Source organism: Phascolarctos cinereus, unplaced genomic scaffold (assembly GCF_003287225.1).
Source record: "Phascolarctos cinereus isolate Bilbo 61053 unplaced genomic scaffold, phaCin_HiC Scaffold_4;HRSCAF=312, whole genome shotgun sequence".
NCBI lineage: Eukaryota > Metazoa > Chordata > Mammalia > Diprotodontia > Phascolarctidae > Phascolarctos > Phascolarctos cinereus.
In genome coordinates, this window is record NW_027555847.1 from 396,040,320 (window position 1) to 396,109,284 (window position 68,965).

General features: G+C 37.1%; 1 protein-coding gene across 2 annotated transcripts; it reads right to left on the reverse strand.

Moving 5' to 3' along the window:
- Positions 1–11,390: 11,390 nt before the first annotated feature.
- CLPTM1L (CLPTM1 like) lies at positions 11,391–47,792 on the reverse strand. Of its 2 annotated transcripts, XM_020976706.2 has the most exons (17): positions 47,222–47,791; positions 46,124–46,224; positions 43,867–44,056; positions 40,799–40,944; positions 39,886–39,964; positions 37,011–37,128; positions 36,518–36,612; positions 33,918–34,002; positions 30,809–30,912; positions 28,900–28,965; positions 26,646–26,696; positions 25,592–25,674; positions 23,037–23,071; positions 20,276–20,331; positions 20,098–20,142; positions 17,262–17,377; positions 11,391–14,536 (listed from the first exon to the last, which is right to left on the reverse strand). In XM_020976706.2, exons 1-17 carry the CDS (start codon positions 47,381–47,383, stop codon positions 14,452–14,454), a joined length of 1,617 nt encoding a protein of 538 aa, XP_020832365.1. In that variant the 5' UTR covers positions 47,384–47,791; the 3' UTR covers positions 11,391–14,451. The 2 variants fall into 2 exon arrangements, with proteins under 2 accessions (XP_020832365.1, XP_078009430.1); XM_078153304.1 differs by lacking the exon at positions 17,262–17,377 and having other exon boundaries at positions 47,222–47,792.
- Positions 47,793–68,965: the final 21,173 nt, after the last annotated feature.

A 68,965-nucleotide genomic window follows, 5' to 3' on the forward strand; every position in this document is an offset into this window, starting at 1 on the left:
CAAATCAAAGAAGAAATAGTACAAGAAAGCAGATACAAGCAAGGAAATGACATCATACCATAGATAACAAAAAAATCACTACTTAATATGTATAACTATAAGCGTGATTTTGCCTCCACTTATGTACACTACTCACCCAACAGGATAGTTTGACCATTGTTGGTACATAGATATATATGCACATACACAAGCACATACCCCAGATGGCATGGAACACATGTATTTAAATGAAAAATTCATCAAGTTACAGGGCAAAGTCAGCAAAAACTATAATACAGACCTCAAGTACTTCTTTCAAACCTAAATAAGTCAAACAAAAGATAATAAAAATAGTTAGGGACCTGAACAGAATTTTAGAAGTTGTAGTCCATAAAAATGAGTAAATTCCCAAATGGGGAATTTTGTACATATAGAAATAGCCATATATGTATAAGTATTTATAGCAGTACTTTGTGTAATAGTAAAGAAATAAAATGGGTACATGAATGTAATAGAATATTACTATGCTGTAAGATGTAAGAAATGATAAGCACGATGAATAATGAGAAGCATGGAAAGATTTCCATGATCTGATGCAAAGTAAAGTAAATAGAGCAAGGAAAGACAATATGCAAAAAGACCATAACAATATAAGTCAAAAGAACAACCACAAAACAATAAAAACTGAATATTGTGAAAGTAGAAAGAAGTTTGTCTCCACGGAAGGGATATAAGAAGACACCTCCCCAGCTCCTTTGTAGAGGTCGGGATTCATGGGTGCAAACATTATGTACATTTTTTTTCAGTGCTAATTGGTATTGCTGAATTTTCTTTTTCTTTTTCTTCTTCTTCTTCTTCTTCTTCTTCTTCTTCTTCTTCTTCTTCTCTCTCTCCCTCCACCCCATTTTATATCTTAATCATTTAAGGATGGTTCTTTAGGAGAAGGGAATGGAAGAAATCTAGGTGATTTTTTAAAAAAATGGTATCAGTTAAATATTTTTTAAAAATAAAAAGGTAATAACTTCCATAAAATAATAGGATATAAAATAAACCCCCCAAATATCAGTCTTCCTGGATGTTCCCAATAAAACCTAGCAGGAAGAAATAAAGAAACTCTATTCAAAATAACTGTAGAATATATAAAATATCTGGAAGTTCAGCAACCAAGATGCACAAAGGAATTTTATGAATACAATTATAAAACACTCCTTACAGAGAGACCTAAAAATTGCCCAGAACTTCTAAACATAAAAAATGAAATTTCAATTGAAAGAATTCATAGATCACCTGTAACAACAACAACAGCAAATAGCCAAAGCTGTAAAGTCCAAGAAAAATAGTGGTTAAATCTAACCAATTCAGAAAAAGGTCTGCAAGCCATCAAGAGAAAGACTTTCAAATACAAAGGAAAGGCTACTCGAATAAAACAAGGCTATTCCACATCCACTAGAAAAAGGAGGAAGGAACGGAATAATGTATTCCAAAGAGCAATGGAAGTCAATGCAGCCCAGGGTGACCTATCCTGCAAATAAATGTAAGTGTAACCATACAGGACAAAAGATAGGTGTTCAATAAGAAACAAACATTTTTAGGGAAAAACAAACAAACAAACAAACAAACCAGAACTGAAGAGGTTGCTTGCTTCTCAAATACTCCAATCAACATAAATGCAGGAAGATTGAGTAAATGCAGCAGTTGAGGAGAGTAACAGCCGAGACTAGTAAAAGATTTCTTTCTAAATGTACATAAGGCAGAAATCTGGTAGAGGAAATAATGAAGAGGCAGGTGGGGAATTATGGAGAGGACGCTAGTAACTCCTTGCCTGTAGGTGAATGTTTCTTTTGTGGGACTGTGTCACAACATGAAAGGGGTACAGGAAAGGAGGGGAGGAGAACATAGAGATAGAGAGGACTGAGAGGCATGTCACGGTCAAATCCAGGGCTAGCAATGAGAGGAAGGTGATCTGTGTCTCAGAAAGAGAAGAGCCTGCAGGGGACCGGGTGATGAGGAAGGGAGGATTGTAAAGCGGAGGAAAGGAAGAATGCCTTACTTTGGAGGTGGGACAGCAGTGTTCCACTGATGAGTACTGCTGTGGGGGAAGGAAGATGAGAACTTTACACTGGTTTAGGCCTGAGGGATTTGGTGCTTGAAAAGTCTATTTGTCCTGTTAGGGAGGAGTTGGAACCCATAGAGGCAGCTGGCACCAGGAAGAGTGGGAGAGCATGGACACAGGAGAGGCGATTTCCAGGCAAATGGTAGGGGAAATGGTCAACAAGAGAGGGTATAGATCAGTGGAGGGCTGCATAATCAGGGATCGGTAAGGGGAGGTGCTCTACCATGGAGCAGTGTCCCCTCTGACACCTATAGTAATTGTCATTGTTCTGGAAATGAGGCACAATGGAAAAGGGGAATGCATGGGGCAAGCCCTACAAGGAGAAGGGAGGCCAGAATGGATACTTTGGAAGCTTTGATTGTATAAAAAAAGGATAGAAAAGAGAGAGACCAGGTAATTATAGGGGTCATGAATCAGAGAACGAGAGTGTAGAGTAAATGGAAAGAAAGGATGGATATTGAAGACAGTGAGAGAAATCCTTATGAGAAAGGGGTGCAAAAAATGAAATCTCAAAACTAAAGCCCAGGACCAGTTGAAGTTGAGGAGACAAGGAGGGAATCTGCTAAGAGAAAAAAATGAGGGGGTAAAATATATAATCAGATAAAAGCAAAAGCAAAAAAAACCAAAAACAAATAGAACCCTAATGGAAAGAGGCGTTCTATATAAACCACTGCATCACCAAGCTGCCCAATATCCATCAATTGGGGAATGTCATAACAAATTGTGGGACATTTACGTAATGGAATATTACTGTGCTATAGGAAGTGCTGTGTGTGATGAATATAAAGAAGCATGGAAGTAAGCAGAGCTAAGAAAATAACATGTGTAGTAACTGTCACGATGTAAATGGAGAGAATAATGACACATCAAAAAAATCAAAAGTAAATGCAGCAAAATTATAAAGATCAAGCGAGAATCACATGAAAAGCTATGAGAAGACACCCCTCAACCTCCTTCTTCATGGAGGTATGAGGTCCACGGCTGTTCCACGTCGTCCACTGATCTACTGCACTAAGTTTTGTTTTGCTCCTCTCCAAAAAAATACTATTTGTCACGTTGGGTGGCTTTCTGGAATGGGGACTAGAAGGTACACACATGGGATATACTATAGTGACATAAGAAACATAAAATATCAACACAACATTAAAATGTATTTAAAAAGGCAAAGGATCATATATAAGAAAATATAGCAAAGAAAAAAGTGGGCAATCAATTGAGAAATGGCTGAACAAATTGCAGTATGTAAATACAATATAATTTATTATTATTATTATTATTATATATTAGGTAAAGAAATAGTTTTTTTTTAAAAAAAACCTAGGAAAACTTGTACCAACTGATGCAGAAAGAAATGAGCTGGTCAGCACCAGCAACTTACTACAATGAGGAACATAGTCCTCTTTTCCCCTTAGTATTTCCCCTGCCCACCTTCCTATTGGTCACTGGAGACCTTTATTTCTCACCAGACTTGGGGTCTTGAATCACTATACCCTGAATCTCACAAGTACAATTAACTGCTTGTTTTCACTGTATTCCCAACAATCTCAGTGTTTTCTTTTCATTCCTATGGAAAGATCCCTCTGTGTTCAGGTGCTTAGCATCTATCTGATGTTCAACAAATGAGATGAAAAGACTCTTGGGCTACCATAGCCTTACCTTTTCACCCTGAAATCATATCTCACAGTTCTGACCAAAATGTGGCTGCAGAAAGGAGAATTTGCCCCATTGGTCCCTTACTAATCTTCTTAGTAAAGTGCTGACTTGAGTGCTCCTGAGAGACATCGAAGCTGTAATAATCACTCTGTGTATCCTGACTGTTGAATCTGTTTCACTCTGTCAGACAACTCAAGATTTGTTAAGCACCTACTATGTGCCAGGCAGTGTGCTAAGTGTGGGGGATATAGAGACAACAGTCCATGCTTTCAAGGAGTTTACGGTCTGCTAAGGGAGACAACATGCAAACAATTATGGATAGACAAGATAGAAGGAGGATAAATTGACAACAGTCTCAGAGGGAAAGTACTAAGACTGAGAACTGGGATAGGCTTCTTACAGAAGGGGAGGCTTTAGCTGAGACTTGAAGGAAGCCAGTGAAGCTGAAAGGAAGAGATGAGAGAGAGTATTAGAGGTATGGGGACAGGTGAATGAATACATGTCTAACACATCCATTGAGTACAGCCCAATCAAGCAAACAGGAGGTGACCACATCCCAGATGCAGGTTTACCTAGGAGGCTGTGTTTTCATGGCTTTTAGTCCATAGGGGTGACTGACTCTGGAGCTCAGAAAAGAGATATCTGAGAGGTGAGGATTGCCCCACTAGCATATCCATGGAACTGTAGCTCAATACCCAATTAAAAAGTGTATTTGTGTTGTATCAAGTAGGAAGCAGTCAGAGGATATCTGCACCTGCTCTGAAGCAGGAGGTGGGGAGGGAAGGACCGCTCTGTCATGTAACCCCAAGGAGGTGCTACACAAGTGAAAACTGGAGTAGTCCCATACCAGAGGTACTTAGGCTTTTCTGAATGCCTCATTTTTCTCTTCCTTTGAAAGGTGCAATTTTGACTTGTTTGACCACAGGAAGGAAGAAGGAAGGAAGGAAAGAAACAAGCATTTATTAAGTGCTTACCATGTACCAGGCTTCACTATCATCCCTCTCAGATAAATGAAATATATTGTAGGCAGGGATTTGCTAGAGACAGGAGACAGCTAATTAATAAATTTTCTGAGTGAGTCTTTACACCCCAGAAATCATCAATCACCACAAATCAAGGCTTGATTTATTTTGTTGATTGTCTAGATTTAAGAAAGTGTTAATAATGCAAATTAACATTCTGTGTGTGTGCTTACTCTTTCAGAGGGTTGTTAAGTATTTCCTAGCACACCTGTGAATTGCTCTATAAACATTGCTTGAGCTCAGCAAGTGGGCTGAGTAGGAGATTCAGGGAATGTAGTCATCACCAGACTAGAGGCCTAGGGATTGCAAGTTAACAACAATTAAAATAATGATGATGATGATGATAATAATAATAATAATAACTGACATGTATATAGCTCTTTAAGGTTTGCCAAGTACTTTACATCCCGGATCTCATTTGAGCTTCATAATACTTCCGATTGCAGGGAGGTGAGGTCAAGATGGCAGAACAGTAGAAAAAAATACCAAAGAGCCCAGCTCCCTCACTGTGCCTCTACCACAAAGACACAGAAAATGCACCAGACCAAATCCTGATCAGGAAATCCAAGAAAAAAAATCACAGTGTCATTTTTGAGCCCAGGTTGGCATAAGGAAATAGACAAAAGAGGCCTATGGACGCTGGGGATGAGTTCTGGCTGGGAGCATGTCACGCAGAGAATTCTAGCACCCAGGGACTGCAGGAGGACTGAGGCTGTAGAAATTGGGACAGAAAACACGAGGGTAGGAAGAGGACCGAGAGCAGGGTGCGGGAGCAGTGCCTTCTGCTGCTGTGTTGCTTGCTAGCCGTTTGCAGGTTACAGTCACAGGGTGGACTGAGGAAGGGACCCATGTCTAGGAGTGATGAAGAGGCGTGGTCACAGGTCCTAGCTGTGTACTGGATGAGGCACAAATTCAGAAGCAAACAGTTGCTGTGACTCATAATTTGCATTATTAACATTTTCTTAAATCCAGACAATCAACAAAATAAACCAAGCCCTGATTTGTAGTGATTGATAATTTCTGGGGTGTAAAGGCTCACTCAGAAAATGTATTAATTGGCTGTCTCCTGGCTCCAGCGTATCCCTGCCTACGATATACTTCATTTATATGAGAAGGATGATAATCAAGCCTGGCACAAACCTAGCACTAATCAGAATAGGTGTATAGACAGCAAGAGATAATTTGGGGGAAGACAGGAAAAGGTTCTATCAGAATGCTTTTAAACCACTATGGTATAACAACTTTAATATGAGAGGCCTCTCCTGCCTCTCCCCCCACCTATGGAAAGAGATCAGTTGCTTTGACCTCCGGAGCAGAACAGGGACTTAGTTTTAGCCTGTAACCCAGACTGAAACCTGCAGAAAGAGGACAGGGATGGCAGATCAAAGGCAGGTCTGCAGTTTGGTCCCTCTGAACCTGCAGAACTTCCCAGCAGGCTGAGAGCAGTTGAGTCCAGAAGTAATCTACTGATACTTCCAACCAGGAGCTAGCCAACAAGCATCTTACTCAGACCCACCCAAACCTGCGTCAGAAACTTACAGAGCTCAGACCAGAAGAAAAGTGAAAAGACTTCCTCCTGGATCACGTCCCTCTGGGATGACTGAAAGCCTGGAGGTCCCCAGCCTGAGCTCTCCCTGAGATCTTAGAATAACACAACATTTACTACCCGTAAGAAATCTGCAGAGGGACTCAAGAGGATAAAAGCTCAGCCCAGACATTTCCCTAAGAAGTGTGTAGAGTGTGTAGAAATGTGTAACCCTAACATAAAGCCCGAAATCAAGAAGTAGGGTGGAATAATGAGCCCCCTCCCCCAAAAAAGAATTCTACTACAAAGAGTTATGGGGACAGAGAAGCTCAAGACATAAAACCAAGAGAAGAGAATGACTCCTAAACGTCTACAAGCAAAACTTGAAAGAAAAACCAGAATTCCCAGAAGAGATAAAAGGGTTGGTTTTTTTAAATTATTTTTTAAAGAGAGAGAAAAATTATTTTAAAAACCACAAGAGTAGGGGCAGCTAGGTGGTGCAGTGGATAGAGCACTGCCCCTGAGGTCAGAAGACCTGAGTTCAAATCCGACCTCAGACCAAGCACTTGACACTTACTAAGCTGTGTGACCCTGGGCAAGTCACTTAACCCCAATTGCCTAACTCCCCCACCCAAAAAAAACCCCACAAGAGTAGGTGAGGGGGAAAAAACAGAAAAGAAATGACAGCATGGAAGGAAGGGGAATTAACAGCTTGGAATGAGATTAAAAAAAACAACAACAAACAAACCTTACCCAAGAAAATAACTCCCTGAAAACTGGAATTGACCAAATAAAAGCTAGTGACTCCACAAACCATCAAGAAATATTTTTTTAAAAGTCAGAGGATGAAAAGATAGAAGGTGGGGATAGGTAGAAATATACTGAAGAGTAAGGCTCAGGAAGAAGTAATGAGAGAGCCAAAGACTACCAGAATACGCAGAAGCCTCAAGTCTCTATGTTCTGAATCCTCTTCCAGAAAAGAACTGATAGGAGCTGGACATCATGTGCACCAAATAATATCAGAAATAATAAAATATATTACATTTTAACAGGAAAAGAGTTGTTCTTACTGTTGATAATTTAGTATAGTCTGACTATTAATTCATCAGAGTTAAGATCAAGCTTAGTTTAAAAAAAAAACCAACCCTGAACTTATCCTAACCTTAACTTTAACCATGAATGTAAACAAGTAGTAGATAGCAAAACAATGGGAAATGGACAACCAAATTACATAAACACTGACTCTAAGAACTTTATCCATAAGTTTAACCAATGTAAATTAATCATCAACCTATATACCTACTCTTCCATCACTACAACATCTCAATATGTTGAATGAGACATTCACAATGAGGATATTAGTCAGCAATAAGCAAGTATTCACGGGGCTATAACAATCATCAACAACCTTTTTATCATTTCATAATTAACTGAAAGATGTAGACAATATAAAATCCCACTGTGCTCATGGTTTGTTGATTATGAAAAAGTATTTAATTCAATAGAACACAACACTGCCTTTCAGGCCCTCTTACAGCGATGTGTCTCTTAATTACACAGCATCATCATTAAAGGTTTCTTGGAAGAAAGAATAAGAGAAATAATCCTGTTTGATAGCCTTATCATAAGTAGGCAAGCTGCAGAGCAGAAATTTATGCTAACCAAAAAATTTTGCCAAAGGGATAGAAAGGCAAATTAGATAGTGATTCCTTATGGATAGTGACATCCTCCAGATCCTGTTTGTGGATGACATTGTGATAATTGAGTCAAGTCCTAGAATACTACAGAGCCTCCTAGAAGAAATCTATAATCATTCAAAAGAAATTGGTCTGACCAGCCACACAAGGAAAAACTTTTTTGTTGTTGTTCAGTCATTTTAAGGTTTTCTTGGCAAAGATATTGAAGTGGCTTGCCACTTCCTTCTCCAGCTCATTTTACAGATGAGGAAACTGAGGCAAACACAGGTGGTGACTTGCCCAGGGTCACACAGCTAGTAAGTTTCTGAAGTCAAATTTGAATTCAGGATGCTCGACTCCAAGCCTGGCTATCCACTGTACCATACAGCTGCCCCTGTTGTACTGGAATACAATTGTACCTAAAAAATTAAAACTATGAGAGGTACATGGTGGGCCTGAGAAACCTGCAACTATACCAATGAAGAACCCAGAAGGAAATAATTAAGAGATGTCATTAAGAAAGTATGTGATAGGCAGAGAAGATGGGCTGGTCACATGGTGAGAGGGAGGGATGTCAGATGGACAGCCAGAGTGCTCTGCAGGTACCCATATAATGTAATGAGAAATTGAGGAAGGTTTCTACCATGTTGCGTGAATCCTGGGGTGTCTTATTGGAGGACACAGATAAGAATTGCTTGAGATGGGCTGTGATCTGTGACACCACAGGGCACATCTGAATTGATGACGCTGCAGGTCCATTTGAGTATTCTGCTCTGCAACATATGTGTAGTATTTATAAATATACATATGTACATGTACATAGATTTCTTCTTGCGGGAATGATTCTTGACATTCTGCTCGTCTCCCATGTATGTGTCTTCTAGCCTTAACTATGAGTTATGTTACATAATATCAGATATTAAAGTTAAACTTCAAATGCAAAAGTCATCTAATTAAGCTAATTCTGATTCTGATAAAAAAAACAATGTGTTTGGGCAAAATTTCCCTAATACTTTCAGCACACATTTAATTTTGTATGTTTTACTGAACATAGATAGCTAGGTGGCTAAGTGGATAGAGCATTGGGCCTAGAATCACAAAGATCTGAGCTCAAACCTAGCCTCAGACGCTGACTAGCTATGTAGCCCTGGGCAAGTCACTTGTCTGTAAAGTTGGGATAGTAATAGCACAGGGTTGCAATGAAGATTAAATGAGTTATTTATAGAATGCTTCTCAAAACTTGAAACACTACATAAATGCTATTATTGATATTCCTATGCTCAAAGGCAGAAGAATTGTGAGTGTGAGTTGTTGGCTACAGTCTGCAGTCACACTATTACCAGGTTAAAAGAGCCTAATTTCACCAGACCCTTAAAATGTCTAAAAGCATATCCAAGGAGTCCCATTAGCATTAAGTTCTTAACCACTGCTTCTTCCATACTCTCTTGATCTGACATTTATTTTAAATTGCCACCTACATATTTCTTCTCCAACTCACTTCCTCTGCAAAGCTTTTCAATGCATTTTGATTGTCAACTGTTTTCATTCCAATTTTTCCTAAGTGCCCGAAAAACTTACTCTGATTATAAGAATGATGTACCTTTCTCCTGATTCTAGTAGTTTATATGAAAAAGAAACACAAATGGTAAATTACATTATGCTAGTTTTTCCAATAAGGGCAAAGTGAAGGTCTAGAATAATTTGGATACTAGTTAAAATCATTTCACCAGATGCCAACCCCTCCATCACCATTCCTTTCATAAAACAATAGCTTCTTTTTCTTTTTTCGGTGAGGCATTTGGGGTCAAGTGACTTGCCCAGGGTCACACAGCTAGTAAGTATTGTGTGCCTGAGGCCGGATTTGAACTCAGGTCCTCCTGACTCGAGGGCCCGTGCTCTTTCCACTGCACCACCTAGCTGCCCCTTCTCTCCTTTTTTGCAGTTCCTTTTGTAAGCATAGACAAGTAAAACCAATATCGTCCCTTACTGTCACTGTAATTGAACTTAAAGGTGCGCCAAGGTAACAAATGCAGTAAGTTCACTTCAGTGACATTTCATTTCCAGTCTGTGGATTTGCCACAAGACACCCACCTCCTCGCACTCCCAGTATCACGAATGCATTCCCTCCTTTCTGCCACTCTAAAGCCTTAGCTTACTTCAAGGCTAAGTTCAGGTGCCATCTTCCCAGTTTTTATTATTCTTCCCTCCACATTGTATGAACTGTACCCCTTCCTCCCACCCAATAGAATGCAAGATCTTGGAGGTCGAGGACTGTTTTTTCAATCATGTCCCTTGCACCTTGCATGTAATATTAAACACATTTTTTGAATTAAATGATTGCCCATGTACTTTTATTTTTTAAAAATTCAGTTTCAAGAAAATCTTGGAATAATAAAAGCCCTCCAACATTTAATCTTTCATTTGTTGTTCAAAGAGTACAATTAAGTTGTCACATAATTTTTCCTAACAGAAATGAACACTTTAAAAAAAAATTTCAAGTTTTCCTCTTTGCAAACCTATTTCCTAGGTTTGGATGGTTTATCATCTTTTCAGTCTTTAAGTTTTCTAGCAACAGCTTCACATAGAATAATTATTCTCAGAACTCTACTTCATAACTAATTATCTTTAATATCTCAAAGTTCCAAAACTTTGCAAAATTCCTTCTACAGGTTACAACTTCTCTACATCTTATAACACTGCCTTTAAGAGCTGACAAGGCCAAAAAACTTTATCATCCTGGAGCCTCAGATTTAGGGAGATTGGCCCAAGGGTTGTTGTTGGGTCCACACTTTGTTTTTTCTTTGTGGTAAGATCTGCCAAAGCTTGACTGGTATGGTTTTCAAGGACCCAGAGTCACCTCTGTGTGATGAAGCATCAGAGAATTTAGTTAGCCAATTATAAAGTATTGGGAGATAGAAGCTTCTGACTTTAGCAAGAAATGTTAAAGCTGAAGAAGAAATTAAATTTATTTCCATTCTGCACATGCAAAATTCTTTGAAAATAAATAGATATGGGTAATTATTTAAGGTTTTAATTTCAGCACTTACAAAGTTTCTTCTGTGTGCAGAGTACTGTGCAAGATATTAAGTGAAATAGGAAGTTTAGAAAGAATATAGTCCCTGCTGTTATGGAACCTTCATAAGGATGCTGATTCCAAAATTATTAAATTGAACTGGAAGTGAATGTTCAACATCATATTGGTGAGGGCACAGACACGTGAGCCATCAAGAATGCTACTGTAATTTAATGTTAATAAAATAGGGTTAGTGTAAAAAAAATTCAAAAGGAGAGTGAAGAATCATTGTGTTGGTGAACATTCATGGAATACTAGTAGTCTTAGAGATGGCAGGGGTCTTAAATATTTAGCCCAAACCCCTTATTTGAGTTTAACTCCTTGCCAAAGAGAAGACAGATGCACAAGCTACCTTACATAAATAATTTATTAGCACATGGAACACAGAAAGCATAAATAACTAATTCATTCAAAGACTTACAATGGCTAATTGCTTTAACAAACAGCCTGTAACTTACTGATTACACACTTCTTTAAAATATAATGTAATCTTAGTAGCCACAGAAAAAAGTTCCACATGCTGAATCATCACATTTCATTTACAACCTGATTAAAAAAAAAAATTGGGTACCGGCGAATCACTGACTGATCACTGAGTATCTATGCTGTAAACCCTCTAAATTCAGAAATAAAACAACTGGAAGAGAATCTGTCCCCAAACAGTCAATTCTAATTCACTGGGGGATTAATTTTTGTCACTTTGAAGGAATTCACATGAGGATTTAAAAAAACAGGCTCATTCCCTACTCTGTTGCAAAGTTAGGTCATGGTCTAACTATAGTAATACCTTTATGATTATTTTTCTAGATCATATATCAGTTTTGAAAAAAAAAACAACAGCAGTAATTCGATGGCAGAAACAACACAGCACCTTTTAGTAGCAATTACATCGATCCCTCAGATAAAAAAAAAACCCAATACTAAAAATTCTGAACTGAAATATATATATATATTTATATGTAAAAACAGGAATATCAGCAACATGAATCTGGATTTCTTATGTACTTTCTAAAAATACCACTCTGCTGGTTTCTAACCCTAAATGACAATGCCACAAAGTAATGTGATTTTCTTTCCTTTTTACACGTCAGGACAAGTGCACAAAGTCAATTTTCTTAAGGATATCTTCTACCAGACAATAACAAAACACCCATCTCTTTAAGGATGTAAAGATAAATTAAAAGAATAAGAGTGCAAACTTCCAGTGTTGGCACGATTTAAAAAAAAAATTCTCAATAAGCCAAATATGTCCAGATAATGCATCCACTTAAAAGGCTTTTTGTAAACATTATAATGATATTTCTCCTGACTGAAAATATCTTAATTACTGGCATATTAAAGGGTAGTGGAAGATTAATTCTGTCTATAGGACAGAACTCATTACAGTGAAACAAATAAAAATCCAAGCAAAAAGCAAACTGCAGAAATTGTGGACTGTGGGGAAGGTAAATATACCCATTGGGTAATCTGAAGCTTATCAAGCGCCTTGAGCGCTTCAAGTAGAAAGGCACTATATAAATGTAAGTTATCTGAAATAATCATTTACAAACCAACAATCTGTTTTAGCATTTATTTTTAAATATAGAATTTGAAAATATCAACTTATAACCAAAGTGATCTTCCTTTTTAAATAATCCAGATGAAATTCACATTTTGTTACTGGAAATCTACTGATACCTTGGACTATTAATTGAATTTGCTTTCAAGTTTTAAATTAAATATCCATGTAGCATTTCCAGTCTATAAAGTGTTGGTGTGGGGAAATTAAGCATGTTACAAGTGGATTTTGCATAGTGACAAGATTGTGTGATTTGCTTCAAAAGAATGACTTATAAATGGTACTCTTCTTTCATCAAAATTAATGGAATTAGGAGAACAGAAGGTGATTTCATAATGCATTCCTGTACAAGTCAGATTTTAAAAACTGTCCACTTTAACCCAGCATTAAGAGACCAGATTGAATAATGAAAAGGGAATTTAAGGCTGACACTCCCCCCCGTCCCATGCTCTTTGCATTGAGATTACTGAAAGCATGTGCCAGGAACCTCAAATATTCATACACACACAGCTATTGATAAAGGCACATTTTGAAGAGAGCTCCTCAAGGACATCATTTCACTGATCAAAGTGAACTTCTTTCACTGATTCCTGCCCCCCTTTTAAAAGCATTGTGTTGAAGAAGGGTATTTTTTTTTCTACATTGAGGGTTTTTCCACAATGTTTTAGGAAAATGATGAAAATAACTAATATTATAGCTGGGAGGGACCTTAGAGATCCATCTTGTTCAACACCTCCACTTTATAGATGTTGAAATTGAGGCTCAGAAAGGTTAATTGACTTACCTTAAGTCACACAGCTAATTTGTGGCAAAGGCAGGGCTAGAATCCAGGATCTCTTGACAAATCTTAGGCAAGTGAAAAGCACCGCATGCATATGACACTTTACGACTTTAAACAAACATATACTTTGGGGCAGAGAACTTTATATAAATAGCCAGATGATTAGAAAACTGAATGGGAACTTTGTGCTACATATATATATGGAGAACTAGTTTCAATTTTTTGAAATATCTATCTCTTAAAAAACATCATGAAAGAGTAGTAAGTCCATATTATTTGTTAATTTCTTGGGAAAAGTGAAACTTTTATCAACTTTTTATCTTTTAAGTATCTGAATGATACTCTTTTTATAACAGGTCAAGAAAAGTAAAATAGCCAGTAAAATTTATTTTAAAATGCATACACACATTCAGCTTTTATACAACTAAAATATAATCCAAATGGGGAAAAAAGCTATTTGATCCCAAATTGTCAATATGGAATGATTTCATATACATATCTGGAATTTATGTAAGGTGAAGATTTAAATCCCAAAATAAAAATAATTTTAAAAGCCCTGATTATAATCGAAGTTCTGATGTAATTTAACCTACAGAAATGCTACTTATCCCTGCTAAAGTTTCACAGTATCTGGCCTATTTGATGTTAATATCTGTTAAGTCACTGGCACAGGGTGCTGTTTCAGTAGTTGGTATTCCATAGCCAAAATCTGTCATGTACCATCAAGTGTGACAAGAGAAACACCAAAAAGCTTTGGGATTGAAACTGATGTTTAAATTTTTATGGAAAATGAAGTTGTAAATGCTTAGCAGTGACTGATAGCTGGTATAAATATTGGCAGCCTCCTTTCCAAAGACAAATAAGTAAATCAAGAGATCTATGAGAAACATTCAAATATTTTGGCAATGCAGAAGATGTAAATGTCCATGAAAATCCATGAGACGCTTCCAAAAATACTCAGTTACTTGACAATCCAAACTTTACTCTTTGCTTAGAGAAGAAAAATAAAAATTCAATAAACATAGCCAGTGGCAGTCCCAAGAGTGGCCTCTTCTAGAGTTATTTCAATGATTAATCTCTGTGGGGTTTTCTTTTGGGTTTTTCTTCATAAGATTCTCCATACTCATTAACTCTGCTCTTATCCACAGGATAAAGCCTGAAATAAGACAGTTTTAACAGGATTACTCTTTCCCATATGGCATTTTAAGTTGTATTATCATGGGGGGGGGAGAAGAACAGAGGTTACACTTCATTCATTTCCCAATATCTTACAGTACAAGCTAAACAGTGTGAACACATTAAAAATGTGAAATTTCAGAGACTTGGCTGCCAATGAATCCAGGAACCTGAAGTGATAATAGAATTCTTTTCATTTAAGTCTACTTTTTTTTACAATCAAAGTTTAAGTTTGTTGCTCTTCTACAAAAAAAAATACAAACAAAAAAACCACTCTGAAAGATGTAACTATTCAAAGGAAGGAAAGGAGTGAAGAAAGGAAAAGGAAGAAAGAAGGTGGAATAAATCCACCTCGGTCAGGACAGAGGAAACCTTGCAGTCAACTTTTCAGCAGTTAGGAAAAAAACAGAAATTCCATAACTTTTATTTATGAAGACTTATCAGTTATTAGAAATTAACAATATAAACTGATGTTTATGTTTCAGAATGCAAAAAAAAGATTCAAATGTGAGTCAGTAAGAGAATCAAACTAAAGATTATGCCCCTTTTTTGTCTCCCATTAATATTGCAGAGCAAAGAAAGCTCAGCCTCCTAACAGAACCTCTCTCCTCAAGCCTGCTACATCCCTGCCAAGTTGCCCCCCCTGCCACCCCATCCCTGGGCCCTCCTTAAGTCATACTTTATTTAGAGACTATTCCTAGGAGCTCCCCTTTTCTCTACATCTCAAAACTCTTAGACACAACCCCCCCCCTTCCCCGTTTCTCCTTTAATCCAATGTCTAAGGAAGAGGTGATGTTTCTCCTTGCTAAGTTCAACTCCTTTATAAAATACCTGTGGATCCCCCTCTGTCTTTTTTTTTTTATTATTATTATTATTATTTTAGGCAATTGGGGTTAAGTGACTTGCCCAGGGTCACACAGCTAGTAAGTGTCAAGTGTTTGGTCGGAAGCTAGATTCAAACTCAGGTCCTCCTGACTTCAGGGCCAGTGTTCTATCCACCGCACCATCTAGGTGCCCCCCACTCTGTCTTTTCCTGAAGATTGCTCCCATAATCATTTTTCGCCCCCATCTCCCATCTTCAATCTCTCCTTCCTTGTTGCTTACCAGTATGTCCTAGTCTCTCCTCATCGTAAAACACCTTCACTAGACCCTACCATTCCCTCTTCCCTATCAAATTACTGTCCTTTCTCTTTCCTCCTTTTCTTATTCAAACTCCTGGAAAAGCTGTTTACATTTGTTGCCTTCACTTCAAGTCCTCTCACTCTCTTCTCAACCCTTTGCTCTCTTCCTAGAGACACTCACTCTCCTCTGGATTTTGGGATGGCTCTCTTGATTCTCCTACCTAGAGAAACTTTCTCGGGCTCCTTTTAAAAGAGTTCATCATCCCTATCCCACCCCCAAGGTCCTGTCCTGAATCCACTTCTCTCTCTGCACTCTTCTACTTACTTGATGACCTCATCACCTGCCTTCCATAGGTTCAAGGTTCATTTCTAGGTATATGATTCGGAGACCTACATATCCACTCTTTGTTCCCTCCTGAGTTCCAAGTGAAGATCTCCAACTGCCTCGTGGACACGTGAGAGTCTGTGGTTCTTCTCTCTGACCCCTAGGCCTGCATCGCCCTCTCTCCTCATCTCTTAGATGTCCGTAGCTCAAGAATCATCTTTGCCAAGAAGTCTTTTCTGATCCCTCCAGTGCACTAGTGCCCCACCTTAAATTACCTTGTATTTTTTATGGAAATGTTTATATGGGTACATTTTCCCTCCTGAGAGCAGAGCCGTTCATTTTTTGTCTCTGTATTCTCAGTGACTGGCACACAACAAGTGCTCAGTAAGTGCTTGCTAACTGATTAGAGTCTTCAGAATATCGTCTGCAGCTAGTTGGAGAAGATTCTCTTGGATTGGGCTATTGGAATTATGCTGAAGAAGGCAAGGAGTAGTAGCTGGTCTAGGTCTTGTCTTGTAGAACATATGAAGATTATCTCACTTGTAGTACATCAGAGTGCTTTGAGTTTTATAATCAGTACTATTACCTAGACAGAAAACCCTACAATGAAGGGCAGTCATGCTATAAAAATGAGGGTCATTTTTATTACCACGGCTTCATTTAAGAATATCCAACTACCTTTTCTCTAATTCTGTGCTTCTGAAACAATCTTTTAATCCGTGGTTTGGTCTCTAGTGCCCTGTTCAACTGACAAGTAGTAGTTACCCTGGTAACTCCCATTAAAAGTTGATAATTTGGGATTCTAATAGTTCATTTTTTTTTATTAAACTTGCTTAGTATATAGATGGTTTCCTTAGAGTTGGGACAACCTCAAGTTAACTAATAACCTCAAATTTCTAAACTTGTAAAACTGAAGACCAGCACACCTGGGGCATGTGGTACCTTTCACAAAGGTACAAAAATTTCATGAGTCCTAACGTGCACAGAGTCATGTTTCCACAATTTTAATGGAAACGTTCTACTAAACAAACAAAATAGGAAGGAGTAACATTTCTAAATCTGGCATAATTATTTTGAGTCAAATTGCTAGTGAATTAGCAAAAATAAACTAATGAAACTACATCAGGATTAGTGCTTGCAAATGCTCTTTTTTCAAGTGAACAGTGAGTGCACTTATGCCCAAGGTCCCATACACAAATATACAACAGCACGTTAAAAGCAAAGGATGGGAACACAAAAGTAAATGGGGAAAAACTCACCATCTTTGGTAAAGGTAAACAAGAAATACCACATCATCCCTAAAACATGCCAGCCTATGTGATGTTGGCATAGTGATGATAAAAGCAAAGATATCATCAATGAATGTATTAAAAGCCTGCAGAAGGAAATACAGGTTAATAAATATTTGATATCATATGCATTTCTGTAACCTGAGTGAAAAAGACTGAGTAATAATTAAGGTGAACATTCAGTGAGCAAAAATAGAAATAAATACATAATACAGGAGAAAATGAGCACTGACAACTGTATCTTCTACCCTTTAACACTTCCTTGTATACTTTTGTTATTCTTCTAGTATATAATATTCTCACTTGTTTTGAGAGTAAAAATTATTTCATCACACTATAAAACTAACTGAATGCAAGAATACAAAAATCCTCTTGTCACTGATTAAAAGTTAAATAAAAAGTAAAAATGTGCTCTACAGTCTAAAATATTAGTAAGGTGTAGCTCAAGTTTTATCCAACTAAATTCTAAGATACTTTTATCTTTAGCCTATCAGCAGCAATTTCCTAGTTAATTTTAGTTCTCATACTGTACAAAAAGACTAAACCTAACAATAATGGATGTTCCCCTAAGTCTCTCAGATTACATCCCAAAATGACCATCTAGCAAATGGATATGATACACTCTTGTTTTCTATAACCAATCCTATTTAACCCAATAGAAGACTGGAGCAATCTGAATCACTCAGCAGCTTGAAGAGGGTGTTCAAAAGGTAGTTTAATGAAAACAACAGGTCACAGGTGATCATTCGGAAGGTTTTCACCAGAAACATCAGAAAAGTTGTAATCTATTTAATAAGCTCACAGAAAAAGTCATTGGGCTGGCACTGAAAAAACTCATCTGGAAATCCAAAAGCAACAGGTACTAAGCTGCCTCACTGTTCTTCTCAGATAATTAATTTACTTTATGTTATATAATATGTAATATATAAAATATGAGCTATAATAACTGTAATATGTAATTCAACTTTATGTTGACAAATTACTAAATACCGAAAAAACTGCCCCACTTCAATGAAATAAGTTAACCTATTACCAGGATACACTGTAGAGTTCTTTCACTATCTCTCCTAAGAAGAGAAGAAATCACTCTCTAGGACCCAAGGAACTACTGTGCTCACCACTGAACAGAATGAATAGAAACAGAACTAGGTAATACTGTGCATTCCTGTAAAAGTAGGTCATTATAGACTTTTAAAAACCCAAAGAATGATGTCATGGTACAGTCAAATAAACCACCATTTTCCTCCATAACAAAAAACTTAAAGTACTTCTTGTTCTAAAATTACTAGACAGAGATGTACTTTAAATAATAACTCAAAGTCTTACTAATATCCTTTCCTTCATGGGATTTCCCATGACTAATCACGGTAGTCAACTTTCAGAATTATGCTTGACATTTAGAAATTTAAATTGTCTAAGGCATATGACTTATTTGGATTTCTGATTTGCGTGTTTTAAAGGAAAAAAAAAGATTTCAAAAGTACTTTCTAAAAGAGATTGGGCATGTATTTAAAATTCAGAAGAATTTTTAAGATAGTAATATTGCATAATTATTTTCTGTTTGCAAGCTTTTCAAGTATATTTGGTATCATGTAGTTATAAATCAAGGTTATGCTCTATAACCACTAGAACTGGAGGATGATTTATAAGTTATTGTAGGGAATTTCTTTAAAAAACAACAGTTGTCTTAAAAAATTTACAACCACAGGACAAACTGGCAACATAAAATTTAAAGTTATATATCCAGATGATCCAATGGCCTTGGAACAACCTTGAGAATGACATCTTTCAGTCATATTTAATCTTGCTTAACACCAAAAGATAAGTCACAGCTGATATACCAGCATGTAGTCTTTTAGAAATAAACAGCTTTCCCCTTTGACCCAGCAATAGCATTTCTAGGGCTGTATCTCAAAGAGATCATACAAATGGGAACAGGACCCACATGTACAAAAATATCTGTAGTAGCTCTTTTTGTGGTGGCCAAGAATTGGAAATTGAGAGGATGCCCATAAATTGGGGAATGGCTGAGCAAGTTGTGGTATATGAATGTAATGGAATACTATTATGCTATAAGAAATAATGAGCAGGCAGACTTCAGAAAAACCTGGAAAGCCTTGTATGGACTAACGTTGAGTGAAGTGAGCAGAACCAGGAGAACATCATACACAGTTAACAGCCACGTTGTGTGATAACTAACTTTGATAAACTTAGCTCTTCTCAGCAATGCAATCTAAGACATCTCCAAAAGTCTCATGATGGAAAATGCTATCCACATCCAGAGAAATAACTACAAAGTCTGAATGCAGATGGAAGCATACTATTTGCTATTTTTTTTCTTCTGTTTTGTTTTGTTTCTTCTTTCTTGTGGTTCCTCCTATTGGTTCTAATTCTTCTTTACAACATGACTAATGTGAAAATATGTTTAATAGGAATGTATATGTAAAGCTTATATCAGATTGCATGCCATCTTGGGGAGGGAGAAGTGAAGGGAGGGGGAGCAATTTAAAACTCAAAAGCTTATGGAAATGATTGTTGAAAACTAAAAATAAATTAATTAGTTAAAAAAATAAAACAGCTTTCACTTTCTTTCTCCCTTCTTTGCAAATGTGGGTGACTGTGGATATGGAGCTCTGCCATAAACTCTATTATGTTTTGATGAGCTGTTTGCCTTTTTTTAAAAAAAATATTCTTTGTTACAAGGCTCTCTAAGGAGGGAAAAGGAGAGGGATACATTTGGAAATGAAAGGGATGTAAAAACAAACCCTATTAATACATTAAAAAAAGAAATAACACCTTTACTTACTTTGTATGTAAATGCCTTCCAAGGTAAATGTGCAACAGATTTCATCTAGAATAAAGGCCACAAAAATATTATGGATCAACATATGGAGAAAGGAGAGTTATAAAATGGGGGGAAAAAACAAACAAAAAACATAAAACAACCTGGAGACTACCTGAATAAAAACATGCTGGTATCTTACCTTATAATTCACAAACAGCTGGGGCAACATAAAGAGAAAGCCAAAGGCATATACTCCTAAAGGAGAAAATGGACATTTGATGAAGTCTGTGAAGTAGTCAACACTCCATGAGGTGCACAGTGGCACAGGACATAGAAAACTGAGCTTGGTATCAGGCAGACATGGATTTCACTCCTGCCTATGCCCTTCTGATGCGACAGGGCAAGACCCTTCGACTTTTGGTGTTCTGGTCAACTTTCTAAGGCTGAGCTGCAAAGCAGTTTCTGATTTTAACTGGGAAGAGAAAGTTTCTTACACCAATGAAACCAAAGATCCCATGAAAACAAATTACACAAAACAGTTATTTCTTTAAATAAAAGGTAATTGTTGTTGTTGTGTTTGTCCTTCATCCTTTTTTTTTTTTGCCTTAAAGAGGACTGTGACATCAGGGAGATGATGACAAGACTTGCAATTGACTTTAATTTGAGTGAGGGAGAGCTGTGCAAGGTCACCAGCCTCACTTTCTCCTCCACAGCCATCTGGGCCCAGTGGCCAGATATTCATCAGGATATCATACATCCCTCACTTGAATCCAATTCACTTGCATGTCATGGCATCACCTTCCTGATGTCATGGTCCCCTTCAAGAACGAAGGACAAACAGCAACATAATTCCCTAATGGACTTAAAGATTTATTGCATCTCTTCAAGTGTCTTATTTATGCAGAAAGTAATTTGTATAATGAAACCAGCTCCAGCAAAAGGAATCAGATGATGAAGAGCTATTATTCTACTTCTATTTTAGAGAATGCACTAGCTTCGAAACTTTCTACAACTTCCTACAACTTTAGTCATTAGGAATATATCTTAGAGCAAACAGCTGTAGATAAATATAAGTAAGTAACATCCTGAAAATTCTTCCTTTAGAAAGCTCAAAAAGGAGAGCCTAAATATAAAAATATAAAAAGATTTTTTGGCTAAGAAGAAAGGTTTTTTTTTCTTTTCTTTTCTTTTCTCTTTTTATTTAAATTTTTTTTTCCATATGCTTTTGAGTTGAAAATTTTTCTCCCTTTTCCTCCCCCACACCCTCCCCAAGCAGCACACAATCTGATATAGGCTTTACATTTACATACCCATTAAACATATTTTCACATTAGTGAAGTTGTAAGTAAAAATTAAAACCAATACGAGGAACCATCAGAAAGAGGAAACAAAACTCAACAGAAGGTAAAAATAAGTGATAGCAATTTGACTTCCATAGTTCTTTCTTTGAATGTGAACAGCATTATCCATCCCGAGGCCTCTGGAAATGTCTTAGATCCTCATAATGCTGAGAAAGGTTCAGTTTAACAATCTTAGTCATTGCATAACGTGGCTGTTATTGCGTACAAAGTCCTCTTGGTTCTGCTCACTTCACTCAGCATACGACCATATAAGTCTTTCCAGGTTTTTCTGAAGTCAGCCTGTTCATCATTTCTTACAGCACAATAGTATTACATTCATATACCACAACTTGCTCAGCCATTCCCCAATTGATGGGCATCCTCTCAATTTCCAATTCTTTGCCACCACAAAGAGCTGCTATGTATATTTTTGTGCAAATGGGTCCTTTTCCCATTTGTTTGATCTCTTTGGGATATAGCCCTAGAAGTGCCATTGCTGGATCAAAGGGTATGCACATTTTTGTAGCCCTTTGGGCATAGTTCCAAATTGTTCTCCAAAATGGTTGGATCATTTCACAACTCCACCAACAGTGTGTTAGCGTTCCAATTTTCCCACATCCTCTCCAACATTTATCATTTTCCTGTTTTGTCATGTTGGCCAATCTGATAGGTGTGATGTGGTACCTCAGAGTTGTTTTGATTTGCATTTCTCTAATCAATAACGATTTAGAGCATTTTTTCATATGACTATAGATGGCTTTAATTTCTTCATCTGAGAACTGTCTGTTCATATCTTTTGACCATTTATCAATTGGGGAATGGCTTGTGTTCTTATAAATTTGTCTTAATTCTCTATATATTTTAGAAATGAGGCCTTTATCAGAAAGACTGGCTGTAAAAATTCTTTCCCAATTTTCTACCTTCCTTCTAATCTTAGTTGCATTGGCTTTGTTTGTACAAAAACTTTTCAATTTAATGTAATCAAAATTATCCATTTTGCTTATCATAATGTTCTCTATCTCCCGTTTAGAAGAAAGATTCTTAGAGAAATTTTAATGAGTTAAGGATAAAATCCTGGGAGGACCTTGCAACACAAAGTCAGATAGGTGTGTTAGTCTATTTGAAGTTAATACATCAGATGAAAATGAGGGAAAGGATTAGGAATAAATGTTAAGTGACAATGAAGAAAGATACTTAATCTGAAGATTAAGTATCTTCAGAGATTTGTCTTCAACATTTTCTTTAAAAAGGATGTTCAAAGCTTTTATAAATTGTATATGCTTTTGATAGATGTATATGTGTATGTATATATATGGGAAATAGAAATTATGTTACAAATGTGTGGGGCTTTGAACTATGGTCCATTATGTCAGTTACAAGAAAAGCAACACCCTTGGAACTGGACTGCCTACTCATGAAACACTGGGACTGCAAATCCACATTTGGCTGTATACCAATCTAGTGGCTGGAGGGGTAGTTCTGAGAGTTGGGCCCTTTTGAGAACTGAATTTACAAAACTAAAATCAATAGATGACATATTTTATACACTTGATTACCAAAAATCTAGTCAAATAAGATCACTCAATAAAGAATATGCAATAAGAATGTTGAAAGACTCACCATTGACAAAGCTGTTGATTAACCAAGAATACCAGCTTAAAAAAATAAACAGAAAAATTAGTTTATTATCAACATTATTTCATTTTGTACTTATCATGATATAATATTCTTTTTATATTCAGAGAAAATGACCATAAGTAACGCAGGAGAAGTATCCTTGTTGGTAGCGGCTGTGGTGTATAGAGATAGTTGCTGGGATATATTCAATATGAAATAAAAACTCTAGGAAGTATGAGAAAGACTGGATACCACAATGAATTTAGTGGGGGAAAAAATCTATTCTGTAAAAACTTCAAGCAACAAGAGCTAATCTGGCTTTTCTTTTCAATGTTTATTCAAACTTCTGATTTCACTGAACTCATCTTTCCCCACTGATCACCCTTTCACACTAGTGAGGCTGTAAGGTGGCACAGTAGAAAGTGCTGGACATGGAGTCAGGAGGACCTGAGTTCAAATCCAGCTTTAAACACTTATTAGATACATGCCCTAGGTAGGACACATCATTTAATTTCTTTGTGCCTCAGTTTCCTACTCTGTAAAACAATAGACAAATGATTTTTTTTGAGACAAATGATTGCATCTACTTCCCAGCACCTAGTTTCCCTTGTTGTAAATAAGATATCTGTAAAGTTCTTTGCAAACCTCAGAGTGCTATATAAATGTTAGCTGTTATTACTTAGGTCTACCTACACTACACATGAGAGAACAGGAACCTGAAACTGGACTGAAAATGCTTCCTTTCTAGGTAATAGCATCTAAATTCCAATGTTTTTATTTTTTTTTTTTTGGTCACTGGAACAACTCTTTATCAACTCTTGGAACTGGTTTGAATCTAAGAGTGTTCTCCATCATGAAAGAAAACATAATGATGCTTTGTTTACTTGGGCATCACTTCACTGTCCTCCAAACTAATTAACTCTCTTAAAGACTTAGATAGGTCTTGTCAACCTTGGCTTAGGCATATTATAATTGTAGGTCCAGGCTTTTTAGAACACAAACCCTAGACCTTACTATTAGTTTTCGGGATTACTTACTAAATCTTTCTCGAGACAACTCTCTATTGGGCTGAGTGTTCAGATTGTTCACTTGGAATTAACTATCCTGGCTCCTTCTGTTCTTGCTCTTGTCACAAGCATCCCAATCAGAAAATGTGTTAAGTGCTTAATAAAACCAGTATGTCTAAAATCAGGCAATTTTACTACCTATTAAGTAGCACTGGTAAAAAGTTTGAAGGAGGAAAGATGTTAAATTGGTTAAAATGAAAGGTTTGAATTAGCTGTAGTTCTGTCAATTCTGTATTTCATGCTTGCTTGTGCCTCATTAATTTCACATATTTGATTTTATTTACCACAGTAATGTCACAACACATATGTGAGAATATGATTTTAACATAGTCACACTTTATCCCTAATCATTCATAATAACTATCTACAGTCTAGACTTGTAACCTCTGGCCTCTAGAGATTAAAGGACTACACTTTAATTTAGCCTGAAACTCTAAATTAATCTCGCTATAAATCATAAGGCAATTCTTTTGTGTTACATATGTAGCATCCTTCACTTGAGTTCTTTAGAAACAGGGACAGATAAGAAGACCTTTTAAAACTCCTTCCTTATTATGAAGAAAAACTAGTTTTGTTAAGATAAAAGATTTTCCTCATCTTAAATCCTCAACGTCATCATAAAATGAAGGGGCAAGACCAGATTGGGGCAGCTAAGTGATTCAGTGGATTTTGGGCTGGGCCTGGAGTCAGGAAGACCTGAGATCAAATTTGGCCTCAGATACTTACTAGCTGTGTGACTCTAGGCAAGTCACTTAACCCTCTTTGCCTTAATCCACTGGAGAAGGAAATAGTAATACAGTATCTTTGCCAAGAAAACCCCATAGACAGTATGGTCCATGGGGTCACAAAGAGTCAGATATGACTGAACAACTGAACAATAAAAAAGACCAGATCAACTCTCAGAGCTCCTCCAGTTCTGAAGTTCTGATTCAGCCCAATAGTTCAGAGTCCAGGGGTGGGGAACCTGTGGTCTCAAGGCCAAATGTGGCCTTTTAGGTCTTCAAGTGCAGCCCTTTGACTGAATCCAAACTTCACAGAACAAATCCCCTTAATAAAAGGATTTATTCTGTAAAACTTGGACTCAGTAAAAAGGCCACACCCAAGGACCTAGCTGTAGGTTCCTCACCCCTGGTTCAGACAAATAACCTAAATTTAATTATATGCATCACTGGCTTATTTGTAAGAGTAGTTAATACCAAGAACTCAATGGAGTATTCATCACCATGACCTACAGAGGGTGAAACCATTTGAATATTGGTATAAAAAACAATTCCTAGTTAACTATGTCCATTTAGTCTTTGGATATCTCTAGGTCAACTAATAAGGAAAAACACTGTTACTGATGAATGCACAGTGATGTTTTAAATTCACAACTACCTCTATATGCCAATTTACTGTTGCTCTTGCTAAAAAAAAAAAGTTAAGTCATCAAAATTAATTTTCTACTGAACTAATTACCAGTATTAAATGTGATACTTTAAGGAATCTTACCTTTTATATTTGACATTCAGGAGTGAATAAGCTGCACCTCCAATACATAGAGGGTACAGTAAGTAAGACAAATATTTCATTGCCTGGCAAGGAATGAAAAACACTGGATTAATTATCAGTGACGAGTTCAAAATGTGAAACTATTTGAAACACATTTCCTATAACTAGTGGAAAATGTGGTTAAGGAGGAAAGAACCCAATCTATGGCAAAACAGTAAAAAAAGTAAAAAGAATGAACAGACATGTGGAATTACATTCTCCCAAAGAAAAAGAGGGTATGTAATTTAGTTTTATCACAAGCTACCTTTATTTATATTCTAGATTGAATTTTTGGTTATAATTCCAGGTAAACCTGGAATAAGAACTGAGGTTTACTAAACACAAAGAAAAAACCAAAAATATTTCTATTTGGCTAAAAAAAATATGCCATTTATTACTCAAAATACAAACCGCAGCTACCCAAACAACAGCTACCAAAAGATGTAATAGTTCCACAAACAATGGGACCATTTTTCTACAGATTACTTTGCCAATATGTTATAGTAATTGTTTTTCAGCACTGGATTGGAAAATATATAAGCCTACATAATCTAAACTGTGACTGACTTGTGCTAATGTAATTTCAACGAAAAAGACTGGAATGGGTAAGAGATTATGGAATCTCCCTCAGAGATTTTTTTAAATTAGAGAACCTCTCATCTGCCAAGGATAACATACAGGTAGATGGCCTTGCCTTTAAAGCACTGGGAAAGTTCAAATGACCTGCCAATGTTCCATTCAACCCTAAAACTCAAGTCAATTGCTATAAGAATGACAGTGTGGTGTTACTTTTTTTAGGTTCCTTGTCTGTGATAATATATATAACCATTCAAGCAGAAAAATTTTCCAAAGTGTATTTATTAGTCAGCATTTTTAATGGGTATTAAAATTGTTTTTTAAATTGTTACCATTATTAAGTAAATTATTCCTCTCCTTAACCCTCCCCTAAAAAAGCTGATACAACGCCTTGACTGAATGTGCACTAATGGAGTCTCATTATAAGACATTATCTTACCTGAGTATCATATTCCTCAGTTTTCCTTTCAGATTCATTGTAAGCTCCAAACTGTTTTAAATTTTTAAAAATTTATAATTAGTTTATTTACGGAATGATTATGAAGTCTACTTAGTTACATATCTTAAAACCCACAGATGTTTAATGGTAGAGAAAACCCCACAATTTTCACAAAACTGTTATATATTAAATTTCATACTGTATATGTTCAGATAACTTGCTGCAAGATTGTCAAAAGACAACTACAGAATAGTTGTGAATATCATATCTTCACAGTTTATAGGATATTATACTCTATTCACTGTTCTAAAATTCAAGCACAATCTATTAGAACATATGCATGTATATATTAAACTAGATGTGGCTTTTCTAAGTTGAAAATTAAAGACAACATACATAATTACATTTTACCATGTGTTAGACAATCCTTAGGTTTAATAGTTTCTTTTAATTCTGAGAAATAACTATTTTTTTTTAATTATACATACCTTAGCCAATGAAAATAGCAAAATGTATGGTGAATTATTACAAAATGAAAAGGTAATACTATTACATTCTAGTTCTAAATGAAACCAGTATTATAAAATTAATGCTGAAATATATTCTCAAAGTTCCAAATTCTGTTGTCCAAAAGTTGTCCAAATCCTAGACAACTCAATGTGAATTTAGGATAAAGCTAATATTCCATTTCCTAGAAAACCCCCCCATTACCTTAGAGCTGATCCTTTTTGGAAGCCAAAGATGGAACTATCAAGCTACATTTATCATTTCCCACTTTTCTATAATCCTCCCAAGAGCAAATAAGAATTGTGTGGAGAAACGCTTGTCTCCCTTCCTTCTGTTTTCTGCTTTTCTTCTGGTATGTGGTTGGCCTTCTAATGTGCAGACTCTCCAAGCAACACACACGTGCTAAGTAAAGTTAAAATCTGCAGGTACGAGGTATGGCATTGAAATAGGAACCCATTAAAACTTGTGTTTATTTGGTTCCTTGGTTTTTAATGTTAGTATTTCAAATCACGCTAATATGGTCGGTAAAAAACCAGTTTGTTCATATCACTTTCTTGCTAAAAAAAAAAATCTTCAATAGATTCTTACTGCCTATACATAGATGAAATTCAAATTCTTTCACCTGGTTTTTGCCTAATCTGGCCTCAATCTAACTTTCCAGTTTTATTCCACACTAGCCCCCTATGTAAATCCTCCATAACAAACAAGATGGTCTTTAATTGCTGCTTGCATTTTCATTTCTATGTCTGTGTGCACACACACTCTCTTCTTTGCTATTTGTCTAGAATTTAGTAACACATGGAATGAACACTGAATGGGTACTGTCCTAGGTGGTGAGAGAGGTACAAAGATAAATGGGACATGGTCCTGGCCCTTAGGGAGCTTATAGTCTAACAGAAAAAAAAAAGAGATATACACAAATAAATATAATTTAAAATAGACAAGTATGCACAAATCATAGTATAAACCGCTATGAGGTTGGGGAGGGTCTTTACCTTCTCTTACCACCTATTCAAATCTACTTATCCTTTAAGTTCCATTATATATAGTATAGGTCCTACTTAGTGCAAATAATAAATCCCATGAAGTAGTCTCATTATTCAAATATGCACTAGGTATTTCCATTGGGATGGAACCAATTACCATATTTAACATAATTATAACTTCAAATAGTGTGAATTCAAATACATGAGACCACTTCACAGAATTCATCATTTGCACTAATTGGGACCAAGTCATATCTCTCCACGAAGCCTTCCCCTCTCTTCCATTATAGACATTATCTCTCTCTTCTCTAAACTATTGGTGACTTATTTGAACCACTCTTATAGCACTCATCCATGTTTTAGATTTAAGTTATTTGTGAATATGGTTTTCTCCCCCACTTCTGCAAAGTAAGCTTCTTGAGGATGGATATTAATACTTTTCTAAATATATCTCCCATAGTAGTACTATGATGCCCCTCACCCCCCACCAAGAATATTTTCAATATCTTTTTTGATGATAAACTGACTGATTTAAGAAATAAATAAATAAAACCTATTGCTCCTCCTTTATCAAAAGTCATGAAAAAAGTAAATTAAATCTATATTCTTTACCCAGTATAAACTGAATAAATTGTCACTTACTCTAGACCAGTAAATGGTTAATTTCAAGACTGTAAATATATGTATGTATATATATAATTGTATATACATATCATACAAAAATGTCTGTCACATGCATTTCATCAAAATCTTCAACTTACCTGGAATGTGGGTCTTAGGCCTTTCCACTGAACGGACATTTTCAATGCCTTTTTCACTTTCCACAGCTGAGGGGAAAGTGCCAACATTAATTTTTTATACCAAGAACAGAAATAATACTAAAACTAAGCAACATTTAAACAAAGACATCAACATATAGTCTTTGTGGTATTCCACACTGCCGAATCCCCTTCCCTAAAAACTGTTGTCCCTTGGTCTCCATGGCATTACACTTTTCTATTTCATCCCCTCTGGATTTCTAGGTCTCTCTCCTTGGCTGATTCTTCTTTCTCTTCTCACCTCCTAACTATGGCTATCTGTTCTCAGCCCTCTTTCTTTTTTCTTTCTACAGTCACTCTGATAGCTCATTCAAAATTTCACATCACTTCAACAGTCCTTTCTATGTCGATGATTCCCAAACATCTATCTCCAGATATGACCTCTCTTCCTTATGCTCCTATACCCTATTTCCAATCGGACTTTCCACTACCAATTCAAGCTCAATATCTCTATTTCTATTACCAGCTCAAACTCAATATGCCTCCAACTAAGTTTTGATCACATACTTCCTAAATCCATGTAGACCCAAAATTCTCCCTAACATTAATTTATCCCTGCACTTAATATTAACAATAACTTAGATTTATGTAGTACTTTAATGTTTACAAGTACTGATATACATCCTAACTTCTGATTATCAGTAGAAGCACCATTCTTCCTAGACTTTTATGTTAGTGACCTTAGAGTCATCTTTCACTCTCTCTTCTTCATCTTCCATACTTAATTAGGCAAGATGTTGTTATTTTTTCTATACAACTCTCACTTGGTTTCATCCCTTTATTCTTCATCCACTGCCACTACCCTAGGTAGACCCTCATCACCTCCTATTATTACAACTGTCTTCAAAATGGCCTAAATCCAGTCTGTCCCTTACAACCTCTCCTATACTACCCCTGGACTAATCTTTCTGAAACACTTCTTTTATAATACTATTTTCTTGCTAAAGAACTTAGAATGATTGCTTATGTGCCTATGGCATCAACATTCTAAACTCTTTAGCCAGACTCTCAAAGTCCTACACTATTTTCCCTTCCTTACCTCCTAATTCAACCATGTTTCCCAACTATATTTCAAAAGCATCTCCACACTGTAAGTCAGGCTGTCTAGTTCACTGTGCAGACATGACAACTTGAGTTCTGCTTCTGTTTCTTGTTTATGAATGATTATACTTAATGCTGGTATTATAATATATGATTATATACTGTTGAACACGATCTCTAATTGATTTGTATATAATAGTCCTATCTCCCCATTAAGATCATTAGCTCCTAGAAGTTAGGGAAAATGTCTCAAATAGATTTTGAATCTGAATATTTGCAATAGTATGTTTCCAAATCCAGAAAGGTATAAAATCCTTGATATGATCTCTAATTTCCCAGTGTAAAATACCTATGTTTTTCTTCTTTAAGGGGCTCTATATTCAGATCAATATTATACTTCTTTAGTACAATGTCTAAATACAATGCTTGGTTAATAAGTATCTGTTGACTGACTGGTAATTATATTTATATGCCCAGAAACTATAAAAAACAGAGGTCCTTCAGACGTAGATATTTCCTATTGTTGGTTAATTCAACAGTAAAAACTTCAAGACTATTTTCTCCCTTCTTCAAAGTACTGTGAAAATTGTTAGTACATATTTAATTTCTAAGATTTTTTTTAGTTGATAGCATCATTCATGATTAAAAACAATATTACCAAAAAGCGTGTGTTAAAGGTTTTATATTTGAGTTCACAAAAACATTTGTTGAATACCCTAAAGTATAAAGTAAAAATTACGTTAGTAAAATTTAATTTTATAATTAAAATTACATAGACATTGTCCTCTAGTAGCTGCTGAGAGAAACTCACTTCGATTACTGCTCCAATGCCTGCTGGAATCAGCACCAATAAACTTGTCTGCTCATCCAAAAGGAAAAGAAATATCACCACAGTACTGAAGCATCGCCACAGCACTGCAGAAACAACCACACATTAATTTCCTGTAAGAATGGTGAAGATTACAGAGTAATTTCGGAGTTTCATATTCAGCATTTCTATTTTCAGAGCCTTGGACTGCTTATACTATGCTTGAAGTCAAACCATAACTGATTTTTAGGGAAGACCAAACCTTTCTATTTACACACTGATGATTTTAGGAAGACAAAACTAAGAGATAACTCAAGAAAAATTTAATTTCTCACCTACTTTAAGAAAAGTAGCACAGAAATTTAGCACATGTATAAAGCAAAATATTCTTTTTTTTCAAGGCCAGTTGGGGTTAAGTGACTTGCCCAGGTCACACTGCTAGTAAGTGTCAAGTATTTGGTCTGAGATCAGATTTGAACTCAGGTACTCCTGACTCCAGCTTCAGGAGTTGATGTCTATAACTCTATCCACTGCGCCACCTAGCTGCCCCATAAAGCAAAATATTCTAAAGTAAAATGTACCATGCTCCCCCCCCCAAAAAAGAGAACAAAGTTGACTCATGATACAAATGGCATATGCATATATAGTATTTTCACAGAAGAACTTTCTCTTTATAATTTGGAAAATAACTTTTGATTATTTTACTTCCCATCCAGGAGTCCACAGCACTCTCCACAATATTGTTGCCGAAGTTAAAGGCAGCAGACAGAAGACCAGGAATCAGGATAACCTGGGTTTAATTCCAAACTCTGAGACACACACCATACACAGACAGATACACACACACACACACACACACACACACACACAATCTGTATGACCATGGGTAGGCAAGTTGCTTAACCTACCAGTGCTCCATGTAGGGAAAGAGTTTCCATAGAGTGATGAATCTGATTTCTGGACTTAAATAAGTACACGAGTACTTTTTATATTAAAGATTCTGATCCTAAATTTACAGCCTTCTCCCAAATATCCCTTAATTAAAACTTCAAAATGAGTTTCAGAAATAAGATATAAAAGTTAAGGCATAAACACAATTTTTTTTATGACAAAGCAAAATTATTTCTATCTTTAGGAGGGAAATGTAATTAAGACAGGGTTTTCCAATCTTTTACAGGTAATTATTTTGAGCACAAAGTAAGTTTTGAATGTAATAATCAAAATCTACAGTGCCCCAATTAGATCATATAATTATAGGTTTAGAGCTGAAGGAATCTTGAAGTTACAGAGTCCAAAACTTTCATTTTACAAAAAAGGAAACTGAGTCCACAGAAGTAAAGAGTCTTGCCTAGTATCATAGTTTTTCTGAGGTGAGATTTGAATCCAAGTCTTCCTGACTAAAAGTCTAGCATTCTTTCCACTACAGCACCTAGTAGAGGGCCGCAGTCAGTCCAAAGATACTGGAAAATATTTTAGAACTTAATAGTTTTAAGCTTTGTCAGAATATCTGTTAAGTGTTTCAAAAGGAAAAAAAATTTCATAAAAATATTCTCTTTTCCAAGTGTCTTCTGGAAAACACAGATTGGATTATTTAACTGTACATAGTTATTAACTCAATATTTATTAAGTGCCTACTACATGATAGGTATTGGGACTGTAAAGATCTAAAATGCTAACAATCTAGTAGAAAGTTATGCTTTCATACTGTACACAGACCAATACTACTGTAAGTAGTTTTCCTTGGGGAATCTCAAATAAAGCTAAATTAGCAAAAGGACAGAGCATGAAGCAAGTCCACAAATTTAAAACTAGGGTGGCCTCCTGCAGTAAGCAACTGCTGCAGAATTTCCTACTACCTGTAATGCACATCTAATCTCTCAGTTTCTGGGACCCCTAGCTTTGTTTAAAGGATATTACCTCATCCTCTGTTCTCTGTGCTTTGCATCCACAAAGTAGCAGTCACGAACAAAATAAACTGGAAAGGCTGAAGGCTAAATCCGACCCCATTTGGTATTTTTTTTTCCTCATCCTGAGACAGCGGAGGATAGATTTGACCTGAAAATCTGACACTTCCGTGTAGGTCCTTCTAGTAAACTTCCTGGGGGCCTGCTCCTGTCCCTAGGCTGGTAGCTACTTCTTCCTCCCTCACTCTAGTCACGTAACACTAACCCTACCCAGACTTTGTAGGCTTTCAGTAGCCCTTAGAATCCTCTTGCCATCCTATTAGTCCATCTCAGCTGCAGTATCTCCCAGCCCCAGGATGCAGGAAGTCCTTCCCACTGTCTAGTCCAACCTTCATGCAATTTGGAGAAACCCTGGGGCAGAAAGATCCAAGAACATCTTCCCATAGGATGAATTCTCACCTTCTACCTAGAACAACCCTCACAACCTAGGATTCTCCAATTCTAAAGAGCTATCTAGTACTCAGGATTCCCTTGGGCCCAGTTCTGCTGAATTTTATATTTGTTGTATGTGCTTGTTGAATTTGTTAAATTTTCTCTCTTCACACACTCTAAGCCCTATAATACACAGCCAACACAGTCTACAAAAATATGAACAGGTTTTTATGTATTAATATGGTTCACTGATTTTTATAGTTTACACAGTAAAGTTTAGAAGTAATCAATTGGTTGGTGATATCCATCCCAATTTTTTCAACTATAATCTATATTAATTGTAAACACAATCTTTAGGATATAAAAATGAAATTTTAAACATAAATATCAAAAGTTCTCATCTCTACCACCTTGCTATAATAGATATGCCAGAAACTCTCTTAAAGGGGAATTTATGTAGCTCTTATGCAAGAAAAATCTATTTGTTTTGGTTGGGCAGTGTTCTGAGAGATAGAAATGATTTATATTCCTAGTGATCATGACATTGGGAAGTAATTACATTGGCTGAAAAGGCTGTCATCTAAGGTTTTTCATAAGACACTTTATAATTAACATTATGCTCGCTGACATAAGCATGCCAGAAATGGTACCATTCTGTTCTATCATTCAAAGCTGACAGATAAATCATCATTGTTCTAAATGACATGGTAGGGAAAAGATGTTAAAAAAAACACATCTTATCTACCATCTACCTTCCATATAATATATAAAATTACCTGCTTTAGTAGACATTCCAATCATATTCTTCTTTTTCTTCCAGAAGCTGATATCATTTTTAAAGGCCAGAAAATCAAAAAGAAGCTGAAAAGAGCAAAACATGACAAATTTAAAAATACACATAAAAGTTGAATTCCCTATTTTAAATTCGTACCATATTTAAAGATGAAAAATAAAATCTTGTATTACCTCAGGCACACAGAGAATTTATAAAATAACAACAGCCACTTTAAGATTAAGTGCAAAATATAGCAGTGGACAGTAAGTGCTTGGGTATTCACAGCAAGAAAAGTTCAATATAGGCTGCATTAATTAGGGGAGATGTTTTGGAGATAGGATTTCAGCTGGGCCTTGAAAGATGGAAAAGATTAGGAGACTCAAAATGAAAAGGATTATGAATCTTAAATAAATTAACATGACATGTATTATAAAGTATATATACATATAAATATGTATATGTTACAAATTATATGAAATGATATTAGGAAATATCAGAATACTCAAATAATGAGAGAAAGCAGTGAAAAGAATAGCATGCCTGGGGGATATAAGGAAATATACCTGCACAGGAGAATAATGAAACTGAAAATGTAAACTATAGTTAGACTGTAGTCAAATTGTAGATGCTTTTGAGTGTTAGAAAAAAGGTCTGAATTTTAACTTTGGAGACAGGACAGGGAAAGGCTTTTATAAATATTCCTCTGGTGGCAAAACACAGGGCAATTTGGAAAGAGGAGAGACTAGAAACAAGGAGAATCAAGCAGGCATGTTGACACAGTAGAATGATTAGCTATGAAGACAGCATGATAAGAGTGGGATGAGCACTGGTTTTTGGAGTCAGAGGACCGGGGCTGGAATGTCCCCTCTAATGGTTACTACCACCTGTGTGATTTCATGAAAAGTCATTTAACCTTCTTGGGCCTCATTTTCCTCATCTGTATTACAGAAAGATTTAATTACATAGCCTTTAAGATCACTTACAGTTCTAGATTTATGATCCCAAAAGGATGACAGCTAAGTCATTCAATAAACATTTAGGGAATGAATAGTGGCATTGACTATAGAGTTTAAAATTTAATACATAAATTGTTTTACTTTGTGTTTTTCTTATGCTTTAGTTTTATGCCATAAAGTAATTTTCCTTAAACACCAGTCTGACTGCATGACTTGCCCATTCAAAATAACTCAATTGGTCCCTATGGTCTCCTTACTGTACTGTACATCCCATAAGCCTGGAATGCATTCCTTCCTTCCCTCTACAGCTGAGTCCCTTTTTCCCTTTAAGACATAATTCAAATATCTCCTTGCATGAAGCCTTTCCTGATTCCCCCAACTGCTCATGCCCTCCCTCTCAAACTGTATTAAACTACTTTGTGTATATTTATATTTATGTTGTATATATATTTAAAAGTATTTGTTGTCTTCCATCAGAAAGTAAGCTCCTTCACAGAAGGAACTGCTTTGTTCTTTCTACCTGTATCCCCAATGCCTAGAATAGTACACACTTAATAAATACTTGCTGACAGACCGATCAGCTTGAAGCCACAGTCAAAGAGTTGGAAAGACTCTCAAATTCTTAGACTCTGTTAGTTATACCTCATCCCTATTTATGGTCCCTTTTTAAGAACTCATAGCATTTTGGAGTTGGGAGGGACCTAAGATATTATCTATTCTACCACCATATTTTATAAATGAGCAAAGTGAGGCTCAGAGAATCAAAATAACTTGGCCAACCTCACAAAAGAAATGTCTGCTATGATTAACACTTAAGTCTTCTGACTGCAAATACAGAGAGGAATGAAATACAAGGAAACGGTGACTGTTCAAATCACCATTCATTAATCTGCTACCATAAGCAAGGATACAGTACAATGCCTTTCACATAGCATTTGATACCGGCTCAACTGCATAGTCAGGTACTTGGAATAATAAAGAGAGGTGAGACAGTGTCGCTCAGGAGGCAATACTTAATAGGAAGTAAGGCGCTTGAGGGTATGGATCATTTCATTTTTATTTTTGTATCTCCAGGGCTGTAGCATAGTGCTTGGCACATAGGCATGTTAACAAATCCTTTCGATTGATTTATTATCTAATGTTGCTATTATTGCTCAAAACATTTATGAATTCCTTTTTTTTTTTGAAATGACTTCAGAATCAGTCTGCAAGTCGTACAACAAAATCAGTCTTGTTACTTTTTAGACACAGAAATCTGCCTGTTCTGGCTGGGAACTAATAGGAACTAGACTGAAGCTGGAAGCCAGGGAAAATCTCACGCAGAGAACATCAGGGAGCAGAACTCATTAACATTCACTGGTCTGCTACTACCTGCTGTAAATGCTACAAGTAACAGAAAAGGTGTAACTGGTTGCAATATGAACAGCCCCAAGTTAAGGATTACAATACAAAAGATTATAATTAAATTTTGCTCCTATTAAAGCACTATAGTTTTTTACTGACACTGGCATACAGAGCTAAAGAAGGAAATGTTACAAAGGAAAAATTCTTAGTTTAACATCCATATTTAATCTCTATTACTGCAAAATTTCCCATTCTATATACTGACAGAGAACAAACAGCAAAGTACTAAGGATTCACTTACGTGAAATGCCGCTACAAAGAAAGTCAAAGCTAAGAAATACAAGTTGGTATCTACAAAAATTCCTTTTACTTCATCTGCATCCTTTTCTGAGAATCCTGTAGAAAATAACAAAACTTGCATTATAAAGTCAATTATGCAGGCCCAAATTTATCTCCTGTTACACTTTTTAGTTTATGCAATGATTAAAATGGGAATGTAAAATAATCTCTAAAAAATACCTGAAAGAAGAAAAAAACATAGGTGATGTGCTTCTGCTTAAAAAAGTCAAACGTAAGCATTTGGACACACAAAAAAAACCCATAAGCTCAGTAAAGTCAATAAATGACAATGTTTAATTATTAGCCAAATATTTTTGGAAAAATAGCATAATGCATTAGGAACTGCTTGCCAAAAACTAAGAATATTAGGGCTTTAATTGCAGTATTGTGTTCCATGGAATTTCTAAAAACACATGCAAATCTGAAAACATTAAGTAACATATGTTACAACATACCAAATTGTTGTAGGGAGTACACAGCATCTTGCATGTGAATCCAAAAACGGAGCTTTCCTAATGATATCTTGTCATACGACACAGTCAGCGGTAGTTCAGTTGTTGAACGGTTTATTACCTGAATTTCCCCCGCAAAACAAATAGATTTTTAAAATCCAAACCAAAAACTGTACAAAGTGTTGAAGTTTTTCAAGTAATCAAAACCAATCCAAATCTGGTGATCATTTTGTCAGCATGCCAGTTCAGGTCTTTATTTCAAGCTTAGACTACTTTCCTGCCTTTCTCTCTTTCCCCTTCCCATCAGGAAAGTTCCTTCCTCTCACATTATCCAAATTTTACCCACCATTCAAATCCTACCTCCTTCACGAAGCCTCCCAATCACCCTGTTATGAACTGGTCCCCCTGTCCTTCCTCTGAACTCTCAAAACATCCACTATCCATACCATAAATTTATTTTACTCTCCTGCTAAATTATATATGTATATTTGATCTTATTGACTATAATAAAAGTTCTTTGAGAGTATGAACAATGGCTTCATATCCTCTAAAGGACCTAATATAATATATAGTGCTTTGCAAAAAGTAGTTAGTAAATATTTTAATTAAATTTAGAAATTGGTTATTACAGATCACCACATAAGTACCTCCTATGGAATAATGTGATAAATGAACAATTACCTTCATTTTGAAAGCTTTTCATTCCATGTAGTTTGGATATTATGAGTATTCCGTATGGCAACTTTTATTAAAAATGTCCTTAAAATTTTTATGGATTAAATCCAGAGGCATACATCAAATGAATTCTTCTCTGTTTTTTCCAATGTTTATCATGAATACCTATCAATGCTATACTTTTCTGAAAAGAAGTATTAATCTTTCTATAGCTCTCTTGGGGTAATGAGTCCATGTTTTGTTTTGTTTTGTTTTTTAACATTATTACACATCTTTGTTCAAGCACTTTCTAAATGTGCTCTTGTCCTGTTTTACCATGCCCAACCCATGCTAATTTGGTACTGAAAAGGCATTTACTAATTTAAAGGTACACTCCTCATTAAGCTTTGTCTTCTGAGATGCCAGTCAGTTTCTCAACATATACTGGCTGAGACTTCTGATTGCCTTATGCTTGTTCTGTACATCCTAGAGAAGACCAATCAACAGGTGATTACCGTTATCAAATGGTTTGTGTTGACCTTCAGATTCAAATTCAAAATCTTTAGTTTAGTGTTCTTTCTTGGTACATGTTCCAAATTTTACTTCTTGGGTAAAATATGGCATTTTGACATCACTGGAAAAAGTTTCCATGAAATAAAATAGATTTTTTATGTGATTTTCAGTGGAACCACACGACTTGATGTTAGCCATGTACATCGAGTGATTAATACAATGTTTTGGCCATTCCAGATTTTCCTTAAAAATCATAATCAGTTCTAGTCAGGACTACTGATAATGGGGTTAAGGCTAGGTATAACCATAGCAAGTTTATGCTATTTCCCTGGAAGACGTTATGTTTTCTAACAATTGTTTTTCACATTACCTTGTTGGTGGTATGTTTTAAATAGGGACTTCATAGAGAAAAGTTTTCTATGTGAACATCAAATACTCTAGCATACTCACTATGCTTAGATCTATTTTATATGTTTACTGTACATCATATCACTAAGAATGAGGAACTTCAAGTCAAAGGCTCTGTGATAATGAATATATGCAAAGTAAAATGTGACAGTATGTTTGGGTGGCTTGTTCAATCATCAAATTAAAATGTGTTGGGATTTTTTGACATACTCTTTGTACCTCCACCAACCTACTGTCTTTTTTTAAGTATAGACTTTTTTGAGAGGATAAGATGTGCTTGCTTTGTACAAAGTACCTAAACATGTAGCTGATCTATATTTGGAAGGGGTCACTTTTATTAACGTGCTCTCTTCTTTTATTAATGTGATGTTTTCTGTTAAGAAGGATAGGATCAAGCTTGCATCAGAGATGAAGCTGATAAAAGTGCTTTGCTAGTACAGACAGTTCTTGCTTTACATAAGTGGACTGTTTTGCAGACCTCTACATAGGTAATTTATTAGTTTGATTTGTGTCATCAAACTTAAGGGCATTTCAAAACTCCAGTAAACAATGCTCTTCTCTCCAAAAACATTCAAGATATTGGCACTATTTTTTCCTCCGTTTTTTCATTATTAGCTAGTACTTCTAAAGTTTACATTAAGGACAGATTTTCATTGCCTTCAGGATCTCCAGATTTAAGTTACTTCTTAATTTCTGCTCTTGTTTCACCTAATTTGGGCTTAATGATGAAATTATTTCTTATGACTGCCCTGCCAATATCTTGCACACTGGAGTTGAGGATATCATTGACAAAAGCAGGATGAAGCTCCTGCCTATGATAAGATCAGTTTCTAATTTTGTCATTATGCTGCACTGGTATATAATAAAAAACATTTGCATTTTCAACCTTATTTCCTGAGTGCTCATGGTTTACTTGTTTTAGTGGTCTGGATTATCTAACTTCTGTTATAGTAACAAGAGATTATGTTAATAGATATACATATCTATACATTAATGTATGTATATACACACGTTCTTTTGTTCTCTAAAGCACCAGTTGATAAGCTGCCTCTTCTAGTGTTCTAAATAGTGTCTACATGCTGAATATACTATATCTACATAGTATCTATATATAGCACATACTATAGCTTCTAACACATAAATAAGAATGTTCCTTTTCTTACAAAGAAAACCCTTGAATTACTAATTAATGTCTCAAATAGCAAAAACTAGCAAAAGAACAAATCATTATTATGATATTTAGCATCATGGTCTTTTTAAAAATCTAATAATTCATTAAAGCAATGAGCAGACAAGCACTTACCATTAGATCTTTTACTCGGTTGCTAAGTTGATCAATAAATAGAATAGGCAAGTAATGTACTGTTTTTCCCAACCGAACCCTGTGACATTAAAACAAGGATTTAAATTATATTATCCTAGTCCATGATTATTTCTGCCTTTAGAAGATGAGCTATTAGCTTGGATAACTCTTGGATAACTGGTCTAACTTAAAATTTATGTCTAAATAAAGATCATCATAAAACTTCTCAAGACAAATGCATTTTTTGAACATCCTGATTTTGTTATGGCTAAACATAAAAGGCAGTTCCACCTAGTGTGTGCTTTTATAACCATTTACCTATTAAAAGGACAAAAGTGTGCGATCCTAATACAGGAAGAAGAAGAGACAAAAATTTACAAGATATTAAATAGAAATAGTAGTCTCACTAAAGTAATGACTTGAAAAAACACAGAAGAATGAAACTCATAATCTAACAAATAATGTAAACATTCTTTTCCACAATGACTTGTGTCATACAGCAAAACTAACCAACTGGAGTTTGTTTTCCTTGCCCCATCCGAGTAATTATGCTAATGACTTAAATAGCCAAAAAGGAAACAGTGGGAATAAGCCTGGCAAAAATTGGTACTTTTCAGAATTTGCTTAATAAGCTCAACTATTTGAGAACTGTTAATACATTTTTAATAATCTATATCCAAATCTGAATTCTAACTAGTCATCCAAAAAACTTTTGCCTTACTTATTCTACCACCAGTTTGTACCAGTTCAAAAATGCAAATTTGCTTTAATTACTTGAAGCTATGAATTCCAATAATTTTTTAATCATTTAGCATTTTGAATTATCCCTTTGTCAATGGTGTCTCCATTACCATGGAGAATCTAGAGCTAACTGCACTGTTAGTATTCATTTACTAACTGAATCATCACTTACATCTTCATGTATCTATGAACATCAGCAGGGAGAGAGGAGCCATCAAAGACAAAATCATCCACCATCACATTGAGTGTTAACCTTGATCTCCAGTGAGAAACTGGCTCATCTAGGGCATTTGTTGGTTTCTTTTCTGCTTCAATTTGCTTGTAAATTAAAAAAAAACACAACATGTATTAGTCAAAATAAAAAATGTACAACCAGGACTTTTCTGCCTCCTTGACTTCACTCTTATTATACCCTATACTGTCCATGTCTGTTGAAATTTCTCCTATTCTTTTGATTTCAGGTTTTTGTGCCTTTTTTTGTTAGGCAATTGGGGTTAAGTGACTTGTCCAGGGTCACACAGCTAGTAATATACATATCAAGTCTCTGAGGCCAAATCTGAACTCAGAGCCTTTTGACTCCAGGGCCACTGCTCTATCCACTGAGCCACCTAGCTGCCCCTCATTTCAGCTTAAAATTCCCCCCCCCCCGTGATCTTTTCACAGTCATCCTCCTAGTCAATAGTAATGTCGTCTTCATCTGAGCTCAAAGTGCACACTTCCTTTCTTATATGTTCTTAAATACTTCAATTCAGGGGTGGGGAACCTGCAGCCTCAAGGCCTCATGTGGCCCTTTAGGTCCTCAAGTGTGGCCCTTTGACTGAATCTAAATTTCACAGAACAAATCCCCTCAATAAAAGTATTTGTTCTGTAAAACTTAGACTCAGTCAAAAGGCCACACCCAAGGACCTAGAAGGCCACATGTGGCCTCCAGGCTGCAGGTTCCCCACCTCATTTGTACCGTAGCTACTGATGAACTTATGCTTTCATCCCTAGTATTATTAACAACTGGCATTTATAAAATGTTTTACATATATTATCTAATTTAATCTTCACAACAACCCTGTAAGGTAGATGCTATTATTATCCCCATTTTGCAAAAGAAGAAGTGGAGACAGAGAGGTTAAGTGATTTGCCCAGGGTCACAGTTAATTATTAAGTAATGAAGCAGAACACAAACTGGCTCCCAGTACTCTGAGACAATACTCTGCCACTGGGCTGCCTCCATGTTCCCTGGGTACAGGAACTTCTCCCCAAATAAGTAGTTGGGAGGCACTTAGTAAATATATTCTGAATGAATGGAAAATTAGTATGTGAATATTTATGTTCTTATACACTGTCAAAAAGAAATAGCAGCATATGGGACCTTCACATTTTGGTTACAAAGCAGATAAATAGAGCTCACACTACCTGTTAATGACTTAGTCTGAACATTCCATTCTAGCCCATCACCACCTAACTTGCCTTGGACCCTAATTTATTTTCTCTCACTTCCATCTTTGTAGCTGAAAGAGGAAGTCATGAGGCCGTCATGCTTTGTGCACACTCAGCCTTTCTACTTCTAAGTTACTAAGATGAACTCTTGACTAGTCTCAGAAAGGCCTCTCAAACGTTCTTCTTGGAACCTTTGAAATGCATAAAAGACAGTGCAGGCACTGGTAGTTTACTGCTTTAACAAATCAGCAACTGAACTAAAAAGAAGATCCTTCCAAAACCAAGTGTCAGAAATTGTTTAGAAAGAAAAGGCGGTAACTGACAATAAATCTTTCTTAAATACAATTCAGAAAAGGAATTAGAATAGAAATACTGCAGATGGTTTGAGGACTAATTAAAAAAGGAAATTCACATAAGACTTAGAAAGAATATTTTCCTGCATTATTTTATTTGCCTTCTAAAACAAAGGGACCTCAATGATTTACATGAGAAGTAAGAGACCTGGTTTTGGAAACAAAGGACCAAATCTTGTTCTTTGCTACTTCCTACTTGTGGAACCTTGGAACTCAGTCTCCTGAATTGTAAAATAAGGGTACTAGACTATGTCCTCCAAGGTTCTCTCCAGCTCCAACTTTATGATCTACTGCATCACTGAGGACATGTATGACCAGAAAGGAAGGGTTGGGTAGGCTGATCAAGATAGCAAGAGTTGAGTTGAGCAAGGTGAACAAGAGTTCAAGTGTTACACTGGCATCCATGAAAAATTAAAAGACAAAGAAAAAGGCTTTCAGGTCATTGAGAGATCCTTTATGTAAGAAAAAGGACAAGAATTATATCTGATTAAAAAGTATAGGTGATTTGCTTTCTACATGGGAAGAGGAAATTCTCACACTGATGAGGATCACAGAGAGAGTGAAGTATAAGTAATTGGTCAGTTTCTGTTTTTTCTTAATTGATGGGTTCAACATTTGACTGACTTCATTCAGTAGAACATTTTGTACAAGTCACTCATCTAAAGCATTTTCTCCAAAACAAGTGATCTTGTTTTAAAGCTCATCTCATTTTTTATTTACTTACATTCCTTTTCAAGTCTATAATAATCTTAATCAATAAACAATTAAGTATGACAATAAAGGTAAACAAGGATCTAAATCCTTTTAGCCCTTTTGGCCTATTAAATCATGAAGTTACTAGCTGTGGGAGTATGAACCTAGTTTGGGAAATATGAAACTAACTCTTCAAAATGACTTCTAACAGATGAAAAACAGACTATAGAGGTTTCTTCAAAAATAACTTCATGAAATCTGGATGTGCCATGGATTTGGGAAGTAGTTTGGGCAAACTACTTAGGTTATTATTTCCCAATTTGTTTTTGTATTTCCTACCATGCCAATAAATAACAAAAAAAATAGTTAATATTACATTGCAGTTCAAGGTGTATAAAATGCTTTATATACATTACTTCATTTGAACAATGCTATCATTATCATACGCTGTAAGGCTGAGAAAACAGACTCAGTCAGATTAAGGGATTTTCACAGATCACATAGCTAGTTAAGTGAACTTTAGTTTAATAAAGTGAAGTGAACTTTCAAACTCCAAGTCTGGTGACTTATCTGCTGTGTTAATTGGAATCTACAATTCCATTGCAAATGATTAAATTCAAAACATTTACCTTACTTTCAATGTTACAGTATGATTTTATAATTAAAATTTCTATGCTATCTTTCAAGATTTGCCACATGTCTAAACAACCAAGAACAGCAAAACAGAACAGGCTCCATTTTGATTGGTAAAAACTAAGCTTACCTGGGTAGCAGATTCTCCTGTGAGAAGATTGATTTCTTCTGGTTTGGGAACCATGTATGTAGTGAGAGGACTGACTATATGCACCTGCTTACCATCATGCCAAGGTAAGATCCCAGCATGGTGAAGAAATATGTAAGCATATAATGTGCCATTATTTCTTGTTTTCTTTGGCACAGATATATTGACTGTCCTAAAGCAAAAATAAAATAAAGAGAACAATCACCTGCATAGTATGAATAATAACAGGAGTTTCAAATCAACTAATTATAGTTACAGTTAACCAAAAAGACACCTGTACATGACTCCACTGAAAGTAGTACATTTTCAAAACTTTTTGTAATTAGCATTTTAACAACAAAAACAACTTATGTTTGCATCTTATTTAAAATGTTCATTTCCTAACTACAATTTTGTGATGTACATGGTGCAAAAATTATGACCACCATTTTATAAATTATAAATCATAAATCATGGATCACAGAATCACAAATACAGAACTGGAAAGGCCATCTAGTCCAACCATCTCACTATAGAGATGAGAAAATTCAGGTCCAAATCAGTTAAGTGACTTGTCCAAGGTCACACAGGTGGTAAGTGGCAGAGCCTGTACTCAAATTCTGACCCCGCCTCCAATTTCATAGTTCTTTCTGCTTCATGGGAGGTTAAGTAATGAGTGCATGATCAAAGAGCTAATTAATGTGCTTAAGTAGCGATCTGAAGCTAGGTTTCCAAACTCTCAAATCAAGTAATTTAAGTAATCCAAATACTAAGTGTTGTGTCATGGAAGTTAGAACTTTAAAGCAATCAAAGTCTCTGGAAACACATGGCTTAGTTTTAAAACCATTCTTGGTTTTAAATGGAAGTCGAAAACTTTATGTACCTAATATAGTACATTTGTAGCTTCATCTTCATATATGAAGGATGGTATTGTATTAGAAACAAAAAAAATATGTAGGCCTATGGCAAGCCAGTTTTATCTCTGAATTAGCCAGATTTTGCCTATGTTAACTATTACAGGTTTAAATTATATAGCAGATTGTTAAGTCATTGTTCTATAAAAGTTTTTTAAGAATTACATAATTTTGTTTTATGATTCCAATGTAGCGAACTGTTAAATTTCTACATGCATTAAATTTTTATGGCATTAAAATATCCAAACATTCTAATGACTTTAAACAGTAAGCATTTTTTATCTCCAAAGAATTCCTATTGTAGTGCTAGATACAATGAAAAAACGTCATTACTATTATAAAAAAATTAAATCTCCACACATAGGATTTTACTATAAGCTTCAAAGAAACAGTGAATTAGAAGTATCTGTCTCATAAATTCCTCAAATGCTCCTCTAGAACTTTCCTGATAAGATCATTCAACTAAAAAATTTAAAAGAATATTCAATCACTAACAGTACATTAAAAAAAAAATCTAGTGTTCTCTTGTCAAATTTTGAGTTCTTGCCACAAAAGCAAGCATTCTTGACTGGCACTGTGTATGATAGTCAAGTCATAACCTCATAATTCTCTTCCTAACACTGTGACTATCAGTTGTTGATTTGCATGGGTAGGGGTTGTTTCCTCACTGGGGGGTTCTTTACACCAAGGAAATCCAGTTCCACAATGGAAGCAGATGATTTCCATTTAAAAGCTGTGAATAACTCACAAAACAAGATGAATGAGAATCCTAAAAATACTTTCCTACCTTTAAAATTTGATAACTTGAGATAGAATTCATTTTTGTCTCCCATTTAAAAAAAGAATTTAACTTGACATATTTAGACTTTTCTCTTATTTAGCCTCCATATTCAATCTATTTTCTTATCTTAAGAACCTTTACTTTTACATAGATATGTCAAAACTAAGCAAACAAAATACAAATTCTTCATATTGTGCAAAATAAACTACTCATACATAATATAAACAACATAAACATATTTAATGTAAACACTGACATTAATTTTTGCCAAATTCAGTTCTAGAAACTATCTTTTGTATATTTTTCACCACATTGTGATTACTGTACTTTTGGGTTGGAATATGGTGATTCTAAAGTGTGATTCTAACTATACATATGCTCTGGCATGTTGCTCTAATGGTGACTTTGGAATTTAGGAATATTTTGTTTCTTAAACCTGATAAAATTAAGGCTTTATTTATAAGACAGAATATGATTTTATGATTTGTGATCTTAGCTTTTAAATAATGTACTTCAACAAGAAAAACAACGTTTCATTTAAAAATTTACAACACTAATACCATACCTTTCAAATTTAGACTCAACATCAAAATCTTCCACATTCAAAACCAGATCTATATTATTCTCAGCACCAAGATTGGACCTTGTAGTGGTGTACACACTCAGCTGGCAAGCAATGATGATAAAGACAAATTAGTGCACAAGGGACCCTTGTTAGAAAATGTACATATATCCAACAAAGTTTCCCCATACCCCACACACACTACTGACACTTTTACAACGTGACCAGGTAAAGAGGCTGGCAAAAAGTTTTATCTTTGGAAGTTAAGACATCCTAAACTGCATTATAAATACAAAAAGAAAACACACGCAATACGGGAGGATAATCTGGTATTATATTTGCAAAAGCTACTAATAAAATGCCCTTGAGAATAGAGGAAAAGGAATCAAAGATCTCTGCTCTACTATAGACACAGTAAATTTTATTTATTTGAAGAAACTAAGAACAAACTCCCAAAGCAAAAGGAGTAGGTGTAAGAGCAGGCGGTCTCCCAATTGGAGCCTTCACTTCCCCTCATTTCACAGAGAAGGGCAAAACAATCATGAACCCATGGAGATAGTTCAGCAGACAAACATCCTCTAATTGGGATGCCAGTTTCATGTGGGTGTGTCCATATGTTCATACATACACACATAAGTGCACATGCAATGTTAGAGCTATTGTACATGTATACACGCACGTGGTATAGTGCATATACACAACACACACATGAATGACACACCCTTCTTTTGTGTACACATATGTACACATGTTGTATCTGTTATATGTACATATGCTCTTTCTGTTTTGTGCATATACACATATGTGATTATGCGTACACATACATATAATACACAATATATATCTGTTATATGTGCACATATACTCGTATAACGAATACATACATTTTATCTATTGTGTGCATACACAATACAACACACATGTTATATCGGTTACGTGTGACCGTGCATGGTATATAGGCTATGTGTGTATATGTACACACACACACAATACACACTCTGAAGCTCTAACAGAGGCGATGACACACACTCGGGGGGCGGGGGCCGGGAGAGCCGAGCACGCACAGGTGAGGGACGGTCGGGGAGAGGGAGGGGCACTCACCTGCAGCTTGGGCCTCCGCGCCAGGTACGGTTGGATGCAGTTGCTGTCCCCGCTGCACGGCCTGGTGTAGACGATCCCGTACATCACCCAGCAGGTGTGCACCACGTACACCACGAACACGCCGACGATGAGGCTGGTGAAGGAGCTCCGGCTGCTCCACATGGCGCCGGGCTGCCTCCGGGGGAGATGACACCCAGCACGTGGGCCACGGGGCGAGCTCGGGGCCACGGGACGGGGGCGCGCGCCCTCCCGAGTCCCTCACGCGCACACGCACGGGGGGTGGTCGTTCCCTCCCCCTGCTCCCAGGCGGCGCCTCCCCCGCCCCGGGCCTGACAGGAAGGCTCCGGGAGCCGGGGCTGCCTTCGCAGTCGCTGCCGCTGCCTGCAGCCAATCACTGAGAGGGCTCCGGGCCCCGCCGCGGGGACACGTAAGGGGGCCGCGCCCGAGGAGGCTCCGCAGCACCTCTCATGTTCCCAGTTCGTCCATGGCCAACGGCGGCATCTCTAACCTGTCACTGCGGGATTTGCCGAGCTAGACACTCCAGAGCGCTTCCGGGGAGGGAGGAACCGCTCTTCCGGAAGTTGCCCCACCCCTCCTTCCGCCCCTTGGTGCTGCCGCGTTGCCCTGTGGGAAATGTAGTCCTCTCTGCCTAGAGTCCGCCCTCGACCTTGAGCCTCTGAGGACGTCCTCTCCCTTGGTCCCTTTCCCCGCCCTTTTCCTCAGCACTCTCGAGGGAGAAATAAAAAGTTCTCGGATCCTCTCTGAAGAGTCACAGGCATCCAGACCAAATCTAAGGTCTTGGTCAGTAATTTGGTTTTTTTTTCCCACTTTGAGAAAAAAATTGTATTTTGTTATGTATTTCCCAATTACATTAAAAATGTTTTTAACAATTTTTTAAAACTTTGAATTCCAAATTCTCTCGTTTACTGCTGGCTGAGAAGGCAGCCAGTAGATACCAATTATACATTGTTTAGTCTTTTTCAGTCGTTTCTGACTCTTTCTGACTCCATTTGGGGTTTTCTGGACAAAAATACCGCAATTGTTTGTCATTTCCTTCTCCATCTCATTTTACAGATGAGGAAACTAAGGCAAATAAGGCTAAGTGGCTTGATTAGGGTCACACAGCTAATATATATCTGAGGCCAGGTCCTCCTGACTTCAGAGCTGGAGCTCTTTCCACTGCACCACCTAGCTGCACCCATAATACTTGTTAAGTCATGTAACACATTTCCATATTAGCCATGTTGCAAAAGAAAACAGACCAAAAAAAGAAAAAGGAAAAAAGGAAAAAGTATGCTTCAATCTGCATTCTCTCTTTGAAGGTGGATAACAGTTTTTTAAAATTATTTATTTTTAGTTTTCAACAATCACCTCTATAAGATTTTGAGTTTTAAATTTTCTCCCCCTCCTTTTCCTCTCCCCTCCCCAAGATGGTATGTAATCTGATATAGGCTCTACTTATATATTCATAGTAAGCGTATTTTCACATTAGTCATGATGTAAAGAACAATTAGAACTAATGGGGGGAAGCATGAGAAAGAAGAAACAAAATGAGACAACAAAAGAAAAGGAGAGCAATAGTATGCTTCCATCTGCATTCAGACTCCATAATCTTTTCTCTAGATGTGGATGGCATTTTCCATCCTGAGTCTTTTGGAGTTGTCTTAGATCCTTGCATTGCTGAGAAGAGCCAAGTCTATTAAATTTAGTCATCACACAATGTAGTTGTTATTGTGTACAACGTTCTCCTGGTTCTGTTCACTTCATTCAGCATCAGTTCATATAAGTCTTTCCAGGTTTTTCTGAAGTCTGCCTGCTTATCATTTCTTATAGCACAATAGTGTTCCGTTACATTCATATTCCACAACTTGTTCAGCCATTCCCCAGTTGATGGGCATCCCCTCAATTTCCAATTCTTTGCCACCACAAAAAGAGCTGCTATAAATATTTTTGTACATGTGGATAACATTTTTTATCGTGAGTCTTTCGGAAGAAGATTTATAGGTCATCTAGTCTGACTGACTCCATCATTGTGCAACAACCAAATCAGTTCAAAACACAGCCAGAATTAAAATGTTTGCTACACCATAACTCTAAGTGGGTAAAACCCTTTCAGAAAATAAATGACAGTAGAAACACCATGATCGTTGCTACAAAGTGACTACTTGTCAGAGGGCTGAAAGAAACCTTTGGGGAAAGACAACTGCCAAAAAAGCCAACCTGGATATGTTGGGTTCAGAAAGTAGTACTGAATATTTAGGTAAAGATCACAAAATGATTGTGATTCCAAAACTCAGAATTGCAAAGAACACCAAGTTTTGATAACAGCAGCCAAAATCGTAACCTAAAAGATGGACTTTACATGTAGAAGGTGCAAGGATATAGTGGAAAGAGTATTAGATTTTGCATAACAACTTTGCTCAAAGCCCAGCTCTGCTGTTTATTAACTTCCATTGGGCAAATCACACTTTGTCTCTCTTGGAGAGGAAGATGGATAAATGGTTTCTGAGGTCCCTTTCCAGTTCTGACATTCTGTGAGCATATGTATATTTATCTTGGTGCAGGAAAAAAATCACCGACGGTATGCAAATTTCACAAAGTCCACACACATTTCTTTAGTATCTACAATCCACATAATACTGTATTTGGCAGTGGAATTCAAACAAAAAACTCATTAATGGTCTGTTATATGCTAGGTGCTGTGCTGAAACATTAAGAGGGTACAAAAAGAGGCAAAAGACAGTCCCTATCCTCAAACAGCTCGCAGTCTAATGGGAGAGACAACAAGCAAACAAATATGTAGAAACAAGCTACATATAGGAAATAGGAAATAATTAAAAGAGGGAAGGCACTAGAATTAAGAGAGGTTGAGAAGGGCTACCTGTAAAAGATGATATTTCAGTTGGGACTTGAAGCTAGGGAAGTCAGTAGTAGAGATGAGGAGGGAGAGCATTCCAGGCAAAGTGGATAGAGCACTGGCCCTGGTGTCAGGAGGACCTGACTTCAAATCCAGCCTCAGGCACTTGACATTTACTAGCTGTTTGACTGTGGGTAAATCACTTAATCCCAATTGCCTCACTAAAGAGAGAGAGAGAGAGAGAGAGAGAGAGAGAGAGAGAGAGAGAGAGAGAGAGAGAGAGAGAGAGAAGAGAGGAAAAAGGAAAAAGGAAGAAAAAATGCCAGGAGCTGAGAGATGGAATGTCTTGTTTCAGGAACAGCTAGGAGGCCAATGTCACTGAATCAAAGAATATATAGCAGGGAGTAAGGTGTAGTAGTAAGACTGCAAAGATAGGAGGGGGTTAGGTAGGTTATGAAGAGCTGCCAACAGTTCTGATTGTGTCCACTACAAATTTATGTTATATACCCTCAAATGGGTCCTCACTGATTCCCTTATCAACTCATTGTGTATGTGTATGTACATGTTTATATACATATACATATATGTGTATATCTATATATACATGCATGTAAGTACATATGGAATAAATAAAAAGAGAATAAATACAAATGAATACAAAGCAGTTGGTGAAAGAGGGCGCCAGCAGTTAGGGGTATCAGGAAAAATTTCATGTAAAAAGAAAGTGGTGCTTGAACTGAGTCTTGAAGGAAGGGAGAGATTCTTTGAGGTGGAGGTGAGGGAGTTCATTCCAGGCATGAAATACAGAGGTGCAAAGACTAGAGAATGAGTAGTACTCTCATGTGAGGAGTAGAGAGACCTCCAGTTTGGCTGCATTGCAGTGTGTGTGCCCAGGGGAATAATGTACAACGAGACCAGAAAAGTAGACTGGGGTTAGGTTGTGAAGGGTTTTAAGCACCAAGCAGAGGAATTTATAAGGTGACTGGAATTAATTGAAGAGAGGAGAGATCTGCAGTTAAGGCAAATCACTGGCAGCTGTGAGAAGGATTATTGAATATGGTGGAGACTTGAGGCAGCACAAATTTAGCCTAATTCACCATATTAACATTTTCTCCATTACTTTCTTATGTCTAGATAATTAGCAAACAAAGAAAAAAAATTAAGCCCTGATTTAAGTGTTTCCAGAGCTCTGAACTGTTAATGCTTATACTGAAAATTTAACATTTGGTTATTACAAGCTGGTTCCAGCAAACCCCTTATTCTAAGTTTCCTTGCAGCCCTAAAATCTATGAACTTCGTTTATCTAGACCACTTTACTGTATAGATGAACTTATAAAAGATGTCTCCCTCCTCTCTCATGTAGTCACATTTAGCAGAAGGTATTTCTACATAATTATATAATATTCACAGATGAGTCTGCATTCTCTCTCACAGGAGAAGGCATCAGGGCATCATTTAATTCAGTTCAATGAATCAACAAGCATGTACAAAGTGCCTTTAACATGCAAGGCACTATGGTCAGTAGTATTGATACAAAGGCAAAAATGAAACAGTCCCTGCCCTGGATGCAATTCAACAAGTATTTATTCAAATAGCATTTACTGTGTACAACCAAAATCATTCATTCAACATTTTATAAAGTACTTACTCTGTACCAGGCATTGTGTTAAATGCTAGAAATACAAAGAGAAGGCAAAACCAGCCCCATCTTCCAGGAGCTTATGTTAGAATGGAGAAGACAACACATATAAATCAATACATACAAAATAAACCCAAAGGAGGTGGAAGATAACATTGGAGGTGATGGTACTATCCACTCTAGAGACTTAGAAATGCCAACAGGTACAAAGTTGTGATTAGGTTGACTCATAAAGGAAGTCAAGGACTGAGAGTTAGAGGTTGAGAGGGAAAGAATTCTAGGCATGGGAGCTGCTAGTACAAAGGCATTGAGGTGGGAAATGGAGCACCTTGTCTGAGGAATAATGAGCATGTTTGTATGACTGGATCGTACAGTTTGTGGAGAGGAGTAGAAAGTAAGAAGACTGGAAAAGTTGGAAGGGAGAGAGGTTGTGAAGAACTTCAAAGGGAGGAAACTGGGCTAAGTTTGTAAGCAGCTTATGTTGTACAGTTGCTACAAAAACAGTGTAATGTAATGAAAAAAAGCATTAGCTTTGAAACTAGCAGAGACTTGGGTTCAAATCCTGTCTTTGTTATTTATTTTGTGACCTTGGGCAAGTCACTTAGCCTTTTTTTTTTAAACCAGTTAAGAGTAACTTCCACAAAGGCATATTTACTTTGGAGATATAAAAAGAATAGCCAAGTTCACTTCCAAATTCAGCATAGCCACTGAATGAGTCCAGGTCTTAGCTACCACTGACCAGATTCCTTAGATTTCTCAGAACTTCAAGGCTGAACTGGCTAGTTGCAAAACCAGATACAGATTCCACTCTCAGATGTTCTGGTGAACTGCTCTTCTGGTCTTTTTAAGTTCAAAGTCATATTCACTTCCATTCTCCATCACTTCATGTAGGGAAGAACAAACATAGAGACGAAGAACAGGAACCCATATTCGCAGGCCGCATTGTTGACCTGGAGGGGTGGGCAGGGAAGCAGGGCAAAACTTCTTCCTTCATCGTTATCTCTCCCACTCAAACTTTGACTAGGCAGGAAAGAGACTGAGCCCCATTCAACCTTTCTGAGCTTCAGTATCTTTATCTATAAAATGGGGACAATATTTATCAAATATTAAGGAGCTAGAGAAATGCAATGTTATTTATTGTTGTGGTGTCAGTGCCCTAGAAAGGTTGATTCACCTCATAGTAGTGATTGGCTATGCTTGGGAAGCAGCTCACAGACCCTGGCTAATCTCAGCATCAGTCACCATTACTGCACCACTTACTCTTTGGCCTTTCTAGTGATACTAGGAGCAAAAATCTGTTTAAAGGATGAATGAAGTGGGTGCAGCTGACAAGCTTGAACTGTAAATATCAGAGGTGAATCAATTCCATTGCTCATCCCCCTGTGTGGAGAAGATGAAACAAGAACCACCTTATCTTGCCAGGAGCTGAAAATGTAAATAGCAGCTAGGCAGCTGGGTAGAGAATATATCTTGACATCAGACATTCACTGTTATTTCTCCCAAGAAATCTACAAACAGCAATGGTCCTCCTGAAACAAGAGATGGATAGAGCAATCCTTTAACTAGGGTTGGTTTGTTTTGTTTTGTCAATAAATCAAATGATTAACAACATTCTGGCAGATATGTATCTGTGTTTATATCACATATCTAACACAAAGAATTCTTATGTAATCATTTCCCTTGATTTGTTGATTAAAAAAAAAGAATGGGATATCAAAATGGTTACTCAATTTAAAAATTGTCACCTATTCAGTTGGGAAATTGAGCTCTCATTCTTGTATTCAGAACTGTTCCCAGAATCTAGTTCTATATTTACCTCTCCAGTTTTAAGAGTCACTTTTTCTTTATTTAATTTTTAAGTTTTATTGATATATTTCATTTTCACATTGCAAATACTTACAGATTGCTCTCACTTTGTGAGAGGTCCCTTATAAAAAAATAAAACAGTAAAGTAAAACTAATAATACAGTGACTTCATCTGAAAGTGCATGGAGCATTCTGCATTTGCAGCATCCTCCTCCTATATCTCTATTATAAAAAATGTATTTTTCTCCCTTCTACCACCTACTCTACTGAAGGAAAGAAAAAAAGTAAATTTCTTGTAACAAATATACATAGTCAAACAAAACAAATTTCCTTAATGGTTGTATACATACGTACATATACACAGATATATTGTCAACTGGACTGAATTGACCTCTAACCTGTGGGTGGCCAAAGCAGAACAGAGCAGAGTAGAGATAGGAGTCTGGAATCAAACAGAAGTTTAATTTCAAGGTGAGAGAAACGGCTTGCAAACCAGGAGGCAAATTAGACACATGTGTCTGGGCCCCCGCCCCTAGTGGGGCACTTGAGGCAGTGTGGGGAGATCTCAATACTCATACCAATGGTGATGCGTGAGCGCTAGCCCTGACAATGGGGGGTAACAGCAACAATGTGACAAGTTTGATTCATGGCAGGACTTCATGACCAGAACTTATCTGAGGAGTTTTCAGCTTGTCAGATGAAAGCAATACAGTAGATCAGTGCTTCGGGGCCATTTAAGTTATGGGATTCTACTTACAGAGCACAAGATGAGAGTTAAGAAGGCAAATGAAAAGGGGGTAAGTTGTTTATTCCCAACCTCAGAGAGGCTCAGCAGGAGATGTATATGGTACTGGAAAAGAGCAGAAGATGTCTACACACTGGGGCAGGGAAGAGATAAATGAATGGAATTCATTATCTTTAACTCAATCAAGAGTATGGATTAGGATATTACATACAGGGAGGCAGTTATGTGACACAATGGAGCACCTGGCCTTCAGTTAGGAAGACCTGAGTTCAAATCTGTCCTCCGACACTGACTATCTGTGTGACCCCTGGGCAAGTCAGTTAACCCAGTTTCCTCAGTTGTAAAATGAGCTAGAGAAGGAAATGACAAATCATTCTAGTATCTTTGCCAAGAAAATCCAAATGGACTCGTGAAGTTGGGCATGATTGAAAATGACTGACAACAACAACAACAAATTATACTAATATGATTATAAGGCCATTGTTTGGAGACAATGATAGGACACAGAGAGCTTGTAATTGAGAGAAATGATTATTAATAGCCAATGATTTGGGGAAATCCTGAGTTCCCTCCTTTTTCTAAAGTCCTGATTTCAAAAGTTCCATCTCTTAAAGGACACTACTGATAATTAAACTAGATTAACTTTCTTAACAATCTTGCCACCCAGGTGGGGAAACCATTGTGCTGTATTTAGGTCCTGGGTGGGAATAAATTCTTTGAATAAATTGCCCAAGGCTGGGGGTTGTCTGGGTATGGGGATAGTCTTTCTTTGGAACAATATTACTGTCAGCCCCTTATTGTAAAACTCATTAATTGTTAACCAATCAGAGTTGATTTTGGGAACACCCCTCTTCTAAAGGACATATAAGCATGAGCCTGCCACCACGAGGGCATTTGGCATTCAAGAGTGTCACTGGTCCTTTTATTAAAGCGCTGACATTATTAATAAAATAATTAAATTACCCAGAAATTGTGTCTCTCGAACTTTTTAAATGTCACATAACGAAAAGCTCAGGAACGATCAGCCTGCTTCCTGTGTGGCCTATTAAAAAAAAAGACAAATTGCATTCTCTTGGACTCCAGATGCCTGTGACTCTCTCTTTGCCTTTCCCTTTATACCTTCTTCCAAAGTGCTACGAAGTGGCAGGAGAGGGCTTTTTCTTTCCTGCTCCTTTCCAGAAGCAGTAATGACATCTTATTGTCTTACGAAAAGGTATAACCAATCTTGAAGAGAATGTTTTGGTCTGTGAGAAAAAGGGACAGAAGGTTGTCCTGATAGCCACTGACAGGCTGAATGCTTTAAGTTTTCGCTTTGGATCATAGGTTCCCCTGAGTCCATTTGTCTTATGCATTTTCTGTGGGGTGAAATTAAGGTTTTCCCATACCAATTACCCTTAGTGCCTGTTGAGGAACTGAAGACCATGTTACCGATATATGGGGAAACCCAGACATAAGCTAGAACTACTGTATTTTGGAGATTTTCCAGGATTAATTCCAGAAAGGGAAAATGAGCCAGTGAGAAAATCCAACCCTCTTGGGGAGTTGGAGTCAGCTCCCAGGACTGAACCCAATCTCTATCAGCCTAGAATCTTGGGAAGTGAAGGCTTGGAAACAGGGGTTACATCCCTACTCATTGGATAAGAACATCAATAGAATATCGGCTCCCATGTTGAACCTAAGTAGTGTTAAGAGTGCAGGGTTGAGTAGGATATATGTTACGTAGAAGAGGATTTTATTTGGGGGTGAAGTTGGGGGGCAGAAAGAAATTTTAGTGTCTAGTTGATAAGAACAATGAGCAAAAAAGTAAATAGTTCAGCAGATCATGACTTGAAATCTGAAGATAAAGGTGTGGGTCCAGGCTTTGCCTCTTTCTAATTGTGTGAGATGCTGGCACTTTTACTGAACCTCAGTTTCTTCATCTGTTATATCGGTATGCTAATGCTTGCTACCTGCTTCAGAAAGCTGTTGTGAGGAAAGTGCTTTGTGAACTATGAAGAGGTACAAAAATCTCAGCTGTTATTATTACATGACCAGGGTACCACATAAGCAAAGCAGTATTCTATATTAGACAGGACAATGCAGCACAATGGGCTAGTAAGTACACCAGGAAAGAAGCTTTAATTAATGAAACCTCAAATGTGCAACTGGTATTCTAAGCTCCTGATGACTATGCCTTATTTATATTTTTACAGTGAAAATATAATTAGTTTGTGCTTAATAAATATTGAGTGAATGAATGAAAGGACTAAACACTTCAAAGGAATCCTTAACATTTTCTAAAGAGTGCAATAGTAATTAAATGAGCTAATCAAGTACAAATGGGAAAATAGTACTGCCAAGAGATTAGGTTAGTTGGAGCATCTGAGGACTTCAAGGAAGGGCAATTAGAGAGGAGTAATGATACTCCTCAAGTTAGAATCATGCCTACTTGACCATCTCCCCTCTTACCCATTCACCCTTGATTGGGAAAGGGGAGGAGAGTAAGGAGGAAAAGGAATAACAACTACTGTTTAGTAGTAAAGTGCTTTTCTTTACAATGGCCCTGAGGATGTAGGTAGTATAAACCTTGACATTTCACTGAGTATGAAGCTGAGGCTTGGATAAGTTGGGTAACTGGGTCACAGTCAGGTAACTAGGAGGCATCAAAACTGGGATTTGAACACATATCTTCTGGTTCTGCATTTGGGGTGCTTACCTACTATACCATTCTGATCTTTGTGAAGGAGCAGAGGAGGTGAGGAGGGTGGCGTAAGCATCTGGGATATGAGCCCACATCAGTCTGGGGTACTTGCCTCTCATGCCATGCTGTTTCTTCTATAAGAGAGTGTGATGGTAGATGAGGGAGAGGGTGAGGTGGATGCCTTGAAGTGGTTTTCTTTCACTGAGAAATAAAAGTCCAATTCACCAAACCCCTAGGTACTCTCCCCCCTCACACTCACAAAACACCGCAGAAGAGGATATGAAACCTGCCCCAAGCCTGGCTCTGGCCCCGAGTCTCCCTCCTTGACGCTCACAAATCCCCTCACTATGAATTCTTCAGCCCCCAAGGCAAAGGGTTATCCTTGACTTTTATTTGCGCAACCTATGGATAAAGACTGTGGATAGCTCTAAGCAAATGTCATGGGTGTGGGTTTCCCTGACTCAGAGGCATCCAGCAAAAGGAGAGCAAACAGGGCATATTGCCTGTTTGTGAGAGACAGTGTAGAGAAAAATGGAAGTAAAGAATCCTCAGAAGTATTAGTGAGGCATATATCATTTTAAGTACTAATCTGTTTATATATATATATATACCCTGCAAGCTTTTGGAGGTTGACCTAGTCTGGCTAAAGTGGAGGTGAATCAAATGTCAGGAGTTTCAAATAGGTTATTACCGGATTATGGTATTTTTATATTTAAATATAGAGTAAAATATCATTAACTTGACCACATTAGGGAAAGGTTGGTATGAATTATAGAAAAATCAGAATTATAGCATATATTTAAAGTAATACAGTTTTATTGTATGGAACACTGGGATGGATTCAGAAGACAGGGATTCAATCTTTGCGCTATTTCCTTGACCTTCCTTAGCCTACTTGAGTGACCTTGGGGAAGCAATTCTTCTCTGGGCTTCTGTTTCCTTATCAGTAAAAGGAGGTTGTATTAACCTTTTGTGATCCTAAATATATGTGTGTATATACACACATATATACACATACACATACACGCATATACATATGTATATTTGTGATCCTAAAATGTTTGCACACACGTAAATATGTTTAAGGACAGCTAGGTGGCACAGTGGATTGAGCCCCAGGCCTGGAGTCAGAAAGACTCATCTTCCTGAGTTCAAATCTGGCCTCAGACACTTACTAATTGTGTGACCCTGGGCAAGTCACTTAACCCTGTTTGCCTTAGTTTCCTCATCTGTAAAACGAGCTGAAGAAGGAAATGGCAGAACACTAGCCAAGGAAACCCTAGATGGGGTCATGAAGAGTTAGACATGACTGAAAAATGACTGAAAAAAAATGTATATGTGTGTGTGTGTTTACATATGTTTGGGGGTATGTATCTATATTTATCTATACATACACACACACACACACACACACACACATATAAACATAGCTATAGATATATATACATCCAGCTACAAATTTTTGCCAAGAAATCTTTTTGACTGGATTTCATGTTTTATTTGCCTTTTTAAAACCATCAGTCCTCTGAAATTCACTCACATTTGATACAGTTTCCGCACTTAGGAACCATTATTACTACAGTGACAACTAATTAATCTCGTTGTGCCAGAAGTAGGAACTGTACTATATACTGTGCGTCACATAGGAAAAAAAAAGGGTTAGGCTGAAAAGGGAATTTGATAGCCTGAAACCAGTGACAAAGATGCAGTTTTGGTGCCACCTAGTTTTCTATAAGCAGTATAACCAGGAGAGCCAATGAGTTTAATTAGGTATGTAAACTGAATGTGTTTTTGGCTGGCAGAAGGTTTGCTGGAAAAGTTTCAAGATATATCCAATTCCAAAATTACTTAGTATATTAGAAATAGCAGTGCATTTGAAAACAGAGGACTTGAGTTTGAACTCCAGCCTTTTTACTAGTTTCCTCAGTGATCTTGGATAAGTCACTTAATCATTATGGGCCTCAGTCTCTTTATTTGTAAAATGAAGGTATTGGTTTAGCTAATCTCTCTCTGACCAAGATTGCTTCCAGCTATAATATCCAGTCCAGAATATTAAAACTTGGACTAGTCTATGTGGTGAAGATGTTGACATTCTAGAATATCAGAACTGGAAGGGATCTTTCAGGTCATTTGATCCCACCCTTTCATTGTGTGAACTGAGGCTCAGAGAGATTGAATGACTTGCCCAACATCACATAATAAGTTCAGGGATCAGTAGGGATTCTAGGTCTCTCCTGATTCCTAGGTCTGTGCTTTTTCCATTACACTATCATGTCCTGCAGTGTACTCTAGCTGCTTTCTAGATTGTTAATAGTGACTACAGAAGATGTAATAAAAATCCTGAAGTGCTCAACAGACCATCGAATTGATCCCATTTGGGCATTTAGGAGCAGGGTGAGGATCTGAAGAAATGGTTACTAAAGTTAGGGGAAGGACATTTCTGAGATTCCACTGATCTCCCTCCAGGGGGTCAGCACTACATAAGGATGCTCTTGGATCTGTCTATTAAATTCTTTATGTTACTTCAAAACATAACATTTCCACTCTGGCCACCATCTCCACTTCCTTCCATCAGGGACTTTGTAATCCTCTGTTCCTGAGTCCATTCTGAGCTCTGATATATGTGAGTTTTCACCTTATCTTTCCTCCAACTAGACCTCTTCCTCACTACTTTCTGGCCGTCGTCTTCAATCCATGCCCCATCTCCTTTCCAACTCCCCAAATGTTTTCTCCCACTAGAATGTAAGCTCCTTGAGGACAGGGACTATCTTATTCCTTGTAATTGTACCTGCATGGTTTACCACAGTGCTTGATTTTATCTATGTATGTATGTATGTATGTATGTATGTATGTATCTATCTATCTAGCTAGCTGCTGCTGCTGTTTGTCCCTCATTCTTGAAGAAGACCATGTTTTCCATTAGGTAATTGAAGATTAGCCCTCTTCTCATTCCCTCTCTTCTCCCTTAGTGTCCCAGGTTGGTCCTGCAGAACCTTAAAACGTATATAAACAAAGGGAAAATGAGAAATAAAGATCTATTACAGTGAAAGGGATGCAGACTTTATCCAAAACCAGAAAGGGTGAAGATATTTCTTCTTAGGTCATTCCCATTCTAACTTTCATTTCTTAAAAGTGAAGAAGTTAGGATTTCTCACCTTGGAGCCAGTTCTAATGTTCTTCCTCCCAAATTCCTTTCTTTTTCTAAGAAAAAGACATCATGACTCTTGGAAGAAGTAAAGTCAATATAAAAGTGAATGGAAACAGAGATTGACATTTTGTCCCTTTTCTTTTTGGTGCCCTTTCCCCCTTTGTTCCTTTAACCTACCAGGAATGCCAATGTGCTTCAACTCATTTTCCTCCAAGAAAAGTCCATTGGTAACTGAGCAAGGTATCATTATTGCTCCATCTTATCACCTGAGAGATACTTTTCTTAAAAATGGCGGCCTTCCACTCTTTCTCCACTGTTCTGTCTGTGTGTGTGTTTTCTCCCTCCTCTATACCCTAGCCCTGTATATCTTCCGATCTCAAAGACTGTACAGTATAGGTAGTTGTTAGGATTATTTGTGCTTTCTGTCCAAAGTTGTTATTTGTCTGAGACAACTTCTCATTTTTTGATGAACAAATATTTGCATAGTTGCTTCTGAGCTATAATTTCTCCAAAGTGCTCAATGTATATTATTTTTAGCTACAACCCAGTTTTCAAGTAGAAATTTGTTTGTGTGAGTTACTGTATATGCTGTCAAAAAACTACCAAGATGTTAAATTCCTAAGATTTTGGGAATATATCTGTGAAAGGAGACTTAGTAACATTATATATTTTTTCTCTTATTTTCAGGACCTGTAGTTCTGATTTTGAATGATATTAACAGCCAAAGATGGTTATAAAGGAAACAAATAGTTCAGGGGTGGGGAACCTGCAGCCTCGAGGCCACATGTGGCACTCTAGGTTCTCAAGTGCAGCGTTTGTCCAGTCCAAAGTCAAAGGGTCGAACTGGAGTACCCAGAGGGCCACATATGGCCTTGAGGCCATAGGTTCCCCACCCCTGAAATATTTCAACTCTAAACTTGGACTGAATTTCTGAATTGGACCTATTTGAATAAGTGAGGTTCCATATATCCTCAAGGTAAAAGCTGAAAAACATGAATATTTTATGGGTGATGAATGTCAGAGGATATTAGCTCTAGTCAGTGTCTTTGTACATAGAGTATGTACATTTGTATGAATTTATGTATGTATATATCTGCATGGTATATTTACATACAATTGGAGGGAGAGGGAAGGGATGTTGACAGGGTCAGAAAGGGCCAGTATGTAGTATGTGCTGAATTTTCTCCAAAGTAATTTAAGTTTAGATCTGCTCAATTCTTAGTGCTAAAAAAATTCCACATGCTAAATCTATCAGAAGTTGACAGTATATTAGTTCTATTTCCTCACTGATATTTAACTTTCCAACTATAAGAGAAATCAGTAGAAATGAAGGTTTCAGAGGATCAACTTGGAACCCTAATCATTTCATTGCCTTGCCAAAAAAAAAAAATCCAGGTTGTTAGTGGATTTAACATTTAAATATGACTTAATGTCAATATTAAGTGCTTTGTAGTTACCTCAGGAAACCTATTTTTGAAGCAAATGGAAAGCTAAACAACCTGTGAAAGCCAACAAACTAATAGAAACTGCTCTTTACTTGGCAGGAGAAAATCAATTCTGTGTTGCTGCCACATATTATCAAACGTCTTTTTTCTAGTGTTTATGCTTTTAGCCCTTTTCCGACCTGAGGTCTATAACTGTTAGCATAATTGCCTCTTTTGATGGAGAGCAGTAATCACTGTTCTTGATTTCTTATATTGCCTAGACCACAGTGCTAAGGTCGCTGTAGCCTCCTGGGAGAGGCAGAGCTCCAACTAACCTTCCCAGACCCATAATGAATTACTCAAAGATGGTAAGAAGGCAGACCACTATCCCACACCACCTCACTGTTCAAAGTCAAGTGCAAGACATCATTTACCACTAAAGCATTTAAAAAAATAAAATGCTCTTTAGTAATCTTGTCAATTTTCTCAACTTTTGTGGAGCAGACACATATGTATAGGGAAAATGCATGTGTGCCCTGTGGCTCTGAGTTCACATGGACTAGATTCAATCCTCATGAATTCCCTACGAATCACTCTTTGCTTCATGATCCTACCTGGGTTTCTTTAAGAACGTCAAGGTTTGACTTATTTTTTGCCAACTCAGAATTTTTCCTGAGGACATTAGAACTTGGCTTTTATATAGGCCCTATAGGAAATGTAAGAGGGACCTCATCTCTCTATGCAAGCATCCAGGCTAAAAGATAGATACTAAATACAGAGCAACTTTTATTTCTCTTAGAGGAATGTGTGAAACTTAATGGACTCACAGAAACTCACAGTCAAGACAATTTTCTTTCCCTCTGGTGAATTCTACCTTCCTGCAGGGACCTGCTGCCACCCTGTGGTTTAGGCTTGCCCCAAAGGGAAATGTACTACAAATCAATTAAGATGACTCCTAATCATTTATAAGAATATGTCATTCCCCAATTGATAAATGGCCAAAGGATATGAACAGGCAGTTTTCAGATGAAGAAATTAAAGCCATACAGACATATGAAAAAATGTTCTAAATCACTATTGATTAAAGAAATGCAAATCAAAATGACTCTGAGGTACCACATCACACCTATCAGATTGGCTAACATGACAAAACAGGAAAATGATAAATGTTGGAGATGTGGGAAAATTGGAACACTAATACATTGTTGATGGAGTTGTGAACTGGTCCAACCATTTTGGAGAGCAATTTGGAACTAATTTGGAACAAAGGACTATAAAATTGTGCATACCCTTTGATAAAAAAGTACAATACCACTTCTAGGTCTGTATCCCAAAGAGATCATAAAAATGGAAAAAGGACACATGTACAAAAATACTTATAGAAGCTCTTTCTGTGGTGGCAAAGAATTGGAAGTTGAGAGGATGCCCATCAACTGGGGAATGGCTGAACAAGTTATGGTATATGAATGTAATGGGATACTATTGTTCCATAAGAAATGATGAGCAAGTGGACTTCAGAAAAAAACCTGGAAAGACTTGCATGAATTGATGCTGAGTGAGGTGAGCAGAACCAGGAGAATGTTGTACACAGTAACAGCCACTCTGTGTGATGACTAACTTTGATAGACTTAGCTCTTCTCAGCAATGCAAGGATCTAAGAAAGCTTCAAAAAACTCAGGATGGAAAATGCTATCCCCATCCAGAGAAAGAACTATGGAATCTGAATGCAGATTGAAGCTTACTATTTGCTCTCCTTTTCCTTTGTTGTTTTGTTTTATTGCTTCATTCTTGTGGTTTCTCCCATTAGTTCTAATCGTTCTTTACATCATGACTTATGGGAAAATATGCTTAATATGAATGTATATGTAGAGCCTACAGCAGATTGTACACCATTGGGTGGGGGGGGGAGAAGTGGGAGAAGGAGAAAATTTAAAACTCAAAATCTTATGGAAGTAAATGTTGAAAACTTAAAATAAATTAATTAATTATTAAAAGAAAAAGATGACTCCCAATCCAGTGAACACCACCTCCTCCCAAGGAACATTATACAGTCTTTCAGAATTCCAGTGTTCTGCCAAAGTTGGGGCTGTCTCCCCACCCCCAGAAATTTTGCCCTTCCTGTGAGACGTTTACAATCTGCAAATTTGCAGTAATTACGAAGGACAAACATCATGCTTACCAATTCCCCCATATCTAGAAATGGATAATTTGCCTAGAGTCCAACAAAAAAGCACTATTCCCCAAATGCTGCCCCAGAGCAAGGCCAGGGACATGGTTGCAGGAGCGCCAATTGAGTCAGGTCTATGATGTTTTGATGGGCAGGAGGGTTAGACAGCCTAGAAATTCTTGTGTTGACAGGGGGTGAGGAACATAGTTCAAACAGGTCAGGATAAAAACCAGGTAGATGGAACCTGCCAGAGAAAGCAGGACCAAAGCCACGAATCTCAACAAGATCCAAGAGGTAATTAATGAGAAGTGAAGTTCAAGGTTCAGGTTCTAAGTCTAGTGAGCTTGGCACCAGCCAAAGGACCAGAATTAAACAGAGTGATCTCAGACTGCCACAATCTCTTGGCCCTCAGGTGCCAGGAGGTTTTAGTCCAGGCCAGGAGTGACCAGCCTCATTCTTTAGCCTCACTTGACTTCCCTTCAGCAGGTATTCTTCCCAGCAGCCACTTGCTTCATTAAAATCCATAGCACTCTGGGAAGCTGTAAGGTAGCAGGGGAGTCCAAAGGTCTACAGAGATCATCATTACCAGATAGTAGCTTTTTAAAAGCCAAAATAGATGCATTTCCTTGGTTCCATATTGTTACATCTTTCTTTTCACTCATTTGAGTTGCAGAATTCTCTCTAATACACTCTGCTTTGCTCTAGAATTAATAGCAAATAAGAAAATGTATGTGAATTCAAAGGCTGTAAATGAAATTAATATTTTCAAAATCATGGCATTAGTTTGGAAGATAGAAAATCAATTATGCTCTAAGCATGAACAGTTGTATTTGTCAAGTCAATATACTCCAATAAATATTTTACATAGAATTGACATTGAATAGAATTCAGTCTTTTCTGCTGTTATTATCTTAGATTTGTTGTACAATGATAGCTTTATAAGAGTTTAGGGTTGTCAGCTGCAAAGCAGTAATTGCACCTACTAGTTACAATTTCAATGTAGTTTTCATTTTTATAATTTTAACAATAAAAATAAGTTTGATTTTCTTTTCCTCTTAATTTCAGGAAGTACACATTCCCTAGGTGTGAAGGGGAAACTAATTCCTTCTGCTTCATGAAGTAGCTTGGTTCCTAACTAATTTTTTTCTCTTTGGTCTTTGAAAGAGTCTTGCAATATAGTACACTTAGGGAATATAGTTTTAGTATCCCAACAAATCACTGATAGTGACTATGTATGACTATACCAACTGCGGTGGTTAATTTCATACACTCTTAACCTATTCCAGCCTATGCCCATTCCTGGAACTATAGGTATAAGAGATTAAGAGAAATTTTTCACAATCTTAATAAATATATGATAACAAGACAGAAAATATTTATTTCCTGTTATTATGGGGAAGAATATTTGTCAAATTAATGAATAATTCCCTATTTGCACATCAAATAAATAAGACTAATAGTTTATTGAAGTAGGTAATATCTTGATTATAAATGATAAATGTCCACTAATAAGTGAAATTGAGTTTGTATATTATATTCCACAACAGAAAGTTAACATAATCCATACTTTTACATAGAAAGAGCTCCAATACATGGATGAATCCCTGCAGGTGGCAACATGATCTAATGCAGCAGTATCTAACTCAACTAGAAATAAATACTACTTGCTTCATATTGACTTAGAAAACCACAAATTAACACAGTCTATTTTGTATTGTAATTTTATTTATTTTGTTAACATTTCCTAATTATATTTTAATTTGATCCAGGTTGTACTAGGGAGATTTGTAGCCCACCCACTGTCAGGTGGTTCCAGTTTGACCTGTCTGGTGAAACAGAAAGAACATTTAACTGGAAGTTAGAAGTCCTGAATACTAGTCCTGACTCTGTTGCTGCTCTTTTGCTGTGCAGATCACATAACCTCTTTGGGTTTAATTTTCCCCATTTTCCCAACAGAGATACCTGCCTTTCACATCTTTGAGGAATTTTATGAAGATGAAGTGAAATCATAAGTGTTGAGTGATGGGAGATTCTCTTTGTCTTTCCTATTTGAGTAATTTAAAAAATTAAGAATCTTCTCAAAGAGACATAAGTAGTGATGGATAGGGATGATAACTAGGTGAGTAGCTGAACCAGGAGTTGGGGAGAGCACTTACGTTGAGAGAATGGAAGGAAACTAGAAGAGACTAAGCATTTTTTGCCTTCGTCTTTAACTGGGGAGATGGCATCAAAGGATTGATGGACTTTGCAAAGAATTATTGGTCTTTTTTTGGGGGGAGGGCAATTGGAGTTAAGTGACTTGCCCAGGGTCACACAGCTAGTAAGTGTCAAGTGTTTGGTCTGAGGCCAGATTTGAACTCAGGTCCTCCTCCTGACTTCAGGGCCAGAGCTCTATCCACTGCACCACCTCGCTGCCCCTAAGAATTATTGGTCTTGACTGAGAAACTGTAGACTATATTCTACAGAGCCATGAAGACTTGTAGGAATTAGGAGAGAAAGGTAATGCCTCCTCTACCTCCACTACCTCTCCCTTCATTCAGCAGGGTGGAGTGGGCCAACTCAGGACTTACGAGGAGGTCCTCCACCAGAGGAACCCTCCTAGTCATATCTAGCCATCATCAGTCCAGATATAGATTAGAAGAAAGTAGGATCACAGAACATAGATTTAGAAATGGAAGAGACTTTGAGGGCATTCATCTAGTCTAACCCTACAATCCTACAGAGAGTTGAATAAAGAGAAGCTAAGAGAGGTGGTGACTCTCCCAAGGTCACATAAGTAGGAAGCGACAGAACCGGGGCTTGAAGCCAGGTCTCCTGACTTCAAGTGCAGTATTCTTTCTACTACATCATGTCTCATTTTATACTCGAGGAAGTAAGTGACTTGCCCAAGGTTACTCAGCTATTAAATGGAAGAGCTGGGATTTGAACCCAAGGTCTTTGACTATATCCAGCACCATTTCCAATGAACCACAGTTTGATGTAGGTCTTTGGCATTCATGGTTGATCACTTAGAGAAAGGTAGGTGGCTCAGTGTTTAGGGCACTGGGCCTGGAGTCAGGTGGATGTGAGTTCACATCCAGTGTCTGATATGTATTAGGGCAAGTCATTTACTTCTGCCTGCCTTAGTTTCTTTAACTGTAAACTGGGGATAACAATAGCACCTACTTCCAAGAGTGTTTATGAATATCAAATGAAATAATATTTGCAAAGCACTTAGCATAGTGCCTGGTACATAGTAAGTGCTTCATAAATGTTCATTCTGTTTCTCTTTCTATTTGTTTACCCTCCTTTAAAAAAGAAAGCTTTTCGGGGCAGCTAGGTGGTGTAGTAGATAGAGCACCGGCCCTGAATTCAGGAGGACCTGAGTTCAAATCTGACCTCAGACACATAACACTTGCCAGCTGTGTGACCCTGGGCAAGTCACTTAACCCCATTGCCTAGCCAAAAAAAAAATTTAAAAAAACCTTTCCTTGTATTATTGCAAACGGTCTATACTTTTGGTATACTAATGAGTACCATGTAGTCAATTTCCTAGGTTTACTGGGTGGGGATTATGAATCAAGAGTGAGGAAACCGCCCAAAGCATTTTTGTCCCTTCTGTATGATGTGAAAGTCTCAGGCAGGAGGATTAATTACACATGTTCAAAAATGCTTTGAAAAGTACAAAACATGGTATAAATAATAACTGTAATTCCTGAAGGAAGGGTGAAGCGAATAGGAAAATGAAATTGAATCTTAATTTTCTTCACCCTTGCCTTATTATCCTGAACAGGTAAAGGAGAATATGGATGGAGAATCCATCTGGAAGGTGTTTTAGTTGGAGTTGTTTTGTCTGGTCTGGCTTCACTTTCTGTTGTTGCTGCTGGTGTCCTCATTCTTAGCCTGGGAGAAAGGAAAGTCTGCAAGAAGAGGGGATAAGAAGGGCATTCCCTCTTCCTATCAGGTTTGAAGACTTCCTGCTCCTGTCAAGCCTCCATGCTCTCTAGGATATGTGTGTATGTGTGCATGTGTGTGTGTGTGTGCGTGTGTGTGTGCATGTCTGCTCTGGTCCCTTGGAAATTTCCCCAGTGGCTCATCTCATAATCTTTCTCAGTGATCCTCACCTACTTGTCTGATACATTCTATCAGAGAAAAACTGAGAAAGACTTTTCAGATACTGGATTTGGAGGAAGTAGCTTTTAATCTGGCCTCTGCAATTTACAAACTTTGTGAGCTTAAGCAAGTCACATCATACCACAGGGCTGCAATTTCCTCACCTATAACATGAGGGCATTGGACTAGTTCATGCCTAAGGTCCCTTCTAAAGCTTGTTCTATGATCCTCTGATACCCCAGATTTTGAGACAGAGATCAGGGTAAATAATTTGTCTGCAGTTCCTAATGGCACCCAGAAGGTGTCAGCAGAAATCCCAACGCTTTCTAGTTCCTTGTGCTTCCAGAAATGAGACCCAGACAGGGATCTTTTCACAGACAACATCTTTGTTTTTTAGCTAGGAGAAACCTCACACTCTCCATTGAATCAGAACTTTGTAGGGTATTTGGGGAAATATGAATCATCACCAGGATAAATTTTAAGAGTTTTCCATGTTTGGCAGATGACAGAGCACAGATTCAAACCCAGATCCACTGACATCAAATCCATTGCTTGGAGTGTCCTTCTCAGCTTCTCTATGAGTCAGACAACTCAGTGAGTGTCATGGAGAAGAGTATGTGGTCTTCCACTGGGGATATATCAAAGAGACCAGAGAATAGAGACAATCTCTCAAGGAACTATTGAGGCTTAATGGGATAGAAAGTCTTCAAGGAATTAATCTCAAAACTAGGAATTTTCTCTGATTCATCTTCTTTCCCCACCAGGCTTCATTTCCCTCTGGACTTCTCCATTACGCTTCAGAAGATCATGTCAGCCCAGGAACTCACCCTTTGGAAGTACCTTCTGTCCCTAGGTCTCCTTTCTCTGGTTGGACAGCTCATCCCAGAATCTGCATTTAAGGAGGGTTCCCACAGTAGCCATATCTTCATTTCTTACCAGGCTGCACTCCTATTGGACTTCTCCATTATTCCCCTTCTTTTATTCCCCCCCTTACCTTTAGGCTTCCTTTTATGTGCTGTCTTCCCCATTAACTTATATTCTATCAAATATCTTTTTGCTTGAATGGTATTCCTAGCACTTAGCACAATGCTGGGTATATAGTAAGTGCCTAATAAATGCTTGTTGACTGACCCGTTGACTATTGACTGACTGACTGACTGTGGTTGTTATCCTTTGCCCACAATTC

Excerpts from the sequence above, each read along its gene's own strand:
- CLPTM1L (XM_020976706.2), bottom strand. The coding sequence starts at position 47,383 with ATGTGGAGCAGCCGGAGCTCCTTCACCAGCCTCATCGTCGGCGTGTTC. Across the intron at positions 34,003-36,517 it reads TCTTTGTAGCGGCATTTCAC|CTTCTTTTTGATTTTCTGGC; the intron begins GTAAGTGAATCC and ends TGCTCTTTTCAG. Across the intron at positions 20,332-23,036 it reads AATCAACAGCTTTGTCAATG|GAGTATATGCCTTTGGCTTT; the intron begins GTGAGTCTTTCA and ends TTTCTCCTTTAG.